The sequence below is a fragment of the Vicugna pacos genome, unplaced genomic scaffold, assembly GCF_048564905.1.
Source record: "Vicugna pacos unplaced genomic scaffold, VicPac4 scaffold_20, whole genome shotgun sequence".
Lineage (NCBI taxonomy): Eukaryota > Metazoa > Chordata > Mammalia > Artiodactyla > Camelidae > Vicugna > Vicugna pacos.
In genome coordinates this window covers 7,690,823-7,762,911 of record NW_027328741.1, presented here as the reverse complement: position 1 = coordinate 7,762,911, position 72,089 = coordinate 7,690,823, and the positions used below count along the sequence as shown (strand labels likewise).

Sequence of the window (72,089 nt, the reverse complement as noted above, 5' to 3'; positions counted from 1 at the left end):
TTTTTGGTTTGGTTTGGGTTTTATTGTTTTGTTTTGTTTTTCAGGGAATCAACTCAGAAGGGCCCTGCCAAACCTATGAGTGAGTTGATTGTTCCATGTGGGTCATGCAGTTAAATAATACTATTTGTAGTGATCCTTCCATTTCTGTTATTTGTAACTCTGCTTGTGCCAGTGGGTAGAGTAACAGGCCACATTGCTGCTCACAGTCATCCCATTTATCATATGAATGTGAGGAGTCTACCCCTAGATATTTCCCCAAACCAATGGGATGCTGTAGAAAACAGAGTATTTCTATGTCTGTTTCTTCTGGATATTCTCAGCTTACCAGAAACAGATTGACTGAGCCCTGAGGGTGGATTGGTCATTTTAAGACAATATTTGGGGCAGATAAGGCAAAAGAATAGAACTTAGGTCTTTCTAAATTTTGCTTGTCTTTCATGAGACTCTTTCTGATTACTACCACCTGCACTGATCCATCTCTTCATGTAAGTAGTACTTGGTTGTTTTCTATGTGTTCACCTAAGTTCTGAGCAGCTTGAGGTCAGAAACCAAGGTTGATGCTTTTTTGATATTGTGCTTGATATCTAGCATACTGATGGGCGCAAAACAAGTGCTTAATATTTATGATGAGACGTCTAAACACAATTTTACACTTTGACAAATTTGGTTATGGAAATAGTGACTGAGTCTTTTAGAATTTTCTATGAACAGAATAATTGATTTTCTTTGATCAAAATAAATTGATCAGAGGGTCCCTTAGAGAATTTCAGATATTCCTTTAAGGATTTGAGCATATTTCAAGACTTCACCTGACATATTTCAAAGAGATTGCAATGTAGTAGAAAAACTGGGAACAGACATAAAACACCATGTGGTTTTGTATTTCTCATTATGAGGCCTACCCTGGGATGCCAGTAATTTCTAGTTCCTAAATACTTTCTTTCCTTTTGGGCCCGAAACATGTGAGTAGTATTAAAGTTCTTCGAGAACAGTGTTTGAGGTTATTCAGTTTTCTCCCCACTGTAATGCAGGCAGTTTATATGAAGTGAAATGGGAGGAAGAAGAAACAAAGAAACATCTATTTGATGCTACAGTTTCAGAGGAGGATTCCAAGGAGCAATATCCCAAATTCAGAAGCCCACTTTTTCCAGTGTTAGTAATATGTGTTGTTACCATGGAGTGTGATTTTATTAATGAGAATTGGAAAAAATAAACATATTTATAAGCTACATATTTGAGATGAACCCAGAGCTGATATGGTTTTAATGAACTTGAGCACTTTATCTTCCTGCTAATGGTGACATGGATTACCAAGCATGGGAGGAACTGTTTCACTCGTACCCTCATTGGAATTGAATTCTTAACAGATCACCTAGTTTATAATATCATATTTTATAAATAAAGAGATTGACTCCCAAGCATATGAAATGACTCCCCCAAATCACACAGGTAGTGATATTTCTGTGACAGAAGAATGCATTCTCTGTTCAAAGATTTCTAAGGGGAGAGAATATTCCCTTCTAAATTTTCAAAGACACATATGGGAAATTAGACATTTTCAATTTTTAATATCATGATTTCACAATCAGTATTTCTCATAACACTCACTTTTTTCCCTGTTTTATAATTAATTCTGTAGCTTTTTAACATTTTTTATTGATTTATAATCATTTCACAGAGTTGTGTCAAATTCCAGTGTTCAGAAAAATTTTTCAGTTATTCATGGACATATACACATTGTCACATTTTTTCTCTGTGATTTATCATAATATTTTGTGTATATTTCCCTGTGCTATACAGTGTAATCTTGTTTATCTATTCTACAATTTTGAAATCCTAGTCTATCCCTTCCAAACTTCTACACCCCCCCGGTAAAAACAAGTCTGTATTCTCTGTCCATGAGTCTATTTCTGTCCTGTAATTATGCTTTGTTTTTGTTTGTTGGTTTTTGTTTTTTAGATTCCACATATTAGAGATCTCATATGGTATTTTTCTTTCTCTTTCTGACTTACTTCACTTAGGATGACATTCGCCAGGAGCATCTATGTTGCTGCAAATGGCATTATGTTCTCAGTTTTTATGGCTGAGTAGTATTTCATTGTATAAATATATCACATCTTCTTTATCCAGTCACCTGTTGATGGACATTTAGGCTCTTTCCATATATTGGCTATTGTAAATAGTGCTGCTATGAACATTGGGGTGCAGGTGTCATCCTGAAGTAGATTTCCTTCTGGGTACAAGCCCAGGAGTGGGATTCCAGGGTCATATGGTAAGTCTATTCCTAGACTTTTGAGGACTCTCCACACTGTTTTCCATAGTGGCTGCACCAAACTGCATTCCCACCAGCAGTGTAGGAGGGTTCCCCTTTCTCCACAGCCTCTCCAGCATTTGGCATTTGTGGATTTTTGAATGACGGCCATTTTGACTGGTGTGAGCTGATACCTCATTGTAGTTTTGATTTGCGTTTCTCTGATAATTAGTGATATTGAACATTTTTTCATGTGCTTTTTGATCATTTGTATGTCTTCCTTGGAGAATTGCTTGTTTAGGTCTTCTGCCCATTTTTGGATTGGGTTGTTTATTTTTTTCTTATTGAGTCGTATGAGCTGCTTATATATTTTGGAGATCAAGCCTTTGTCGGTTTCACTTGCAAAAATTTTCTCCCATTCCGTAGGTTTTCTTCTTGTTTTATTTCTGGTTTCCTTTGCTCTGCAGAAGCTTGTAAGTTTCATTAGGTCCCATTTTTTTAATTTTCCTTTAATTTCTTTTAGGAGAAAATTTTTGAAATGTATGTCAGATAAAGTTTGCATATGTTTTCCTCTAGGAGGTTTATTGTATCTTGTCTTATGTTTAAGTCTTTAATCCATTTTGAGTTGATTTTTGTATATGGTGTAAGGGTGTGTTTTAGCTACATTGTTTTACATGCTGTTGTCCAGTTTTCCCAACACCAATTGCTGATGAGACTGTCTTTATTCCATTGTATATTCTTGCCTCCTTTTTCGAAGATGAGTTGAACAAAAGTTTGTGGGTTCATTTCTGGGCTCTCTATTCTGTTCCATTGGTCTATATGTCTGTTTTGGTACCAATACCATGCTGTCTTGATGACTGTAGCTGTATAGTATTGTCTGAAGTCTGGGAGAGTTATTCCTCCAGCCTCTTTCTTTCTCTTCATTAATGCTTTAGCAATTCTAGGTCTTTGATGGTTCCATATAAATTTTATTATGATTTGTTCTAGTTCTGTGAAATATGTCCTGGGTAATTGTATAGGGATTGCATTAAATTTGTAGATTGCCTTGGGCAGTCTGTCCATTTTAACAATATTGATTGTTCCAATCCAAGAGCATGGAATATCTTTCCATTTTTTTAAGTTTTCTTTAATTTCCTTCATCAATGGTTTATAGTTCTCTGTGTATAATTCTTTCACCTCCTTGGTTAGATTTATTCCCAGATATTTTATTACATTGGGTGCTATTTTAAAGGGGATTGTTTCTTTACTTTCTTTTTCTGTTGATTTATCATTAGTGTAAAGAAATGCAACTGATTTTTGAACGTTAATTTTGTATCCTGCTACGTTGCTGAATTCTTCAATCAGCTCTAGTAGCTTTTCTGTGGACTTTTTAGGGTTTTCTATATACAGTAACATGTCATCAGCATAAAATGACACTTTTAAACCTTCTTTTCCAATTTGGATCCCTTTTATTTCTTTCTCTTCCCTGATTGCTGTGGCTAGGACTTCCAGGACTATGTTGAATAGGAGTGGTGTTAGTAGGCAACTTTCTCTTGTCCCAGATTTTAGTGGGAAGCTTTTGAGTTTTTCACCATTGAGAACTATGCTGGCTGTAGGTTTGTAATATATAGCTTTTATTATGTTGAGATAAGTTCCCTCTATACCCACTTTGGTGAGAATTTTTATCATAAATGGGTGTTGAATTTTATCAAATGCTTTTTCTGCATTGATTGAGATGATCATGTGGTTTTTGTCCTTTCTCTTGTTGATGTGATGTATTACACTGATTGATTTGCGTATGTTGAACCAGCCTTCTGTCCCTGGGATGAACCCCACTTGGTCATGATGTATAATCTTTTTTATGTGTTGTTGGATTCTATTTGCTAAAATTTTGGTGAGGATTTTGGCGTCTATGTTCATCAGTGATATTGGCCTATAATTCTCTTTTTTAGTAGTGTCTTTCCCTTGTTCTTTATCAGGGTGATGGTGGCTTCATAGAATGAGTTTGGGAATATTCCCTCCTTTTCAATCGTCTGGAAGAGCTTGAGAAGGACTGGTATGAGTTCTTTTTGTATGTTTCATAGAATTCCATGGTGAAGCCATCCGGTCCTGGACTTTTATATGTAGGGAGGTTTTTAACTGCTATTTCTATTTCCTTTCAAGTGATTGGATTGTTCAAGTGTTCAGTTTCTTCTTGATTCAGTTTTGGTGGACAGTATGTTTCCAGAAACTTGTCCATCTCCTCTAGGTTATCCAGTTTGGTTCCATATAGTTTTTCATAATATTCTCGTATGATATTCTGTATTTCTATTTTGTTTGTTGTAATTTCTCCATTTTTCTTTCTTATTTTGCAAATTTGTGCTCTCTCTTTTTTCTTCTTTGTGAGTTTGGCCAGAGGTTTGTCGATTTTATTTACTTTTTCAAAAAACCAGCTTTTGGTTTGGTTGATTTTTTCTATGGTCTTGTTAATCTCTATTGTATTTAATTCCTCTCTGATCTTTTTTATTTCCTTCATTCTGCTGCTTTTTGGGGCTTTTTGTTCTTGTTTTTCTAATTGATTCAGGTGGTGGGTTAACTTGTTTATTTGAGATTGTTCTTCTTTTTTGAGGAAGGCCTGTATTGCTATAAACTTCCCTCTTAGCACTGCCTTTGCTGTGTCCCATAGGTTTTGAGTGGTTGTGCTTTCATTATCATTTGTCTCAAGGTATTTTTTAATTTCAGCTTTGATTTCCTCATTGATCCATTGTTTATTCAATAACATTGTTTAATCTCCATGCTTTTCTTTTTTTCTCCTTTGTTTCTCTGTTGTTGATTTCCAGTTTCATGGCATTGTGGTCAGTAAAGATGCTTGAGGTAATTTCTATCTTCTTAAATTTGTTAAGGTTTCTTTTGTGTCCAAGTATATGATCGATCCTTGAAAATGTTCCATGTGCACTTGAAAAGAATATATATTCTATTTTTGGGGGGTGCAAAGCTCTGAAAATATCCACCAAATCTAGTTTTTCTATTGTAGTATTTAATTTCTCTTTTGCCTTGTTTATTTTCTGTCTGGAAGATCTGTCTAGTGATGTTAATGCAGTGTTAAAATCTCCAACTATGATTGTATTCCCATCAATATCGCCCTTTATCTCTGTTAGTAATTCTTGCATGTACTTAGGTGCTCCTATATTGGGTGCATATATATTAACAAGTCTAATATCTTCATCTTGTATCACTCTTTAATCATTATAAAATGTCCTTCTAAATCTTTCTTTATGGCCTTTGTTTTAAAGTCTATTTTTTCTGATATCAGTACTGCAACACCTGCTTTTTTTGCTTTTCCATTTGCATGGAATATCTTTTCCATCCTTTCACTCTCAATCTATATGTGTCCTTCTCCCTAAAGTGGGTCTCTTGTATGCAGCATATTGAAGGTTCTTGCTTTATTATCAAGTCTGCCACTCTATGTCTTTAGACTGTAACATTTAGTCCATTAACATTTACAGTAATTAATGATAGATGTGTGTTTATTGCCGTTTTGAACTTATCTTTGCAGTTGAATTGGTATATCCTCTTTGTTCCTTTCTTCTTCCTTTTGTGGTTTGGTAATTTTCCTTTGTATTATCATGGATTTTATTTAATTTTTGTGACTCCCTTGTAAATTTTTGACTTGTGGTCACCCTTTTTTGTAAATCTATTAACCTATACCCGTTTTTATTAAACTGATAATAACATGATCTCAAACCCATCCTACTGTTAAAAGAATTTTAAAAAGAAAAAAAATTCTATATTTCCCTGCCTCCCTCTCCCACTCTCAGTGATTTGTATGTCTTCTGTTATAATTTCGTGTTTTCTTTATTTGTAATTCATGAGTTATCACCTTCCCAGTTGTGAGTTTCTCATTTCTGTAGCATCCTGCTGCTTTTCTACTTAGAATAGCCATTTTAATATTTCTTATAGCATGGGTTTAGTGTTGCTAATCTCCTGCAGCTTTTTTTTGTCTGTGAAACTCTTTATTTCTCCTTCTATCCTAAAGGATAGCCTTGCTGGATAAAGTATCCTAGGCTGCATCTTTTTATCATTCAGGGTTTTGAATATATCTTGCCACTCCCTTCTGGCCTGTAGTGTTTGTGTAGAGAAATCAGCTGAGAGCCTTATGGGGGTTCCCTTGTAATTCACTCTTTGCTTTTCTCTTGCTTCCTTTAGAATCATTTCTTTATCCTTGACTCTGGCCATCTTGATTATGATATGTCTTGGTGTGGGTCTATTTAGATTCTTCCTGTTTGGGACCCTCTGAGTTTCCTGTACTTGTATATCTGATTCCTTCTTTAAGTTTGGGAAGTTTTCAGTCATGATTTCTTCAAAAAGCTTTTCAATCCTCTTTGATCCTTCTTCCCCTCCTGGGACCCCTATTATGTGAAGATTGGGATACTTTATATTATCCCATAGGTCCCTTATGCTATTATCATTATTGTTTATTTGCTTATCTTGTAGTTCTTCTGAATTGGTGCTTTCTGTTGCCCTGTCTTCTAGATCACTATTTCGTTCCTCTGCATTAACTAGTTGGCTTTGCACAGCTGTTAGATCATTCCTCATCTCTGTGAATGAGTTTACCCATTCTGCTTGGCTCTTCTTTATAGCTTCAATTTCATTTTTGACATATTTTATTTCTCTAAGCACTATCCCTTTAAATTCCTTCAGCAATTTGATCACTCCTTTTTCGAAATCTTGATCTAGTAGGCTATCGATTTCTATTTCATTGAGCTTTCTTACAGGGGATTCCTCTTGTTCTTTTAATTGGGAAAGGTTTCTCTGCTTCTTCATCTTGCTCATACCTCTCTGTCACTGTGCTTTATGGAGTATCTGTTGTCTATTTTGGATCTTAAGTATTTTATCTATCTAATGCCTATTTAGGAATAGAACTTGGAAAAAAAGAAGAAAGAAAAAAAGAAAACAGAGAAAAATAGTAGAGAGAGAGAAAGATTTTTAAAAGAAGGGAGGAAGAGTGTCTGAAAACAGTGTATAATAAATAATAGTAGAGCGGGTTGAAGCAAAGTATTGATCGTGTGGAGACGTCCTTTTAAACTTTAAAAAAAAACAGGGGTGGGGAGATGAATATATGTGTTTGAAGCCTGTGTCTAATCAAAAACAGGATAAAAACCCAAGAGAAATAGAAATGAATTAAGAAGTAAAAATTAAGAGAGTAATTGAAAATAGAACAGGTAAAAACAGATTTAAAAACAAAACAAAACAAAAACAAAAAACAAAAACCAAAAAACAAAAAAGGGGGGGTTGTCGGTGTTCTCCTGGAGTCTGTGTGCTTTTATTGTGAAGTCCTTCTGTCTTCTTCCTGTTTTGGAAGCTCAGCTTGTTTTCATAGGCCTTCCATTGGCGCCCTATTCTGTGCTGCTCCCAGCACCTGTCGGAAAGCAGATTGCGCCTCCTCCTAACACGGGGTCAGATGAAGCTCTCCTCTGCTGCGGGCAGGCGGGTCACTGCCCCTCGGGATGCCGCAGTCAGATGTTATAGACTGGCCAGGCAGGAGGGCGGGTCGTACCCCCTCCCAGCACCTCGGTCAGGGGCTGTGTTCCTGCCTGACAGGCGGGGGGGCCGCTGTCCCCCTTCCTGCACCGCCGGTAGCTCCGCTGCTCTGTGCGGCTGCGCGGTCCGCGCCGGCGCTCCTCCCTGGTCGGCGCTCCGCCCTGGTCGCCCTCCCCGGGTGGGCTTGGGAAGACCGAGGGTCAGCCTCATCCCTGCTCCGAGCCAAGACCCAGCTGCTTGTTTGTCTTTGTGGAGCAAGTTCTCTGAGGGACCAGGATGGAAGGATCCTATCTACCCCAGTCTGTAGGCCCATCTCAGTCTGGCCCTTGAGGCTGCTAAGCCCTTCAGTGCGGATGCAGGTTTCGCCTCTGCCCCCGCCTGGGTGCTTAGCGCCTGAGAATATGGCGGCTCTGCCTGAGCCCTGCCTCTCTTCCCCTGAAAACTTTCCGCGGGTTTTCAGAGATGGAGGTATGCACCCTTCCCCCTAGAGCACATCAACCTTGCTGTTTTACGGAGGGCCCAGTTTGTTCTGTCCTGTACTCCCACAGCCACGGCGCCCAGCCCCTTGCAGTCCCCCAGAGCTGCCTCCGTGCAGCCGCCCCCGTCCTCCGCCCAGCTTGTGCAGCCTGGCCCTGCCCGCCGCTGCCGGCCCACGTCTCAGGCTGGGTGTCAGGGGTATGCTTTGTGCCCGTTTAACTTAGTTCTGTCAGACAAGGGCTGCTCTGTACAGATCCGAGCCTTTGAGGCTCCCCCTCCATCCCGCTGGCCTCTCAATTGGAGACGGGAGACCCAGCGAGCGAGCGCCAGTCCTCCTTTGCCACTCCCTCCACGCGGGACCCGTCCCGCGCTGCTTTGCCTTTTGTTCTTTCTTTTTTCCTTTTCTCCTACCACATTTTTGGTGTCTTTATCTTTTGAAGAGGGCGATGATCTGTTGGAGTTCCGCAGGTGCTCTTGTTGGCTGAGTGGGTCTGTAGATGTGTGTCTTGGTGTATTTGTGGGAGAAGCTGACTTACAAGCGTCCTTCTACTCCGCCATATTGCCTCCTTCAATCTTAATTCTGTAGCTTTTATCTTCCCCTCCAGGTTGTAGTCAGTTTGAGGACCAAACCCAAATATAAATTACCTTAAAAGATCTGTCCATAAACTCATACTCTCATCTGTCTCACACTCATAAGCTCAATAAAAATTCTATCGATGACCAAAGGAAAAAATGCTCTTTCAGCCTTTCCTCCAAGGCTCAGGAAGGACAGCTGTCAGCTCAGAATGTAGTGGACAAATAGAGACTAGAGCAGTGTCACAAAGACAGCCTTCTTACTCCTTTTTAGTGTAATTCAATCCATAGTCCTAATCAGTCTCTGTCAGGCACATCTCCATCTCATATAACACAGTTGTGCCATTTATTTTCATTTATACAAACTGATCATATATGCTTCAAATGCTGAGGTTTTTAGTCTTTATTTTATTCCTTTGAGAGGTTCCTGTAAAAACTTTTTTTTAATGGGAATGTGATCTCAGCAATCCTGAGATAGAGATGTTGCCTAATTGAATCAGAGTGTTGAGGATGATTGTGCAAAAAGTCTCAGTTAAATATCGGGTGGGGATGAGAGTAGGGGTTAAATGAGTATAAAAGACATTTTAAGTCCCCCGAATTCCTGAATCTGGATTAATTTTATGTTTGTTCTGCAAGGCTCCTTGTTAGTTTTCAAAGGAAGGCCACTCAACTGTAGAAGGAAATAAGCAGGGCAGTAGACAGGTAGACTGGCAGTTTACTAGCCATAAAACCCTCTTTAAGAGTAAAGCAAGACCCCTCTGCCACGGTATTCCCTCCCCATCTTGAGGGTAATGATTTATAAGATGTGGATGCTCTTGGAGGCCCAGAATCCTTACTTAAACCTCTTAGTTTGATACAACTATAAACTGCCACATGGCCCTGCAGCCTTTCTAGGCATGAAGGGGCCAAGTCCACAAATGGACCAACACCACCTCCCACGCAGGGTCATTGCCTTCCTACTTTTGTGCTTCTGTAAAATGGCTTGGTTCTAGGAAAATGAATCTTACTCCTAAAATTCCATTGGTTCCCAAAAGCTCACCCCTGAATGGTCTATTTCTAACACCTATTTTGCATATGGTGCAAACTTAATTGAAACCTAAAATCCTATAAAACCCTCTGTAAACCTACAGACAGGGCCCAGAGCTTGGAGTGTTAACTCCTCTGGGCCCATTGGCATAATTAACCTGAGTTCTCCAACCCTCTAAGCATTGTTTGTTCTCTCAATGGGATTCAGGTTTCTGTAACAAGCACACAGTGTAAGAAAAGATCAAGAGATTTCTGTGTATGAGTTAAACTCTTTGATGCTCCACTGAGTCTTCCTTTAGCATCCAACGCACATCTGTAAATAACGTTACTCAGGATATACATGTGAGAAAGCGGAGGCCTGACACAAATACTGTACTTCCAAAGTCCCTTGCATGTGGACCTGGACAGTCCTAAGCCTCTCTCCCAACTCTTGAAAACAGACCCCTGCTTTTATAGCCCATGAGAGGTGTGCAGCAGTGCCCTGCTGCCCACTCTCAGCAGCCCCCTTCCCGACTCCCAAGAGAAGGACAGGTAAGTTTTAAAACATAAGCTTATCTGTTAACTTTCTTGAATAAATTTGCCTTGCCAAAACTTTTAAAAGTCAGTGAAAAGATATCAGTATGAACATTTTAAATTGCAAATATGTGACCAAAATAAAATAGGCAGTGTTCACTGCTTTCCAAGAAGAAATGAAATGGCATGTATTTTTTTCAGACTGTTAGGTCTGCTAAACCTAAGTGCTAGGTTGAAGCACACAGAAGCAACCAAACTGCAGTATAATTAGTTAACAATTTCAATACCCTCCATGTGTTCAGGTTCCACCTCCTGAGACCCCAAAATATTCTTTTGTTTGTGAGTGCCAAGATGACTTTCTTTTGCCCCTGGCTTTCCTAGTCAATAGCTTCACCCTTGATGGAATATGAAATGGCAGCCAACCACACAAGTAACTGGGTCTGTGTGATTTAAGAATATAAGCCATGACATATATGATGTTACTCTTAGTTCAGGTAGTGAAGGGGACACAGTTGTCAGTGAGTGTACGGTTGAATTATGGCACTTACACATACTTACCCATCTACTACATGTTAGAATTAAATTTATGATTCTTTGAATCTTGTCCTGTTTTTATTCGTTTGGAAAGGTGTTCCAACATGTCCAGCCTAACATGAACATTCTCACTTTGAGAGTGATTTCATTTTCAATGATTTAGATTTGCTGTTAAGATTTGCTTTTATAAGACCACTCCCCTCCCCATTGCTATTACACTCTTCTGAATCCTCAGATGGAAAAATCTAACATTAGTTAAAATGAAAACGGCCCTAGTCAATATTACTGGAAAAAGATATCATGTCCTCCAAGGTTTGTTTTTGTCTTTTAGAATTTATTTTTTAGAGCAGTGTTAGGCTTACAGCAAAATTGAGAGTAACTGTACAGTCTCCATGAAAGGGGAACCCTCCTACACTGCTGGTGGGAATGCATTTTGGTGCAGCCACTATAGAAAACAGTGTGGAGATTCCTCAAAAGACTAGGAATAGACTTACCATATGACCAAGGAATCCCACTCCTGGGCTTATATCCAGAAGGAACCTTACTTAAGAATGACACCTGCACCCCAATGTTCATAGGAGCACTATTTACAATAGCCAATACATGGAAACAGCCTAAATGTCCATCAACAGATGACTGGTTGAAGAAGATGTGGTATATTTATACAATGGAATACTACTCAGCCATAAAAACTGACAACATAATGCCATTTGCAGCAACAGGGATGCTCCTGGAGAATGTCATCCTAAATGAAGTAAGCCAGAAAGAGAAAGAAAAATACCATATGAGATCACTCATATGTGGAAGCCAAAAAACAAAAACAGAAACAAAATATCAAAGCATAAATATAAAACATAAAGAGACTCATAGACATAGAATACAAACTTGTGGTTGCCAAGGTAGCAGAGGGTGGGAAGGGATAGACTGGGATTTCAAAATTATAGAATAGATAAACAAGATTATACTGTATAGCACAGGGAAATATACACAAGAGCTTGTGGTAGCTCACAGAGAAAATAATGTGACAATGAATATATATATGTTCAAGTATAACTGAAAAATTGTGCTCTACACTGGAATTTGACACATTTTAAAATGATTATAAACCAATAAAAAATGTTAAAAAAGTGCACAGTCTCCATATACCCCTGCCCCCAACTCATGTACACCCTTCCCCATTATCAGCATCCCCCACCAGAGAAGTACATTTGATACAATTGATGAACATACATTGATGCATCATTCTCATCCACAGACCATAAGTAGTTTGCATTAGGGTTCATTTGGTGTTTTGTACATTCTATGATGCATCAACCATTATAGTATCATCAGAGTGTGATAATGTACCATATTATCACTGACCTGAAATCCCTATGCTCCACCAAAATTCACTTTTCTCCACCTATACATGTCTCCTTCCCAACTTACCCTTGGCAGCCACTCATATGTTTACTGTCTTCATAATTTGGCCTTTTCCAAAATGTCATATCATTAAAATCAGTCTTCAGCCTTTTTGCATTGGCTTCTTACACTTAGCATTATGCATTTAAGTTCCCCCCATTACTTTTTATGGCTTGATAGCTTATTTCTTTTCAGTGTTGTATAATATTCCATTATCCTTCCAAGTTTTTTAGACTGTGTGGGTATTTTCCTGCAGTGTCTTGAAATTAGTGATATTTTTGTTTTGTTTTCTGGGTTCGAAGGGTGGAAATATTTTAATATGTAGAAGATTCTTGCTTAAGCCAGTTTTTCAAATTAATAAACAAGGTTTTTTTTAACTTAAAAATTCTCTTGATGGTATTTGAGTATTTTTATATTCCTTTTTGATTTTTTTAATGCTCATACAAAAATAGCCTGTTTAGTCTAATCGCTGAAATTTATTTAGTGTCTCTCACATTGAAGTTCAAATTTTTTTGTTTGTTTCTCATTTCCAGCATCCATCTAGCATACACTGATATCATCAGGGAAAATGTACACTGAAGATTGAACCCAGGACCTCATACATGCTAAGTAATCACTCTACCACTGAGCAACCCCCTCCTCCATCAGCATGATTTTCATTGTCTTCTATAGAGGATGTTCTTCTCTGCTTTCCTGACTTGGGGAGTACAGGATGCTCTGCAAACAATTCTGATCTGTGACCACTCAAAAGAAATTTGGGAGGTCCAATTATAGCATACAGTTTATTTAACTAGTTGTAGAATGCATTGTCATTTCTGTCATGTCTGCTTTCTCATTACTGCCTTTCCTTTTTTTGCTATTGCCCACTTGTATTTTATTTCCCATTTATATTTTATAAATTTGCTGTATACATTTATTATGATTTAGTTGTGTTTTTCCCCCTTCTGCTGTTTAAAGTAATGTCTTTGGCAGACATAACAACTTATCTTTCCCTTTCTGGACTATTAACATTGATCTTAATTAAAATTATGCTTAACTCCAAACACTGGATCTGTCTGCTAAGTTCTTATCAGTGCTGCTCATTTAGAAACTGAACAAAGGGTAATAATAAACTCCCTGTTCTATGATTTCACCTCATTTAGGATTCCACTCAATTGCAACACAATTTAAATTCACTTCTTCAATGCTGTTGTGAATCTGTGTAAAGGAAATGAATAAAAATGAGTTGTCAGAGCTTCAACCTTGACCTTTCTTTTTGCCTATTTGTGCTGTATGCTGTCTTTGATATGGGCCACGTGACTTGGCTTCTCCCTTTCCAGACCGTGCATCTCATTTCCTGCTTCTCTGATTTCAGGTTTCCTTGTAATTCTTACTTATCTATTTCATCCTGTGGCCATTTCTAAGGCTCTGTTCCACAGTGCCTACTCCTCAGTCAGCAGCATCTTTCAGAGACACAGCTTCTGTTTCCTTTCTCTTTCCAGATCCATGCAGGTGACAGATCTATCTCTGTCCACCTATGATGGAGACTACATTCTTTACTGTCCAGTAGCATATTCCCTTTGATTGTCTCTTAAGTATACAGAGTTGTGAGCATATTTGAACTTTCCTTCTTTCCTTCTGTCAAATTCTTGTCAGCAGTTTTACACACACACACACACACACTCTGCCCCACCAACAAACTTCTGCATATTATAAGCAGGAGTTCTTCAGGCTTCTGCCAAACAGTGTGGACTTTGCAGACTGGTGGGGCTAGGTTTGAACCATACATGATCACTTTGGTTGAGTTTCTGGATTAGTTAAAATTAGTTGCCAGTTACAGAGACTGCAAAGAAATGTGGCATAAACAAAGTGATGTTTGTTTCTCTTTCACATTTAAAAAAAGTTTCTAGAGAGACAATCCAGAACTGGTATTATGATTTCACAAATCTCCTGAGACTTAGGCTGGTTTCACCTTTTAGGTTCACTAAACATCAGATGAGGCCCTCAATCTCATGGTCCTAGATGGAGCTTTATCCATCACATGCAGTGTAGAAAGGAGGAAAGAAGGAAGGGAAAGAGATAGAGGAATGCAAGAATCTATGGTCTCTTAAGGAAATTTCCCAGAGGCTGTCATACACTTCCTGTCACACCTCATTGGCCAGAATTTAGTATTATGACCTCACTTACCTGGAATAGAGACCAGGGAATATTGTCCTTATTCCAGACAATACTCAGCTGAAATGTGGGTGGTTCACATCCTTAGAAAGAAAGGGGGAAAGGAGCATCAGAGTAGCCAAATACCGGTTATTCTATACCTCTTTTTTCTTGACTATAATTACCCATCTCAAAGGAGCCTTAGGATTATTATGAAAGCATCTAATACAGAATCTAGCATAAAACAAGTTTTCAGTTAATGTTAGTTAATATCCCTCCTTATTCCTTTTTTTGTGAATTTTCTCATTTCCCTGTTACCCCATCATTGGCATCCAAATTGTATTTCAAATACTTGCCCCAGTTGATGGTACTAAGATGTAGTCTTGTACCTTTTCATGAGAGGGAGCAACAAACACATTATTATTCAATGTCAGCATTTACTTTTTAGCTTAAAGTGTGGCTAAGATTTAAGACATAGCTCTTGGAATCAAATACACCTAGATGTGAATCCTGGCTCTGCCGCTTAGTCAGTGTCTTACCCCAGCCTCTTGCTCCCTCCATTTCCTCATCTGTGACCCAGGGGTAAGATTCAGGTATGAGGATTAAATTAAAATAATATAGAGAGAGTACCTGACAAAGTAAGTGGTAGTTTTTCTTATCTTTTTCAATTTGGCCTAATCTGGGTGAACCTTTTTAAAAATGAACTCTTATTCCATTAAAAAAAAAGTTTTAAAATTGGTCATCTCCATACATATCCAAATGAGTGTTGTTAAATTGTTAGTCAAACCTTTTGATATTTGTCTCCAAAATCAGTTTAAACCCAAATAGCAGCAAAGTCTTTCTTCTATTTTTTTTTAAGAAAAAAACAGCATAGCTGAGCCTTAAACTTAGCCTTGATTTGAATGATTTTTGGCAGATCCACTCTTAGAAGCAGAAATATATCCACCAATGAGTCTATTTCATAGTATTTTTCCCCCAGTGGCTAGTTGTTAAGCCCCTACTGTGTGCCAGAAAATGTGCTAGTTTCTGGGGACATATTGGTAAGCAGAAATGCACATGATTCCTGCTTCTGTGGAAGGTGCAGGTACTGAGGGAGACAGCTGAATCAATCACTGCAAATAAATGAAAAATTGCCATTTATAAGTTGTTAGGAAGGAGATGTACAGGTGATGTGAAAGTATGTGCAAACATCTTATGATCCGAGGTTGAATGGTGACTTTAGGAACAAAAATTGGCCAGTGAGTTGAAGTAAAGTGATGTTATGGGCATATGGTTTGAAATGAGCTCAGACACAAGGTGAGCCTGCCCTCAGCATGGACCAGAACATGCCACAGTCTCCAGCACACTCCAAAGTATGCATTTCATGATTTGGGGCCTTCTTTAAAATAAGTGCCCATGATATATAACTTCTCAATGTTATACTCTGAAAGGGGCTATATAATTTAGGAGTAATCTAATTATTTCATAATTTTTTCATGCTATAATGATAAATATTAAATTCACATACTTTTTTTTTTGATACACCAAGCAGAGGCATCTGAGAAAATTGGCTGTAAAGTAGGATCTTTTCAGAGAGTGTCAGAGTGTTGATCTGCATTACCCATAGTTAGAATTTGAATTTGAAGCCATTTGGTTGAATGGGGTGGCATAAGAAACACTGTTGGCAGAAGAATAGGTAGCCCACAAAGTAGCAGTGGAGGATGACCACAGGATGAGAGGTGTGAGCAATGTGTTCCAGACAGCAGCAGGACTGTGCTTGGGATGACCCATCTCAGAGCCAGCAGACGGACCCAATGTCCCATCTCTCCAAGGCATTCCAGGTACACATACACAAGCAGTGGGGTACCATTTCTCCTTGTCCTGTCCAGCTGAGCTAATGGGGCATTCTTTGGGGGAAATGTGGCCTCTCTGGTCTCTTTTAGGGTTTTGGAAGTTGGCTGGGAGGCTCTGCTCCCATGTAACATGTTAGGGAATGATTGAGCCTCGGGGGCAGAGCTGCCTGCCATTGGACTGTAGGTGGTTTCTTGTTCTGAACTGATAAATTTAAGATGAATTTCATTCATCTAAAGATTTTTAAGTTCATCTCTCTAGGCAAACCTAAATGAGTTTCAGTTAAATGAGTTACCAAGATAGGCAACTGAGCAAGGACTTGTCTTCCAAAAGCATTTGTGAGTCATGATGCAGTTTCTAGAGGCATAGTGTTGTGCATGGTGGGCAGGTTCACAGCCTTCCCCAAGAGTATTTATGCTAGGTATTTACCATAAGGGGTCACAAGCCTTTCACTTTCACCTTCCCAGGAATGCCATTGGAACTAGGAATTTCCCCAGCTCTTCAATTGCTCTGTATTTGGAATTCCTCCCTCAGGGTGCAGCAAACTTGTTTTGACCTCAGGGACTTCTCAATTGTTCTTTGCCTAGAACATTCTTCCCCTAAGATTCTGAATGACTGCTTCCTTCTCAATGGAAGGTCAGCTCCAGGGTGACCTCAGGGATACTTTCCCTAATATCTAGATAAAGTACCACTGCCTGCCACCATCATAGTCCTTCACACCTGGGTTCATTGCTTGCTGACTTGTTCATATTCTGTTCCCCCAACACAGACACAAGAATATAAGTTCTGTGAAAGCATGGTTCTTGTTTCCCTTGTTTATCTGTTCTTAAGCCTGGTAGAGAATAAACTTCCCAACCTGCTGCATGTGATAGTAGGCAAAAAGTTTAACCCTTTGGACATAAATGGGGATAACATCACCTTTGCTTCCTGCTTCATAGAAAAAATGAGGACCTGTATTTTGGGTGCTGAAGATACTTTTTCTCCCTGAAACTTGAGATTAATTTGTTTGATTCCATATATATATATATATATATATATATATATATATATATATATATATATATAACAAATATCAATGCCATTTACCCAATTACATGACCCAAAAAGACTTAGAACACATTATGTGCTTCTCTTTGCTTTGCTTCCCACTAAACTACTTCTTAAACAATAGTAATCAGTTTGTCCAGAGGCCATAACCTTAAGGTTCCTCCTTTCAACGCCCTTCCATCACAGCCTCTTGATTGCCTTGTGTCTTTCCAGGACCACTGCTAATTGTCTTCTAACCAGTAGTTCAGTTTGTAGTCTTTCCCCTCTTCCACCTCCCAAATTTGCCATCCACACTGCAGGAAAATAATTGTTGTGGAAGGCAAATTCCACACCAATACTGCTTAGTTTAATAATCATGTAATGACTTGCTTTGCCACAGGATCATGTCCAAATGCCTTGGAAAGCCATGTAAGACAGTCTTCCTCTGTGTGCTTCTGCAACTCTCCAGCTTCATCTCTTGCCCCTCTGTCATTTCTAAATCATCAGTGCACACAACATGGACACAATGTGCACAGTCCTGTGCCATGCACCAACCATCTCATACTGTTTGCAGTGCACAGAGGAAGGTTTCCAGGTGGTTTCACTCCCCTCTATCAGTGGTGTTCACATTGTCTTGTCAAACACCTGCCCATCTTTTAAGAGTCAGTTCAAATATACCTATTCTTAAAGACCATTCTAAACCCTTGCCCTCTGCCCACCAGTTTCAAGAGCTCCTCATTTCTTTCTCTGTACTGCCTCTGAGCCTTGTAGTACACCTATTATAATACCCATGGCAGAGATTATCTCTGCCTCCTCCTCAGTGCTCCTTCATGGTCAAGTTATTTTATTCATCTCCCAAGCTTCCTGGGCCAGGCATTATACTTGGCATGTAAATCAATATCTGGAAAAGAATGAAACAACCAAATTCAGTGTACTTATTATCTAGTAGAGAGCTTCAATCAATAAAATAGTTTTGACTGATATTTGAAAAATTGAAAGATCTCCTTGAAAGTTAGAGGTAGGAAGAAGGGATATTGTATTTATGCTGTTAAAATATATCAGTTGAATGGCCAAAATATTTTGTCAATGAGCAACTTTTAAGTGAACATTTACTGTGTTCAGAGCTCTGGATTTGGTCATTTGCAGGGGATGCTTGAGATAGCTTTTGGACATTTCTGAAATGACTCTGGCTTTATCATTTCACTGGGTCAAAATGTTAAATGGTCATCACAGGTTCTCAGCTTCCAGGAAGTTTAGAACAAAGTGCCTGAATGTTTTTTCATCCACTACCCTCTAAAAGGATTTTGAAACACTGTGTCCTTTCCTCATACATTTAAAAAGATAATATCTAAAAATTTTATCTTGACTTTAAATCATTACAAAAGATGATGCTTCTGACTTTATAAATATTGATTTATGAAAACCACTCTTTTTAATGTACACAATGGAAGCTAAATTAAATACCAGAGTGATTTTGTATCTACCGTGTCATCATATTAAAAAAAAACACATTATAAACAAACTCTTCTTGAAAAGCCAATAATTTTACATAGTTGTTTCCCTTGTGGAACTCATTTCATTCCTTTTCTCCTATAAAACTTAATCCTCATATAACATTCTTATGTTTGATATATTTTGTTGATTACAAGTGCATTCTTAGCTCACTCTCATCCATGTAAACCCACCCCTTTGCTCAGGATACCTGCTAGACATTGGTTAAACATCAATTTCACCTTTCCTGTCTCTTACTTCAAGAGACAGAAAAGGTCTTCACAAAATTGGGAAGGAGGAAAAAGAAAAGTAGAAAAGGAAATCAGTGCAGGATCTGACTTTTGGTGAAGGAGCCATAAAGGGGAAAACACTTTTTTACTGGGGCACACACAGAGAGATCAGTTGGGATTGAAGGAGATTCAATGATGGTGAGAGAAGGGCACAGCCTATGCATGGCTGACAGAACTGAAAGAAGCCAGCACAAAATATCCCTGTAATCAATCCCCAGACCTTGACTTGAGCTGCTGATGCTGAGCTAGGAAGGTCTGCTGAAGCTGAGGGAGAGAGCTGAGGCTGATGGCACAGAGTCTCATGGGGTTGGAGTGTGCTGTTTTCTGCGATTGGTAGTGTCTACAGAACAGAACTGCCTGGGACCTGAATTCAAAAAGCAAAATTGCTGATGAACATGGTGTGGATTACCTAGATATCTCATAGACATATTCACTATCTCTGCAGGTCCAGGGCCAAATTTGGCATTTTTGCAATAGAAGAGAAGCAGGGCTCTATCAGAACCATCATAATTTTGGTCTGAAGGACCCAGGGGAAGTTCAGGTTGAAATCAGAAACCATGGCCAAAGAATCTGCTCATTTCATAGGCACAACTGTGATTTTTATTGGGTTCAAGGAAGAGGTTGTGGATATGCTCTGTGGTTGTCTTGGTGGTCCCATGCCACAAGGAAAAGAGAGCCAATAGCAGAGATCTGGGTGCACAGAAGGGGAAGTTGAAGCCTTTCCATCAGCTTTGTCTACCACATGCAAATGTGACAATAGGGATGGCACTGACCTGGTACTGCACTGAGGACACAGCTGGGGGACTGAAAGATCATTAGAGCAGGCCCTAGTGCATGACATCTTTAGATTTGTTTCCACTGGTGTTTTGGTGTAGAATTTGGACATTCCCATGGCAATAGAAAGGACAAAGGAACTGTCATGAGTATGTATTGGAAATATTTCAACACCACATTCTACAGCCTGCACCCCAGAAATGGTTTTGAAGTCTTAATTCCAATAAAAGGAGGAGCCCTAGCCACTCTCCAATCTGTGATAAACACCTAATCAAAATGAGGCTCTGCTAAACAACAAAAGTAGATTGTGTTTTCCACAACAATAACCACATCAGCAATCATAGAAATAACAGGCAATGCACTTACAAGTATGACATGGCATCACACCATACCAAAAACAGATCTCACAGCAATATCATGGAACTGTGCACAGCCAACATAGGAAATCTTCCACTTAAAAAAAAAGCCCTTCAAGTCTAAAATAGATAACTGACAATCTTAACCCATAAAGATAGAGAGATATAATAAAATGAAAAAGAAGAACCATTCCCAGACCCAACCTCCATCACAATTGGAAACTGAACAAAAAATAAATTAAAAAAGGAAGCATGTGAACACCCTTTACAGATCAGACTGAAATAAGAATTAGATAATGACTACTTCTTAAAAAAAAGTTTTGGTTTTCTAAAATGTATGAATTTTCAAAGCCACATTTTATATTCTCCACCACCTTTTTCTTGTCAATGAGCCTGAGTAAGGTGTTCACTCAGTGACCAAGAAGATCTCAGGTGTTGTCAGCAGGACCTAAAGCAAGCCTCTTCCTACTTGCTTCATCAAAAGATAATCGACCTATAGTTCCTGCCACTGAGCAGAGAAAACAGGCAGTGAAAAGACATTCAACATTGTTAGTCATCAGAGAAATGCAAATTAAAACCACAGTGATATATTACCTCGTGTCTATCAGGATGGCTATCATCAAAAAGACCACAAAAACACAAACATTTAACAACAATGTGGAGAAAAGGGAACCCATATATACTGTTGGTATATAGTTTATACAGAGACTAGTGTGTGAGAGCTGAGTCCTGGAGGCCTGTGATTTATCCAGGAGGTCAAGTTATTGCAGGCAGCATGTGCTGCTTGAAACCAGTTTTCAGCCCTGGCTGTCCACGGGTATCAGACTCCCTAGGAGCTGAGTCCCCCAACATCACACACCCCCACTCAGAGATTCTGATACAATTGGCCCAGGCAACCAGATTTGAAAGCTTCCCACTTGATTCAATGTGTAGTCACATTGAGAGACACTGTGAGCAACTAGTTCACTCTGGGATAGTCAGTATAGTTTTTACACCCAAACTAGGAACAGTAGGAACAATAGAAATGCAAACTATTACAACCACTATGGAAAGCAGGATGGTGGCTTCTCAAAAAACAAAAAATAGAACTAATATATGGTCTAGCAATTCCACTTCTGGGTATTCATCCAAAGAAAATGAAAACATTAACCTAAAAAGATATATGCACCCCAATGTTCATGGTAACCTTATTTACAATTGCCAAGATTTGGAAGCAAACTAAGTGTCCGTCAACAGATGACTGGATAAAGAAGTTGTGGTATATATAAAATGGAATATTACTGAGCCATAAAAAATTGTAATGTTGCCATCAGCAACAATATAGATGGACATGGGGAGTATTATGCTGAGTGAAACAAGTCAGACAGAAAAAACAAATACTGCAGAATATCACTTATATATGAACTCTGAAGAAGAAAACTAGTGAACATAAGAACAACAACAACAAAAAGCAGACTCACAGGTACAGAGAACAAACAAATGGGTATCCATGAGACAGGGAAGAGGGGAGGGCAAGACTGGGGTAGGGGATTAAGAGGTACAAACTACTACATATAAAACAAATAAGCTACAAGGATATGTTGTACAGCAGAGGGAATATAGCTGATATTTATAATAACTATAAATGGAGTATAACCTTTAAAAACTGCAACCTGAAACTTATATAATATTGTACATCAACCCTACATCAATTAGAAAAACATTGAAGACCATTTTGCCCCATGTGACCCAGGTCCCTCCAGTTTTACCTCCTTTTCCTATCTGTAGGGTTCAGTGTCATCATCTGTTAAATATGGTACTCAGGCTAGAAGGCCAGCTGTACTTCAGGAATCCCATAAATCTACTGAAAGCAAACTAAATGATCAAATGAGAAACCTCAACCCCAGCATGAACAATCCTTACTGCTGGCAGAAGTTTCATCTCCACCATGATGAAATGAGGACTAAATAGTGCACACTTGTTCCTTGATTTCATGGACAGGAAGACACAGCTAATTTTATGTGAGATTTAAGAAGTAGGGAGAACAAGACACATACTGCACTAAACTTAATACTCTCATCTGCCTTTGCTTTCCCTTCCTTGCACATTTACTGAAGGTGAGATGTGTTTAATTAAGGTTATATACCAATAAAAGCCAAATTATAATTTTCTTTTACCCATCAAATTTGTCTATATAGAAAATGTTTTCCAATAATAAAAATAACATTTATTAACCATAAAATTTCAAATAATTTTAAAACACAAAGAGTAGAAAGTAAGAGTTATACATCTCTTGCACAGATATATTTTATTTCCTTTAAGGAGTTTAACAAATATCATACAAAATCTTTTCTTATATACATACATAAAGTATATTTTAAATAAAATGAAATAATACTATGTGTAAATTTTACAACTTGCTTTTTCACTTGACAATATATACTATAGACATCTTTTCATTTGAATTTACATTGCTTTACCTCATTATTTTTAAAGGCTGAGTAGTATTCTACTGTCCAGATGAAATAAACTGTATTAAGCCTTCACTACTTAGCCTGGCCCTCTCCTCCCTAAGGTTCAGGTCCCTGCATCTATGAAGGGAAGACATGGTCTGGGGGAAGAGCAGGTTTTGCAGACAGTGGTGAGCAGGCAGGGAAGCAGGGCCAGCTGACTGCCACTTTTTGCCCCTCCCCTCTGGCTTTCAGCAACACTTCCTCATCCTACAGTTACGTGAACTGCCTTTTTCTCCTTTCAAGTTTCAAAATTCCCTGCACTCAAAGAATTTCGGAGAAACATTACATGAGTATTTTATGATTGTTCATTTCAGATTCCTCCTTCTCTCTGACAACAACACATCTGGCACTAATTTAAATACTCATGAAGCAAGACCAGCGACCTCACAGAAAGCAAGAGGGGAAGGATCCCCTTGATCTTTCAGTCAACATGGAGGGTTAAAATTGTCCAATTTAAAAATACAGCTGGGCAAATAAGAATAAGAGATACTAAAATATTTAAATCAAATACTTCTGGTTAACTGAGTCATATTGCCAAACATTTAAGTCATCCTCACTCCAAAAAAAAAACTTTATCAGGAATCTGGCCCTTAACAAGTCCTATAAAACAGAAGTCAAATAGGACTGGCTGCAGACTGATGGTAAGAGTCTATTTTTCTCAGAATGCTGGGCTTTTAATTCCAGAATGAAATCCAAGCATGTTACCCCAGCAGCTTATACCTTACACAGGAGATGGTGGACATCGATGGGACAGTTCTGTATTACTTTGTCAACAACATCTGAGATGGATTCCATAAAATCTGGGTTGGCAAACTGAATTTTATACAGATATAAAAGAAACATTACACATTTCTATCAACAACTTTTTAAAAAAGTAACTTTAACAAATACAGAATTCACTATGCCTTTAAAACTGTCACATTGGAATGAATGTGTCAAATTAATCCAAGTGACCGTACATGGAGTGATGGTGACATGTCCCCTCAAGAGATGAAATGTGTGGGTTTAGAGAGGGAGAATATCAAACACTAACAAAGACAGACCAGCACCGCGTTAGAATACACAGTGACTCACACATTTTATGAGATTTTAAAAAGCAAGTGCTCAGTGTATGTGACGTGTAATGAAAAATATTGTGAGTAGGTAATGAGCATGTGATGTATAGACACTAATGTCATGAAAAAGTTAGCCAGGATATAAGAAAAACCTAGTCAGTGACTCACACTGTAAATCTGAGCTAGAAGACTGGGAAGGGGGTAGGGTGGTGGCTTCTAAGTGAAACAATCAATACGGTAACAATCATGTTATTGAGTAAAAAATCTTACATTCAATTCCACAAGTGAAATAAGCTAAAGTATAAGTAATTCAGTTACAAAATTCTGCAATATGCTTTAAAAATCATGGAAAGTGTTGCTCAAGGGAAGAAGAAGTCACCATGCAGTTGTTCACTGGGCGTTGTTAGTTTATGTCTATTTTAACTGAAGAATATCACAAGCGAATGAGTGCCGTGCTATCAGGTACACTCAGACATACATTGTGTGCCATTTCCCTGAACAAACAGTCATAAACATCGAAGAACAGGCAGTGGTTTGTGTTTACCTATTAAATGTAAACTGAATGAGGCAGAAAATTATACCAAAATACAAATAAAATCCAATTTACTTAAACCTTAAAATATTGCCTCTTGTTACTGCTTTTGCAAAAGCAGTAATCATTCTTTGTGACTACTCATTAAACTGATAATATCTCTAATTCTTCTTTCCGAGGCTGTCTTCAGACAGAAGCTTTAACTTGCAGCAGGGAACACAGCAGGATCAGCTGTCCTGGGTTAAAAGTTGGAATGAAAACAGATCATCATGAGTGATGGGAAGGTTACATGTACGCTATCGTTCTCTTATACAGACGCAAATTCCAATCAGTCCTCGAGATAAACTAGTTTTCATATTAGTATAAGATGAATTTCAAATCCATTCTCTTCTATTGTTCTTAAAGCTTCTTCCTAACCGCTCTTGGTTTAATCAACCATTAACTGTTTAACAGATAGCCAGAGCAAAAGTGGAGCACGCTGAAACACCCAGTCAAATGGGTGGACCACGGAGAAGCCAGAGCAGCCACTGAGGCTGCAGCCTACACTCCCAAGATCCTCCCTGGAAGGTGGCCACCTCATTCGGGAGCCCCATGGGGAGACACTCTTGCACACATAAGGTGGCAGCATTGCTCCACACACGTCATTCTCTGCACACTCAGAAGCAAATGTCTTACCTCTGGGTGAGAGAAAATTTCAGGGCCTGGGAATCTTTCCTAGCCAACATCGATAATGAACTTCTGGCTGATGGCATTGTTCCCTGTGTACTGCGGATCCACGTCATACTTGGCAAACTCCTTGACTATATTGGGGCAAATGTGTCAGTAATTCTCCTGCAGACACACACACAGAAATGTCACCAGCCATTAGCCACCACCCAGTCTGCCCTCTGGCAAACACCCAGTATCTCCAGCACCACAAGCCCCCAACATCAGTCCTGCCCATGGCCACAGCTCCAAGGGACACATACTGGGCTCAGTGATGTCTAACAGCTATGCTTTGGCCACGTACTCTGCTTTCGTTCCTGCTCTGCTGTTAGTCCCAGCCTCACATGTTGCTGCCCACTATCTGAGATGATGTCTGATGGTGCCTACCAAGTCCCTCATCTCCATCTCCTCTCTTCTTACTCCTTGTATGCCCCCACGTGGCACCTGCCCAGGCACTCGCTGCCACCCACTGGGACCAGCAGACCCGCATCACAGCCCAACCCAGATCTGAAGGCAGCAGATCTGGCCCTGTGCTCACCAAGGCTGATTGGCAGGTGGTTAACCTGCTGTGCGCTCTGACACAGCACACTCAGTGGCTGCACAACAGAGAGTTAGTGGGTGCCTAGGCACTTGGGATGCACAAGTGAATAAAACACACACAGACCCCTTCCCATTGGCCCATACACTGGCTGAGAGTCAGAGTAACCAGTGATGGTGATAAATAAGTAAGTGGAACAGCACTTTTTAAGGTGCTGGGACCATGAACCAAAGAAAAGCCCGACTTTGGCAGGATGGAGCTGCCACACATTGGGGTATGAGAACCCGCTCAGTGCCAGCCCCAGCCTGTGTTGTACAAAGTGTTTCCTCAGCTGGTGTTGCCTGACTTGGGGTCTCTGGGTTGATCATCTGTCCTTAGAGCTAACCTCACAAGCACAGCAGTTGGCCCCTGGGTACTGGATTCTGAAAGTCAGCTTCCTGTGGGCCAGATGGGCTTTGTTCAATGCCTACACTGTGCCAGGCCCAAGCTGGTGCTCAGGAGGACCTCTGAAGGCATTTTCATGATACTAAGTTCAAAATTTCTTAGAATCCCTGAAACGAAACCTAATAACGTCCTCGGTATACTCTGCACAACTGTAAGACTGATGGGCCAGACATGCTACACACCCCTGTGCTCACTGATAACTGAGTGAGTGGGTCAGTCCATACAACTTCAAATCTACCAGGCTGAGGGCAGAAACTGTAAGTTGTCCTAAGACACCAGGTCAATGTCTCGTAGTATCTCAGAGGCATAACTGAAGGCAGGCAGTGCCTCCACAGAGTTGATGGTGTGCAGTGTGTCGGCCCCAAGACCTGGACCACCACTGCTCTCACCAACAGGACCCACGCATCCACAGGCCCCCTCCTGCCCACAGGGGCAACAAGACACGGGGTAACTCTGACTCACTCCCACAGACAGAAGTGGGGCAAGAACTAACTGACAGCAGGGTTGGGACAGGTGACCTGCAGGGAACACAAGGAGCTCTTCCACTTCCAAACTTCATGGCTGAGTGATACATTGTCACTGCCCAAATGGGCCAGCCCTGGTTCAGGGACAGAGATGGACCCCAGAGAGCCAGTGAGGAAGGTAAAGCCCACCACGAGGACTAAGAGAGCAGCCTCTGTCACAGTCAGCACACTTAGGGCCCCACTCACCTGCATGACCACCCTGATGATCAGGGGCCAGAGGCTCTGAGACACATTGGTAACAGGAGTGGGGTGGTGAGGGAACTTGGGTCAAATATCCAAATTTACTTCCTTGAAGAAAGGCAAGGAAAGGACTAGGGGAAGTTCTAGGAAACATTTTAATCTAAAAAAAGAAAGTCTTATGCTACTTCTCTAAACCTTCCCCCAGAGGGAAAGGATTGACTCCCATGGGCTGCCCAGGAACACACACCCAAGCTCTGAGGTGCCCCAGCCCTGGAAACTCTAGTCCTCAGCACACCCAGCCACCCAGCCACCCTACTCACAGGAGCCCTGACCCACACCAGTGCACCCTGTCCTAAAAATACCTCTACATCCACCAAGAGTGTCGTGAAAAATGTAGGACTCCCCCCAGACACTAGCTTTCCTTCAACCAGCCTGTTACTGGGTGCAAAGGTGGGAGGAAAGGGGGAGGCTAACCTCCCTTAAACTTCCCTGCAGCTCAGAAACTGTGTGTTCAAGGCCACATGTCAACTCCATGCTTAAATTCTTCTCCAAAAACAAAATCTTTGCTCTTTATATAATAATTATCCTTGTATTACTAAAAATATCTTCATTTTGACTAAAACAAAAACAAAAACAAAACAGTAATTTGTCCTGATTTTGCAACCTGAAAAGGAAGATGCTTTGAAAGGGATCTGTCAACTGCTACCTACAGAGTGACACAAAGACCAAACTGATGGATCAGTCAGGTGGACATTTTAAATAAGGACCAATGAACCATTTTCCTCTGAATCTTACTGATTTAATTTTAGAGCTTCCTGTAACTCCTCCAGCATGGTAACAGAGTCTAGAAAACATAGGAGGAATCTGTTCAATGATTCACCCTAGAACAGCATCACTCTGACTGGTAATTCTCAGGGTACAGAATCATACACAGCAAGAGATGGAAATGAGTTTGAATTCTGGCTGACTGCACAGGATTCCTCACAGTCACTGCTGCTGCTGTCTGCTCCTTACTTGGGAAATGAAGCCTGGAGGGAGAGGTGCAAAACACATTGACTAATTGAAGGTTCTGTCTAATCAGGCTCCAATTAAATGACATCGTACTACACAGGATGCTCAATACCAGTTATCAAGCTACTCTCATTTACAGCTGGAACCTCCACAAGCATCCATGTTCAGAGAAGAGGCTAAGCTTTCAGCCCCTTAAGTGGTAAACAGATGGAGACCCACCTTCATGGGGAGGGGAGGGAAGGCACAGTGGAGCAGGGGTGGCAGCCACGAGGGGTAGTGTGCAAACAACCGTTTCTCTCTCACACCCAAACTGGCCAATTTCCCAACTGTTTTTACCTTAATGGCCTTTGCAGACTCCAGTGGTTGCTCAGGAGGGATTCCCACCTCCCTCTCCCTTGGCAGCTGTTGAATGAAATACATAATATCTCTACCTGCAACAGGGATGTGTCTGATGCAGCTTCCTAGTACCTAACCTTCCACCTGGGGAGACAGAGAGGCAAAACACCATGTGAGTAACTCCAGGAGGGAAGCCCTCCCTGGACTCTAAGTTAGACTTCTGCCCCCACCTGCCCTGGCAATGCAAGCATTTATTGAATCCCCACTCTATGCAAAGCTCAGGACTAGGGGAGGGAGGATAAAATGACCACGCATGCAATTCCGTTAGGAGAACCTGTGATGCTCTTTAAGCAACCAAAGTGGCCTTTCCATTAGGAATGTGAAGAGAAAACCACAGAAGGTAGTTAATTTCTAAAATGCTGCTGTCTGTCCAAACATTGGGTCATATTATTTTGTTCCTCTAACTAAAAGGAAAAAGTTTTAACTATTAATTTTTAAACACTTTTATTGTGTTTTAGGCATTTTACAATGTTGTGTCAAATTCCAGTGTAGAGCACAACTTTTCTATTATACATGAACATATATATATTCACTGTCACTTTTTTTTTGCTGTTTAACTATTAATTTTTAAACCAACTACAAATTGGCTTGCATTTAAATGTCAATAACCTGGTTAGCATGTGGGATTTAGAGTGTGACAACCTGGACTCAGATCCTGGTTCCACATCTGTGGGAAGAGTAACCATGGCCATACCTGTTAACACATATATTTCAGCCTTGGCACCTTCACCCATCATATGGGGTGAGTGGCTGCACAGAAGAGACCCAGTAACAGGCAGCAGGTCAAGCACACAGCTTGGTGTAGGCATGCATTAAATACTAAGTAATTGACCTGCTCACTCTAGTAAGGGCTGCACTTGGTAGGAATGAACAGTCTGGCAAGTTCCCCTCAACCCTATGCTATGTGAGATCCATGCTGAGGGGAGTTTGGATCTGCTCACCCAGCTGCCCTCCCGGGCCAGTGACCAGGCTGCCAGCCATCACCAGCAGGGCAGGGCCAGGAGCTGCTGTGTGGCCCCAGGGCCTCACCAGCCCCCTGGGGTGCCACTCAATATGCAGGCCACAGGCTGGGAAGGTCCAGCTCATGCTGGTGGTAGCAGCCGTGCAGAGTGGACAATCCCCACCTGCACCAGGTACAGGAGGCACTCTGAGCTCCCTGATGGCACTGGCTGCTTGTCACACACTCATGGAGACAGGAGGCTGGAGCAAATCCTCATCCATCTGAAAGATGTATCAGTTCCACCAAGTACAAGCACAGACAGTTACCAGTGAAGTTGCAAGAAAAGGTGACTGAATTCCTCTTGTGTCTTCTGAGGTGCCCAACTTCTAGAAGTGAGAGAGTGTGTAGCATTTCTCAGGAGCCCAAGACAATTGTAGAATATTTAAGATCAATATAAAAGATATGTACACATAATTAAAATCAAAAACTTAAATTCATAAGAACAGTAGCTCTCACAAACAGAAACTATTCACAATTTCTATACTCAATATATTATTTATAACATTTTCTAAAATTAATTCAACCCATGTTGAGTAAGTATCAGCTTCATCACAGATTAAATAAAACAACCCCCCACAGCCAATGGTAGGAAAATAAGTAAATGAATTGTGCTATACCCACATGATGGGCTGTTAGGTAGTTACTAAATATTTTTCCACAGAGCATTTAACCATAAAGATACATCAGGGATAAATCAATATGCAAAATACAACTTCAGGAGCACATTGTACAATTAGAACACGAAATCAGATGGAGGGTATCCCAACAATGCTTAAAACGTGTATCGTGTGTCTAAGAAAAAGAGCTCAGTAGACTATACCAAAAAAGTGTGGCACAGTCCTATGGGCAGGTTTGTGGGTCACTCTATCTTCTTTTCTACATTTCTCCATTTTATCTAAATTTTGTACAGTAAATGCAATTTTTATAATTAGGGGGAAAAAACTGCACTAAGAAACAGAGAAAAATTTGAACAACAACTTTCTCTGTGGGCCTGCACATAGTGTGAAACTTGTTTCAGACGCACAGGGGAGGCCAGGAAGCAGGCCCACAGGCACAGGCCCTGACCTCGGTCTGCACTGACCTCTGAGGATGTGACCTCAGAGAAGAGCCAGGCAGGGACACACAGAAAGTGGCACCAAAACAGCTCACACCCCGAGACTGGCTGAAGGGGCTGCGAGCACAGAGCATGCTCTACAGGACTCCTGCCTCTCCTCATCCCAGGACAAAAGGACACTGGCAGGGTGCGAGGACACAGGGGAAGGATTTGGTTTTTTCCTCCAGACTGTAGATACGTCAGCCTCCCCCTGCAGTGATTTCTGAACTTTGAAGTATTAAAGCACCAGCATATTAGTACATCATCTCTGCAACGTCCTGAAATAAAACAGTGACAAATTTTTAACTGAAATAAGTGAATTGATTTTAAAAAATCCCAAGTTTGCATTTTTTAAATTTAAGTCTTAGTTGATTCGCAAAGTTATCTTAGTTTCCAGTGTATACCATAGTGATTCATTTATTGCATTTTTAAAAGGAGCTTAGCACATATACACACAAAACTATATTTGCACAAAAGATACTTGTAATACACAAAATAACAAACATCAGTATCAGAGGTTGCCTCCAAGAAGGGACCTGGAGAAGGAAAGGCACGTCTGACTTCCTGATGTAACCCCCTCCAGATAGCTTCAATTAATTAAAAAAAAAGTTTAAATTATTCATTTAACTAGTCCATTGTACCAAATATATATATACACATATATATGTGTGTATATATATATAGTCACTTGAAGCCTGAATTAGAAATCACTTCTGTAATATTTTGAAAATTAAAATGAAAAAGTGACATTGCAGAGCATCCTGCAAGTCAAGGTTAATAATCTGTCCTTCTTGGCTCTTAAATAATTTTTAAAAACCAAGAATCAAATCCTCTCCAGCCTGATCTTGTCACAGAACACAGAATCACCCTCCAAATGGTCATGCACCTCACCCACTGATATCCAGATGACAGTTCAGAATGAAAGCCAGGAAGACCCTCCTGACAAAGTGACACCAGGGTCAAGCAGAGCCCAGGGACATCAGACGACTGCTGACACCCGACCGCACAAATCTGCTACTGCAAATTTCCAACTGCCAGTGCCACAGACACTAGGCATCTCCCATTTTCTCACACACCTGGGTTAGAAAGCTCTTGTTACCTTTGCTAAGTACAGGTATGTCTTCAAAAGTGGTGCTTTAACAGAAGGGTTTTTTCTTTCACTGCTTCCTTCACCTCAAATCAGGTTAGGCCCACAGACAGAGCAGAATTCGGTGCCCTGCTGACCACTGGGATAGCGTGAGTGACCCCATCCCTGCTGTCAATGGTAATTCCTGTTAATGTGTGTTCACCAAATTGTCATCATGTCCAGTACACAGCTAAGGCCAGCAGTGCCTTCACAAATACCACGGAGACCATCAGCATGGGGACTTTCTCAAGTGTTCCACCAGCCTATCTTCAGGTTTGAGCAATAAGCCCTTTCTTTCTTACAGAGTCTGAATGACCTTTCCCTTCCCTACCTTCGATCTTCCTCCCAAATCCAAATTCCAAAGTGGACAACTAACATGTAAGTTTTGTGCACTTAATCTGGAGGAGTCAACTCAGTAAGAGAAATCAACGCTTTGCTAAGAAAAGCCAGAGAGAAAGGAATTTTATTGTAGAATCAGGAGGTTTTAATTTCTAATCCACTGGTTCCCAGTGTGGGTCCACAGATGGATTGCAATAAGACTACTTGTGGAGACTTTAGAAAGACAAAATACTGGGCCTGGCATCCAGAAATTCTCATCTGGCAGAACCAGGATGGTTGTTCTCAACCAGGGGCAATTTTGCCCCCAATGAGCACCTGGCAACATCTGGTGCCATTTCTCGCTATCACACTTGGGGGAGGTGAGACTGGTCGTGGTGCTTCCCCTGGTGGGTCAAGACCTGAGATGCTGTTAGACATCCCACAACACACAGCTCAGTACCCGCCCCTCCCACGAGGACTGCCCGATCCAAAATTCTGAGGCTGGAAACTCGTGGTCTGATATAAATTCTGAGAATGTGTATTTTGAAAACAAACTTTTGAGGAGACCTTGCTGCATAGAACACTCTGAGAACCACTGGGCCAATGTTTCCTAAAGTGTCTCCTATTCCATGGAACAAAAACAGCTTAGGAGTTGGGGAATATTTCTGGTTAAATTTGGAAGTTGTGGAATAAACAGAGTTTTCTAACGCAGGCATTTTCAAAGCCTTTAACACATCACTGTGTACTGAGAATCACCACATAGAGGACACAGCATGTGGAATCTTCCAAGTTAATCATCTATGCAACTCCTCTTTTTTCCCACAAGCGAATAGAATATGCAGGAAACATTTTGGAAAACAATTTTATCATTTAGTCCCTCAAATTTCAGTCAATTCCCTTATATAGAGTGGCAGATACATTACACCTAAAACCAACAAAACCCCCCATGAAGAACAAGCAGCTTCAGGGGAAGTTCTGCAAACTCACGGAACAACAGGAGATCAGATCCACAAGGGGCAAACCTTGAAAGGAATTTATTTTGTTTTGTTTTGTTTTGTTTTAACATATTCTATAGTATATTTTCTTTTTTATGATCAGAAGTAAAAGAAGCCAAAGAACCACACCTACATCTTGATCTTGTCTTCCTTAGGATACCTAGATTTTAGTGAATGTAAACAGACAAAAGCTGGACAAACTCTACACCAGCAGTAAAAACATAAATCACAGAACTTGCTCTGTACAGTGTTTGAGCTTGGACCAGAACGGGATGAGTTCATGTGCACTTGAGTGCGTGGGAAAGGAAACCACAACACACAATCTTTCAGAGGCCTCTAGAATCACAATTTCTTCCACATTAGACAACTAAGGTCACTTGGAAATCATGAAAGTCACTTGTCCTTACCTGAACTGCAATGTACAGTCCTGGTACATTAAATAATTTGAACATAATTTCTGCAAGATATTCTCTATTTTCTGGTGTATTCAGGGGAGGTTCTGTCTGTAAGGAAATATTCACTATATTTAGTGTTCACCAAAATTTCATGTAATTACATCAGAACCACAAAAAGTTAATCTAAAAGCATGTTCATTAAGATGCTGTACAACTCCTTAATTTGATAGACAGTACACCCAGAGTGATTCATTAAACTTATTTTGGCTGTAGGGTTTAAAAATCTTTGAGAAAGCAAACCCTCTCTAAACACTTCTGCTCTTACTAATCCACCCCAAAACAAGAACAAGCTACAGAAAAGGAAACTCCACCTCGGATAACAGAATGCCCAAACACCGTGAAACTGAAGAGACGTACAGTGAGCTGTCAAGGGCAATAACAACCCCACCGAGACCAGATGAGTGAGGACACGGAAAAAGAACACCAGTGACTTCAGATACCAGCTAATATCCAGTTCTCCAGAGAAAAGAAAAAACAGAGAGCCCTTGCTTGGAACCAGAGCAGTCTGAGCAGCACAGCTGCAGAAGCCTCATTCCACAGGCCCTCCCCTCAGAGCACAGGTGGCAAGGTGAGAAGTTACACCTCCACCATCTACTGTGAGAAAGACAAGCTTGGGACAGAAGCTACTTCACCCAGACGCTGCCTGCCACCCAGCCTAAACTCGCACACACAGCCAGTTCAGGAAGAGATCCCCTCACTCAAACATGAGGAAAGAACACAAAGAGACTAGCCAAATACCATATAAAAACACTTATAGAAAAGGAGAGGGGAGAGAGATAATAGGAAAAAACAAATGTCAGATAAAAAACATGTACCCAGAAAAATATAAAAATAAAGCAGATCAAAATCATGACATAGATATCTGAATTTTTTGAAATGTCTTTTTAAAATAATAACTATTATCTAATAGAAGGAAATTAACAGGAATACAGAAAGATAAAAGTCAATGAGCCTGCTTTTTGTCATTCAGCAATATGTTGAACATTTTTCCATGTTAATAAATATGGATTTACATCACATATTTAAGCTGGGGGAAAAAAGAGAGAAAATGAAAAAAAAAACAAAGAAAGGAAATAAAATCTAGGCCTTTTGACAAAAAATAAATAAATAAAATTCCACATTACCCTTTGTTATAAACTGAGCTTTGTTTCCCAAATCTCTTATGCTGAAGCTGCAACCCTCAGGTGACTGTGTTTGGAGATGAAGCCCCTAGAGGGGTAACCCAGGATCAGTGAGGTCACAGGACAGCACTAACATCTCTGCAGGAAAAGACAGAGGGATCAGGGAGCTCTCTCTCACTCACACACAGAGGAAGAGCCACATGAGGACCTGGTGAGAAGGCGGCCGTCTGCAAGCCAGGAAGAGAGATCTCACCATAAACCAACCATGATGGCACCTTGATCTCAGACCTAAAGCCCCCAGAGCTGTGAGAAAACAAATGTCTCTTGTTGAAGCCACTCAGCCTATGATGTTTTGTTAGGCTTATTGAGCAGAGCAACATACTCTTATAGCAGGAAAAGGGCAGCCTGTCTTGGCCATTGGCACAGCTGCATACAGGACACTGGGACACACGGGGCCACATTTACAGACTCTTCTGGCAGGAAAATATGACCCCAGAATTCTACATCTGGCCACACTGCCAATCAAGTCTGTTGCAAAAACAAAATACCTTTAAACATACAACTTGAGAGAATTTGGTTTCTATGAACCCTTCATGAATTAACCATCAGAAAATAAGCTTAAGCCAAGCAATAAGAATGCACAAAGTACAGTCAAAGACATAGGGTGAGCAAGTAGTCCATTTAAGATGTAGGGATAAATACATTTCTTTTCTGGGGGAATCTATAGCTATAGAACAGAATGTAACTATTATAAATTAAAACAACAGGAATAGTATCAAGTTGACAGGCACAGATGGAAAGGAGGAAAATATAAAGACACTGATGCCCTTGTGTCATGAAATCAAAAGATATTGTTTTCTTGGTTGAGCAGCAGAGACACCAGTAAACATAAAATCACAAACATAAATATCAGAGTAAGTTCACTAACATAAACAATCAAAAGTAGGTGATAGAAGAAAGGAGGAGGAGGTAAAAAATGTGGACATGTACTAACTTGGTCACTAAGCGCAGTAGGAAGGATTCATTCCTAAACAAATACAGGTAAATATCTTATGCAAAAGTACAGTTATGTTAAAATATGTTTTACCAATTATCAGAACTAATATGCACCCAATATAAACCAAAGAGAAAGCCAAGCCTGAGTTTTAAAATATCCATACATAAATAAAACACACCAAAGCCAGAAAGCACAGCACCAGAAAAGCAGCTGGGACCACACATGCCTGCCACACAGCCCAGGCCATGCCAGCACAGGCAACGGGAGTGCTCCAACACCAATCAGCCCAGCTACACCCCACCTTCGATTTTACCAAGTTTGGAAAGTGATTTCCTCTCTCCATGCATAATTAGCACTGAGTTCACAGGAGTCTAAACAAAGTGCTCATCGCAGCACCTGGCATGGGGAACGTACTCAGTGAAAGTGCATTATTATCACTAAAATCATCAACATGTACCAGTGAGAAACTCACCTACTGAAGAGAAAGTCTCTTAACTAAGACTATTAGACAAAATCAAATTCCATCGTCAAGCCAAGGGACATGTAAAACAAGGTGCCTCAGAGAGGTGCACAGTTGTCACAGCTTCCAAGATCAGAAACAACATAACTGCACATAACTAGGAACTGATTACACAGATTAGGTCAAATCCATAAAATGTAACACATTTGCAGCAATTAAAATGGATGAGCATTGTGTCTGCTGATATGAAACAATATCTACTATAAATTTGCTACATGAAAAGAGGCTCTCCATACATACACATTCTTAAATATACTTCTGTATCTACAACATTTTTTTAAAAACAAGGTGTATGAGGGAGAGAAATGAAGAGCTGTTTATGGGAACAAAATTTCGATCTTGCAAGATGGAAAATTTCTAGAGGTCTGTTACACCATAATGTCAATGTAGGTAACATTACCAAATGATACATTTAAAACTGTGTTAAGTGGGTAAATTTCATATATTTCAAATTATAATTTCTAAAATTTTTAAAGTAAAAATCAAAATGTACCATAGTATGTCTATTTTGTTACCATTTTATGAAACATGTTTATGTATAATCCAAGTGCCTGCACATAATTATTACTGGTTAAGCACCAGTAAAGTTGGTTTCCTCCAGGAAGGGGATCTGGAAGGCAACACAGAAGTGGGAAGGAGACACTCTTGCACTGGAAATCGTTCTGCAACTTTTGAATTCTGTGCTGTGTGTATGCTAACTTTTCAAGCAAATAATCAAATCTGGATATCAACTAGCTGGGGGCTTTAGTTTATACTCCTATCTGATACAAAGCTCAAACATCATGCCCCAAGTAAGTTTTAATTACTCTAATTAGAATCAATACATCCCCTGAATGGGAGAGAGAAAGCAATCTTAAGACATAGACAAGAAATAATAAAGTCATCAAAAGCAGATTGTAAGTGATCTAAAAGTCATTCAATAACACATTACTTATTTTATTGTGCCTGCCTCAAGGGGCTGAGATCAAATTATTTAATACCTTAATGTTCCCAGTACACATTTAGCACCGTGTTAGTGATTACTATTTCAGATTGAATTTTTTTTTACTTTTCTTTCATTTAAAGCACATGAAGAATAGCTGTGGGTTCCAATATTTAGGTTACAATATATCTCCTCATGGCACCTCCTATCAACCTGAAAAACAGCCCTAATAACTACCTACCTCACAATTGTCTGTGGGATTAAATAAGTGAGTCAATTCATGCAAATACTTGGTGGGGAGAGGGCTGGGCCCTTAGCAAGGGCTGAATATATCAACAATCAACTGTAATATCAACAATATATCTCAGACCAGAAGAAATTGAATGTATTAACTCCAGAGACCTAGAGTCTTCTCTTACCTTGAAGAGGAATCCAAACACCTTAATAAGTTAATTTTATAAACATAACATTTAAACTGATTAGAGGGGGGAATAGGATGAAGAGAGGAAGGCTAGAAAGGTATGTAAAGTGGGAGCATAGTTATGCAATGTTTCCTTCCTGACTGGTTTAAAAAAAAAAGTGAGCCTTTAGAAGACATTCCAACAAGAAGTAGATTAACCCTGGCTCTGGATTCTTCCTGGGTTTAATTTCAGTGTCAGGTGATGTTCCAAATAAATCCCAGATGAATGAAAAATATACATAAACATCAAAGGAAAGTAGGTCTACTTACATAAAAATTTACAATTATAGATGTTCAAAATTATAACCTACAAAAAATCAAGTGAGAAAAAAGTATCTGCTTATGACAAAAACTTCTTATCTGTTATATGAAAGAGTTCACACCATAAACAGATTATGGCCATACATATAACAGAATATTATTCAGCCCTAATAAAGGAAGGAAATTCTGACACAAGCTACAATGTGGCTGAACCCTGAAGACCTTATACCAAGTGAAATAAACCAGTCATGAAAGGACTAATACTGGGTGATTCCACTTATATGAGGACACAGAATAGTTACAGTCATAGAGACAGAGGGGGGATGGTGGGGGCTAGGGCTGGGGGAGGGGGGAAGAGAGTTATTCTTTAATGGGGGCAGAGTTTCAATTTGGAAGATGAAGAAGTTCCTGAGATGGATGGTGGTGATGGTTACACAACAATGTCAATGTACTCAACTCACCAAACTGTACATTCAGAAATGGTTAAAATGGTAAATTTTATGTTATGTGCATTTTATCACAAAAGAAAAATTTAAATAAAAAAAGTTCAAAGAAATCATAGCAACAATAAAAGCAATAAAACACTGATATGTACAAAACCCAGGACATGAATAGGCAATTCACAAAGGAGAAAATACAATTAATAAATACATGAAAAAATGTTTAAGATCAAAGTTTCTCAAACTGCAAATTAGAAAGTCAAGTAATCAAAAATGATGTTAATCAATCCTAAGAGTTCAAATAATGTGGCTTCTTGTACATTGAAGATTTCAGTGTGAAATATTATACCAGAGATTCAAAATTATTAACACATCTGGACCTCCAAATTATATACATATATATATAATTTTTATATTCTTAATATAAAAATGCTCTAAATATAGAAAAAAATGTGCAAAGATTACTTTATGTTATGTCTTAGAAAACCAAGAAACTGGAAACAAAAGTAAACATCTAAAAATTGTGGGGCTACTAAACAGATAGGAAACAACCATTGGATACATGATTGTATGACCATTAAAATGAGGATTATGAAAACCGTGCAAGAAAATGGGCGAAAGGGATGGAGGACACAATATTGAATGCAAAATCATATAAAAACATGAGTGAAAAGATTATGTAGAGCTATACTAAATGTTAATATTTATGATAATGGGATAGGAGTGTGAAAAGTCCCACAAGAATCTTCCAAATTTTCTAAATCGCACTTATAGTTCTATTATAAGAAAAAAAAAATTCTTTACAGGAGTTGTGAAACCCTGAGTTACAGCCTGTGAGTGAAGGCCACGGAAACTCCCAATACAACTTCCTGGCTTATTTCTCCACAGGCGGAGAAGATAACAGAAGAAAGACTTCAGCCCAGGGCAGAAGCCGCAGCACATGCTGGTGTGGCTTTTCCCTAGCCTGTTGGCTCTGTAACTTGGAAAACACTTTCCATATCCAACCACAGTTGTGAAGACAGCTGAATTCTTGTTCTGTCACTGTCTTCATACCTGTAGTCACATCATTATGGCAGTCACTGCAGTTTCCCTACCCAGTATCTATTCTGCCTTCTGCCTTAATGACAGACCACTGATCAATCACAGGCCCAGAAAACAGCATTTCCCAGACTTCCTGGTGGAAACGGATGGCTAAGTAAATTCTAGCCAATAAGAAGCAAAAGTTGTTGGAAGTGTCTTCTGGGAAAGCTCCTTACAAGTTTGAAGGTAGACTCATGTAGTAGGCCCACTTCTGCTCTTAACCCCTTCTTTCCTGGAATATGGAGGTGATGACTGGAGCTGCAGCAGCTAACTTGTTATCTAAGGCAATCTTAGAATGGAAGCTGTATGCTAAATATACTACAGCACACAGATCCCTAGTGACACCAGGAAACTGACATACCAGCACTGCCCTCCCTACTACAAATGTCTTTAAGAAAAATAAAACCTTAAACTTGCTTAAATCACTGATTTTTACACTTTAGTACTTGCTGCGAAAGAATTCACCATCTTTGAAGAATTCACATTAAAACCCATTAACAGAATGTTTACAATAAAATTAGGTTCTCCTGGTTCCTGAATCAAATTCAGCATTATTAAAGGCACATACTTCTGGGTTCTCAGAACCATAATCATAAATCTATGTTTTCCTCAATCCTCATTTTCTCCTATGTTTACCACCAGTAATTGCTCCTTTAGAGGACTAAATTAAATAAAACCTTCCAAAAACCATTATTTATATATAACAAAATCTATATTGGAAATATCAAGTTTTTCATATTTTTTAAAAAACTGAAGAACATGATTAAAACTTCACATGAATGCAAGTTACATAAGCATTTTTATTCATAATGATGGTAAAATATCATCAAGTATTAATTCAAAAATGAATAATTAGTCAATACTATAAAAATCAATCCATATTTCTGGATAAAGAAAGCAAGCTGAACACATGCATCTAATATTGCTCCAGTCCCAAACTTCTCCATAACTGTAGTAAAGAAACATTTTTAAAAACATAAATCCTCAAGGAAGGGCAAGTAGGAGAAGAGATGACAATATTCTGAAAATATGAAGAACATGGGCCAGCAGTAACAGCCTCAGCAGTGCCAAGGAAGTCCAACTCGTCACCAGCCAGTGCTAGTGTACAGGACAGAGCAGGTCTGAGCCACCCTCATGAACCAGGAAGGGAGTTACTGTGATAAGCCAGGACAAACCACATGTCATGGTAAATTGTGTGTGTCAGCTTGACTGGGCTAAGGGATACCCAGAGAGCTGGTAAACCATTCTTTCTGGGGTGTGTCTGAGAGGGTGTCTCTGGAAGAGTTTAGCATGCAGTAGACTGAGTAAGGAGACCTGCCCTTGCCAATGTGGGTGGGCAGCACACAGGCTACTGAGGACTTGATGGGAACAAAAGGATAAAGGAAAGGTGATCCTCCATCCCTGAGCTGGGACACCCATCTTTCCTGCTCTCGGGTGGATGGCAGAGCTCCTGGTTCCCAGCATCCTTGGGCAGCAATGCTGCTTGCTCTTCCGCCCCTGATTCATATTCAAAAAGTTTGCAAATCTCCTCTACAGCTATAATTCAATTTCTCCTCCAGAGCACTGCAGTTCTTTAAAATATATGATTCTGTTTTGAACTCTGGGCAATTCAGTATTAGAGAAAAGAGCGTGGTTCCCATTCGCTATCTGCTTAGTCCACGTGACCAACATGAGTTGAGTCTCTGAAACTTCTTGAAAAACATGAGCTGTACTGAGCTCATTCCCACCATGGATGTGCAGACGTCTGTCATGGCAGTCAGAAGGGACAATTTCATAAGCTACTGAGGGAACTTTAATTTAAAACTTTTAGACTCTTTCACACCAAGAAGCCATTAGCTGATGTAGGAGTTCAGTAAAAGTCTTCAATGAATTTCTGGACATGGCCACAAATCCCTGTACCTGCTTCACTCCCCTTTAATTATCCCATTAACTCATGACAAATGACATAAGCCTGAGAGACACCTACCCTTGTCATAACTTCCTCTGTCACATTATGCAGCAAACCCAACTGGTAACTTCAAAGTAGAACAATATTTTCTTATGTTTAATGTAATAAAATTGATTATTTTTGAACATTCACTTCAGATACTCATTTTTGGCAAAGACTTAAGCTTTTCCATATTCATACCAAACACCTCCAATTCCTTCCCAGCAATTGGTTTTATTGTATTGCAGTGTATATGCCAGCTAGAGCAGAAAAATTCCTGGTAGGAAAAATTTCCTGTGGGCTGTGTCCTGGTGGTTGCATTTGCTCCATGGGCCTAAGACTCAGACTCCCTCTGAGTAGAGTGGGATGGGGCATGCAGAGAGAGACAGCTGGGCCCCAGGACCAAGCCTGGAGTCCTACCCACAGCTAGTTATGTGATGTACGAGAGAAGGGAACATGCCAAGCATGGCAGGTGGGAGTCTGTAATTTTTTGGGCTGTAAAGACAAAGCCACTCAGACATATTCTCAGTTTCCTGGCTCCATGTATTTTACATAAACCATCATAGATACACAGGAGAGAAAATACACAGTGGCCTGTAAAACACAGTACATGGACATGGCAATACCTAGTTGTGAAGATACAGCCAGGAAAAAGCTTAGAGCACTTTCAAGGACTTGATTTAATAGACACAAAATATATAGATTCCACTAACTACCATAACAGCCTTGTTATTAACATATTTAAAGCCAGATAATTCTAAAGAATATTCCATATTTAACATTAGAAAGAATTATATAATTGAATCAGGGACCATTTGACAATGCACTAGCATGGAAAAATCCAAAGCTAAATTATGTATGTTTTAATGTGCAGCTTACGTTACATGCAATTGCTATCCTTAAAGTAAGTGTTTTATACGTGTAACTAATTTTAACTTAAAAAGAACATAGAACAATGAAAACAGACTCCACAACCAAGAGACACTTCTCTTCATTTCTCTGTATTGTTTCATTTCATCTGAAAAAGTTCAATTACATCTAGATTATCAGGGCCCATAACTCAACTCAGTGTTAGTGTGAGATTTAACCTTGGCAAAATAGCACCTTGATTCAGCTCCCTCTGCTGTAAGAAGCAAAGGTCAGAGCCATCCAGTTATTTCAGTAGGACACCTAACTACACAGGTGGTTTCCTACCCAAACCCATTCCTCCCTCCTCGTTCCTTGCTGCTGGAGGCTGGTTTAGGTACTTACCTCCTGGGGCCAGGTGATGAGATGTGGTCCACTCACCAGCAACAGGAGAGAATCTTGACTCATCAAAATGAACTGAAGTAATTTCATTCCCCTCTAGGGCCCACACTGGGCATGGAGAGACAAGGCAAATCTGCTAGGAAGGTTTCTGAGGAAGGGAGCCTTAATTCTAAAACTCTGAAAGTAAATACACCAAGAGTCAGTACAGGAACTCGGGCAGCCACTCTGGGGTCTGAGGGGAACCAGCACAAGAGGCCAAACAGGTGAATTAGGCTGGGTTCTCACCTCCACCTCTGAGCTGCTCAAGTAACCAGCCCTGAGTGGCCTGACTCTGTCATCCTGTTTTGTGGGATAATTAGCCCTCTTCAGTTTTGGACATTTTTGTTGAGCCTTCTGTTATTTGCCCAAAAAGCACTCCAACCCATACAAAGAGCTTTAGTGGGAATTAAAAACTCCCCAGGGAAGAATATCCTGGGTTTAAAATCTAAGCAACCCAGAATCCACAGGGCCCTTCTCTCAGTCCCAGTTACTCACCATCAAAAATTGATGGCCCTCAGGTTCAGCTCAGGGAAAATTAAAAATCACTTGTTCCATGAAACTCTCCATTATATCCCAGTCTTCAATTATTCCATGTCTTATTGGCCACTAAAGCAAGAGAAATCAAACTATGTCAAGCTTCAGTTCATGTCAGTAAGAGCAACAGTTTTAAAAGCACTGGCCCAGAAGAGACTGAGTTATTAGAGAAAACAGGTCTTTTGCACTGGGTGAATGTTAATTTATGTAAAGAAATAACAGGCACTTTACCAGAAATATTAAGTTATATTATCGTTTATATTCTACTTCACATTTCTAAGTACAAAGTGTCATTTTAACAGTGGAGTAACAGATGGAAAATTACAGCTAATCCTCCATACCATTCCATTTGGAGTTTGGAGGTTTTTAGAACAAATACATAGTTAAACAATTTTAGTGCTTCTTTTTAATTAATCAATCTATAGCTCTTCTACATCTGACAGGTCAGTGAGTCAATCTGCAATTTTCCACAGAAGCAGGTCTTGCTCTCACATGAAGCCCAGCATTCCCAGAGTCAATCCTGCATTCCGGGGTTTCATAAATTCACTTGATTCCCCAGATGAAAAATGCCTTGTTCAACTAACACAACACTGTAAATCAACTATACTTCAATTTTGAAAAATACCCCATTCAAAACCAACAACAACAAAACCTCTTTCCCAACACAAGAATAAAATACACAGCTCACATGTACAATTGCTATGAAATCTACCATTTTACATGATTCATCCTACTGCTCTGTTCTTGGTGATACACTTACTGAAGCAAATCCCAGTGGGGAGTTTACCTTTATGGCATATGTGGGTTTATCTATGGCTTCATCCCCTATGAAAAACTCCAGGTCATAAACTCCCCTCAGCACCCTCCTTTGGGCTTGGTCAACAGCCTTTGCTGACTCTCTGATGGCAATACCTTAGGGAGAACAGCACAAATATTTCTGTCAGCATCCATACTCATTTCAAGGATCAAGGAAGTATAATATAACCCCTGTGTATGTACAAGTAAATTTTCAATGTCAGGGTCTTATTTGGAGATGAATGTGTTCACAGAAAAGACGCTATCACAGAGCACATAAAGTAATACAAAAACCTTTCTTATGTTCTGGTATTATTTTCAGTGTGGCACAGAGGAACTTAGCTGGTCTGCTTTTAATATTGACAAAAGATGAATTACTAAATTTTTCAGTTTCATCTGAAAAAACATCCCTCATGATAGTGAAATGAAAAGCACATATCAATAGGTTCCAAATTTTAGAATACAATGTAGAAGGACACAAAATTAAAAATATAATATGAAAGAAGAAAGTAAACTGATAAATGCTCATACACTCTCATTTTAATAAAACTGTGTCACACAGATTTAAAATATATTTTTATTCTTCTTACAAAATCACTAAAAGAAAAACCTAAAAGGTTGCTGACTAATATCTGGCAAGAAAAATTCAATAATCAAACAACTGTATTATGTAAAAATATTAATGGCTTTATGATATATTATTTTAATAACAGTTTAACCACTATATTTAGGAATATACTTATAGTTAATAATCATATGAAACTTCAAAGTAGAATTTAACATCTAATGAAATGTGGAAAGCTTCATAAAGATTCAATTTTCAAATTAAATTCCTAAAACCTGGTCACACTTTGCTTTCCCATAAACTCATCTTCATCAAATTTATTCCAAAACAAATGAATAAACATATACAACTATTTTTAAAAGTAGATTATTTGTAGTTCCCAATTTATTAGAACTGAAGTATAGCAACAAAGCTAAGGGAGTGAATTTTAATCCTTGTCCTCAGAAAGGCATCTTGAAATAATAGGTTGAAAAGGTAGAAAAAAAAAAGAGGTACAGGACAGAAATCACTTTGCTCACCTCCTCTTCTGACTCCAATTTTCTGCCGCACTTAGTCCAGAAGCTTTCAACTTACAGAAGGTGGCACAAATCCAAAGGGCAGGATTTCTGCAGGACTAAGGCAGCAGGCGTGATGTGGACGTGCTGGGGGCGGAGCCCAGAGAAAGCATCCAGGGCAGAAGCAGCAGGAATATCAGGACCACGAGGACGAGAGTGGGACTGGGGAGGTCTGGAGGGCCAGAACGGACTGGGGCAACTGCAGACACAAACACACCCGTCCCCGAACACAGGCCCCGCCAGGGACGGCGCACTGACGGGCATCGCGCAGCCACCTGTGCACACGCAGCACGTCAGAGGGCCCTGACGGGACGGCCCGCAGCCGACCCCAGACGCCCGCGCGGCAGCGGCGCTGCTGCCGGGCCGGCGGGAGCCCCTGCAGCCGTCTCCTCTCGCCCTGCGCCCGGTCTGCCCTGGGTGGAGGCAGCGGCGGGAGGGAGCAGGGGCGAGCGGCCGCCGGCTCCGGGACTGACCGGCCGCACCGCCCTGAGCCTCGACTCGCCCTCGCCCCCAACCCCGGGCGGGGTAGCGGCCTCCGCAGGAGCCGCGGCAGTGAGAGCCCGCCTTTGCGATGAGGTCCAAGCCCCACAGTCTGCGGACCTAGGACCGCGAGGGCTTCAAGAAGCGGACTGCGTCCCTGTGCTTCCGGAGCAAGCAGGAGGATGAGGTGCTGCTGGTGGGCAGCCGTTGGTCCCAGACCAATGGACTGACCCAGGAGGAGGACTGGAGCCCCAGGAGGAGCCTGCCGGTGCTGCCGTGAGGGAGGCTTACCAAGAGGCTGGAGTCAAAGGAAAGTCAGGCAGACTCCTGGGCATATTTGAGAACCAAGACAGAAAGCACAGGACATATGTCTACGTCCTTACTGTCACTGAAATATTAGAAGACTGGGAAGATTCTGTTAATACAGGAAGGAAGACAGAGTGGTTCAAAGTAAAGGATGCCTTCAAAGTTCTCCAGTGTCATAAGCCTGTACATGCAGAGTATCTGGAAAAATTAAAGCTGGGTTGCTTGCCAACCAGTGGAAATTCCACAGTCCCTTCCCTTCCAGATAGTAACACCTTGTTTGTAGCTGCTGCACAGCGAACCTCTGGGCTGCCATCTAGCATAACATAGACAGGGTTGGAAGGACCTCTTTCACCATGTGCAATCTCGTGGGCAGAGGCTTCTTTATTTTCCTTGGCAAATATCTTAATGACGCTTACAAACTGAATTTGTCATGCAGGATTTTTTTTTTAACAATCTGCATGTTTTTTAGGCGCTTTCAAATCTTCTTAAAAAAATAGTGTAAAATATCTTAATAAGCCAAAGCCATGTGGAATTTTTTTTAGATGCCTTAAATATGCTCTCCCACCCAGCCCACCCACCTTGTTATTTTGGTTGACATTTTCACTTTTTCCCCAGTATTTTTTATCCATTTGATGTCAGTCTGTGGTTTTTTCAGATCAGCTTACTTGTGGGTATATTATCCCCGTCAATTGTTTTCTCTTTCACAATATTAACATATTCAATGAATCCATTTGTCAACTCATTTATCTCAATTTTCACAACTGGTACTATGTCACTAGCTACCTGATATGGCCAATTCCCCTGTAACTCAATAGTCCTTTAATACAGAGTTTAAATCTATAGAGCTGATGATTTTTAGACCATTACTGTAAGCAAAATGCATGTAGAAGATATCTTATCATGGAACCTGTATTCATGGAATTGAATTAGAGTGCTCAGTTGCCAATTCCCTTTATTCATAATCTCTCTTTACACAGAACACACAAGAACCATATTTCCCTCAATGTAAATTGCTGCTTTTAAATATATATTTTCAGTTTGAATTTAGTGACATCTCTTCAGTTAAACTTGCTGGTTACCAGTAAACACCTTAAATACCAGTCAGTGGTGATGGCATCACAATTGAGTAAAATGACCTTCTTGTTCAGCTGTTACAGACCTAGATTGTTAGGGTGCCTCAGAATGTCTCATCTCTTGTAGGTGGTCAGCAGATAGGTACTATTTATCATGTAACTAACTACTGGAACACTGGAATGTACCTGAATAAGAATTATTTTGTCTTATTTTTATATTCACATAAATCCAAGTATCCCATCTAAAACACATATATTCCTAGTCTGAAATGCCTGTACTTCCTCAACCAAGTCAGAGATGAGATGGGGCAAGTAAAAGATGGTTCTCTATGTAGATATTAGCTTTTTGTAAAGATCATAACTGTTGAGTATAAAGTAGGAATAAGCGTAGTTAGACATTTGTTCTACAAATTGTTAACCTTTAAAAATATAATTGCTGTGAGAAAATAGTGCTGTTATAAGGAAAATCAGTGCCACCATTTTGAAACTGAGCTCTTGTGCCATAAAAGCAGCTGAGCTAAGTACGTGTATTACTTCACAAATTAATGCTGTCAAAGGAATGAGTAAGACAGAAACACTTTAAACCAGTGACACTTCATTCTAAATTATGTAGTGTGATCAGACATGATCTTCCAGAATTTTTATATTTTTCTTTGTACAGAGGTTGTGTTCTGGGTTTTTTTTTAAGAAAAGGAAATATTCAAAAATCCCACAGATTAACATGTGTTGTCAATCTTCAGTGGACCAAGTTTTTTCCTCAGTAATCTCTGAAGTTTCTTTAAATTATATACTGAACACAGCAGAGAAATTGCATTGTTTTTGTACATAACACTGTCCACATGGAATGTCACAAGTACTGGGGGGGCTGGGTATCTTGTACATTGATATTCTCAGAGGTAATAATGCATGAATTTCTTTTATAAGCTCTTGGACTATGTATTTGTTGTGTAAAATATGTACAGTATTAATGTCAACTATTTCTTAAATGTGAGCCTATAAATATTGTTGTATCATTTTCTTTTGTCAGTAACATTTGGACCAATAGTGCCACTTGGGTCAGGATTTTCTTCAGTGCCATTTGGCAAACCACCTGTCTTTGGTCTATGAAACTAGCAAAATTTTGTATAATGCATCAGAATACTTCAGAGTTGTCACACTTTAAATTTCACATGAGGGGTTCTTCACTATTCTTGATCTCAGCCCACTGAAGGTATAGGAAAGGCCCTGAGAAGATTTATTTCTGTTAAGAGAAAAAAGCCTACATTTGCAGGCTTAACAATTGAATCTAATACAGATAACAAATAGTGCCTACTCTCTCAGTCCTTCAAAGTTTACAGAGTGCTGGGACTGCTTTCTGTCAGGTAGTTGGATAAAACTGGGCAGCTAAAATTTTCAGTCCCATGTGCCTACTAAATTAAAAAAAAAAGTTTGTAAATTGACTTGCAGACACAAAGTAGCAAGTATCCTACATATTGGATTTTGAGTTTTCTTAATTTCTTCCTTTTTCTTTTGTAAACAAGGTGAAATTTTCCAATTAGGCACATGCCAATCAATTTTTTGTCAATCACATAGTTGTATAAAGTAGCAAAACTGAAGGGGGGAATGATTGTTGTATACACTTTAAAATTGCTTTTCATGGTCTCATTTGAGATAACTGGTGTAAGAATCTTGATGTTTTATATATTTGGAAATATCAAATTAAAAAATTGAAATTAAAAAAAATCCTCACACAGTATATCAGTGAAAGTTCCAGCCTAACAGTGCAAGTTCCAGACTCCATCCTCTGTGCAAGATCAAACTAAATTATGCATGGATTTAGAATTAAACTGCCAAGTGAACATGAAAGACTATAAAGAGACAAAGGCAAAAAGTTTCTTCAATTCATGACTTTACTCAAGTTCACCAAGAATTTGAGGGCAATATTTCTACTCAAAAGAAAAAATCACCACCCTAAAGAAAAAGTGCTAATTTAGTGAGAATGAAACTACCACGCTCAAAAATTTAAATGATAACAAAGTAAATCTTATCTCTCCCAAAAGGTAGATACAAGTACTCTGACCCCAAATCATAGTAGACCTGTGTTTTTGTGCCCTTTAGAAATAAGAACAAAGCACTTAAGTTCTGTTATCTATTATGTGGAAGCACCTAAACCCATGAAAGTGAGTAAGGATATATAGAGCTTATGCTCAAAATCTTTTGTTGGCACCTATGAAAAGCAATCTGTGGACCAAAGAGCCCTTGTGAACATGATGGAGAACCAAGTCTAGGAGAGCAGCTGTAATGAGTATCTCCAAATACTTATGGAGTATACAGATGACTTATCATAGAATGAAGACTTCATTCACCAGCAGCTGTCTCCAACAAACTTCAGCTTACACAGGACCCTGACTCAGGTGTACACAGAAAACACAAGAAATGTGCAGAAGGCTCCAAGATGGAAGGGCAAATAAATATATCAGGTAACAGGACCAACACCTAAACAGTGCAAGTGGTTACATACACATGGCATCTCCATGCACTGGAACAGCATGAGGCCATGAAAAATGGAGAAGCAGTTCTTCTTGTATGAATCCAGAAGGTTCACTAAAATGGAGTGTTATGAGAAAAAAACAGGATGTCATACGGTGTATGCAGTATGCCACCACCTGGGTAACAATGCATCTGTGTACGTCTGCTGGTATCTGTAAAGTTACCTCAGAAGGAAGCACACGTAACCAGGAGCACTATCGCCATCTAAGAGGGGAATTGAGTGGGAGAATGTTAATTTCACTGTAACTTCTTTTTATACCACTCAACTTGTATGTCACAGGAATGTATTATCCATTCAAAGTTAATTAAATTTGGACTTCTGCTTCTGGAAAGATGGATAAACATACTTTTTCCTGCTCCTCCCACTAAGCACGGCTAGACTCCCTAGGCTTTATATTTGAAATAAACATAAGAAATGCTGAGAGGTGAAGAGAATGTGGCAGACTGGCCAGGGATCTGGACCTGAGGAACTACACAGTGGTGACTTCCTGAGTTTTCTTTTTGTCTCATGCATCCCACACTAGGTGCCAGGGAAGCCAACAACCCAGAAACACCAATGGGAGCAAATGAAAAAGGTCCCCAGAAAGCCTGCTCTCTCTAGCCAAAGGAGATGAAAGGACAGTGGAAACACAGAAAACTTACCAGTAACTGCCTGACTCCAGCCAAGCATTACAGGAAAACAAGCCCCCACCTGCAGTGTAGACACCACATGCGGAACCAGAACCTCCATCCCCCTCCACTGCCTCCATGCTGGGGTTATGACAGGAGGCCCAGTGGAACATCAGGAATTCCACCAATGACAGCAGGGCACCCCTTGCCATCCCAGCCAGATGGTACCTGCAGAGGCCTTGGGGGGAAGCTCGAACTCTTGTCCACAATCAGAAGTAACATGGAGCCCCTCCCCAAATGAGTGTCAGCAAAGGCCAAGATTTAAATCTGAGCTTCAATTCCTAACTGGCATTATCCCCTTCTCCCTGCTGGAGCAATAACAGAAATGACTTACAAAAACATAATATTTAAATAAGATCTGGAACCTCATAATATAATACCCAAAATGTCCAGCACTGAATAACAAAAATTCCCTCAACATAGTAAGAATCAGGAACATCTCAACTGAAATGAGAAAAGATGATGGATAGATACGAACACTGGCATGACACAGGTAACAATTACCAAGCAAGACTTTAAAAGCCATCACAGAATGCTTCAGTGAGCAACTACAAACACACCTGAAACAAATGAAAAACAAACAAACAAAAAAGTCAGCAAAGAAACACAAAATCACAGCAAAGGTAAAAGGCCACATGGAAATTTTAGAACCAAATAACAATACCTGATATAAAAATCTCAATACATGGACTCAACAGCAGAAAAGAACAGAGGAATCACTGAACTTGAAGACAGGACAATAGAAATTACCCAATCTGAAAAACAAAGAGAAAATAGACTGAAAAATGAACAGGGCATCAGGGACAGATGGGCACAATATCAATGAATATGAAATTCATGCATTCTGAGTCCCAGAGAGGATAAAGAAGTAGGGCTGGAAAAGTATTCAAAGAAATAATGGCTAAAATTTTGCCAAATTTGTCATAAATAAATAAATATAAATAAATAAATAAGCAAACCTAAATATTTAAGACTGAACAAACTCCAAACAGGATCTTAACCCAAAGAAGTCCACTCTGACATATTATAGTCAAACAACTAAAATCTAAAGACCAAAGGAAAAATTCTGAATGCCTCCAGGAAATTTCTCATCAGAAATCAGGGAGCCCTAAAGGAAGTTACATATTTTTTAAGTTTTGAGAGAACTGCCCACTGAGAATTCTGTATTCAGCAAAAATATCCTTCAAAAATGAAGAGCAAATCAACTAACTATTATCTATATAATAGATAAACAACAAGGTCCTCCTGTACAGCATGGGAATTCAGTATCTCATAATGGCTTATATATATAAAGTTGAGTCACTCTGTGGTACACCAAAAATTAACAACATTGTAGATGGACTGTACTTCAACAAAAGAAAATATTTTTACTTTAAGCATATATTTTTAACTGAAGTATAGTCAGCTTACAATGTTGTATCAATAAAGATTTTAAATAGCAAAATAAAACATTCTCAGATGAAAAAAACTAACAGAATATGTCAACCAACATATATACTGTAAAAGAATGGATAAAACAAAGAGAAAATGATAAAAGAAGGAATCCTGGAACATCAGGAAGGAAGGAAGAACAATAAAAATAGTACAAATATGGACAATTACAGTTTCTTTCTCCTCCTGTGTTTGCTAAATTTTGTTTGGTATTTGAAGCAAAAATTATAATGCTGTTGTGCTTCTCACTGTGTGAAGAGGAAACATACAAGACTATCATAACAAACTGGTAAGTGTTGACAACAGCAGACTAAGAAAAGTTATGTGTATATAATGTAATAGTTACAGTAACCACTTAAAAAGATACACAAAGAACTGCAGCACAGGGAACTATATTCAATATCTTGTAGTAACCTATAATGAAAAAGAATATGAAAATGAATTTATCTGTATGACTGAACTACTATGCTGTACACCACAAACTGACACAACATTGTAAACTGACTCAACTTCAATTTTAAAAAAAAGATACACAAAGAAAAGCACTGAAAAACACCACAGATAACTCAAAATTATGTTCTAAAACATTTTCAGGTAATCCACAAGAAGTCAGGTAAAGCAAAACAGAGAAGTGAAAAGCAGAACAAACGAAAAAGGACTAATCGATAACTACAATAAATCTAAGTGGTCTAAACACACCAGTTAAAAAAGTCAATTAAAAAAATGACTGAGCTCTGTGTTGTCTATAAGAATCTCTTCAGTTTAACAGTATATAAACATACTTGTTTTACTACCCTTCAGTTTATTGAGTTTTACAATTTGAAGGTTTGTGGGAATTCAGAATCAAGCAAGTCTATCAGCACCACTTTTCCAACAGCATTTGCTCAATTTGTGTCTCTGTGTCACCATTTGGTAATTCTCACACCACTTCAAACTGTTTCATTATTATTTTTTTATGGAGATCTGTGATCACAGAACTTTGATGTAACTATCACAACTCACTGAAGGTTCAGGTGATGGTTAGCATTTTTTAGTAATAAAATATTGTTAAATTAAGGTACATATATTGTTGTTTAAGACATAATGCTTTTGCACACTTAGCAGACTACAGCACAGTATAAACATAACTTTTAAATGGACTGGGAAACTAAAATTTCATATGACTGGCTTTCTTGTGATATTTGCTTTATTGCAGTGGTCTGGAACCAAAACCACCACATCTCGAATGTTTGCCTATATGTAGGTTAAAACTAGAAAGATGAAAAATGATATCCCAAATAAGCATTAATCAAAGAAAGTATGAGTGGACACATTGCTATCAGATAAATTAAAACTTATGGCAAAGAAAATTACCACTAACAGAGAGGGATATCAAATAATGATCAAAAGTCAATCCATCAAGAAGACATAGCAATTCTAATTTTGTATGTACCAAAGAAGAGTGCTGCATAGTACATGAAGCAAAAACCAAAAGGAGAAGTAGAAGAGTGCACAGTTACAGCTGCAGACTTCAATCCCTTCTCTCAGCAACTGATGGCACAAGTAGAGGGGAACTCAGCAAGGATACAGGACTCAACAATACTATCAACCTGCAGGGTCTAACCAACACGAAGAGAGCACTCTGCCCAGCAGAAGCAGAATGCACATTGTTTTCAAGTGCACAGAGGGCCAAAATAAACCTAATACTGACCATAATAAAAACCTCAACAACTTTAAAAGAATGGAAACTATACAGAAAATGCTTTCTGACTACAATGGAATTAACCCAGAAATCAGCAACAGATGGGTAATGAGAAAATTCCCTCAAACACTTGGAAACTGAAAACATGGTTCTAAATAATCTATGGATCAAAGAGGAAGGCTCAGGGAAACTAAAACCTATATTAACAGGATGAAAATGGAAAATACAAAATATTAAAGTGTGTGGAACATAACTAAAGCAGTGCCAAAAGGAAAAATTTTAGAAAAGAGAAAAAGTCTCAAATCAATAATCTAAGTTCTCACCTTAATAACCTAGAAGAAGATAAAAATAAACCCAAAGCAATCAAATGAAAGGAAAGAAAGAGAGGAAATTAATGAAATGTAAAATAAAAAATAGAGAAAAATCAATGAATCAAGAAGACAATTCATCAAAAGTTAAAAATTTGCTCAGCAAAGGACCCTGGGAAGAAGATGAAAAGGCAAGCTATGTGATGGGAGAAATTACACACATCTGACAAAGTACTCATATCTAGTATATACCAAGAATCCTTGAAATAAAATTATAGAGATGGAAACAGATGAGTGGCTGTCAGAGGTCAGGAAGAGTGGAGGGGAGAGGGAGTGTGTAATTATAAAGAAATAGCTCAGAAATGATCTTTGCGATTATGAGGCGGTTCTGTATCTTGACTGTAGTGCTGATTACAGAAATCCACACACGGGATGAAATAACGGAGAACTGCACTTACATTGTATCAATGTCAAACCTCTGGTTATGATGTTGAACTATATTTGTGTAAGAAGTAACCTTTGGAGGAAACGGAAAGAAGAGTAAATAGAAGATTCTAAACTCTCTTTACAACTCCCTGTGGCTCTAAAGTTGTTTCAAAATAAAATATTTTAAAGACAAAAAAATGTTTTAAATAATTTAAACAAAATAAAAATTAAAACACCTCAGCTGTAATGATGAATCAAAACTAATGAGATTAATCTCAATAAAGAACAATGTAAAATTTTTGAAGATTTAAAAAAAATAGAATGTGTGTAACCAGAAGAGACATGCTATTCTCCAAGTGCTAAAAAGTCATCTAAAGGCAATCTAAGGAAGACTATTAGAGACCATATATCTAAGGAAGATTTCATCTAAAGATTTAGATATAAATTCTGGATCTTATGAACATCTGCTACAGCAATTGACAATAGTAATTTTTAAAATAAAAATATCCAATATGTTTCCCAAAAGAATGTCATATTTTACTAAAGCTTTACAGAATAAATAATTCCTAACATATAAACTGTTTCAAAGAATAGAGAAAGAAAGCTAAAAATTTCATTTTACAAAAGCAGTAAAATTCTGATATACAAACTGCATTAAACTAGTACAAGAAAGGAAAATTATCTCACTTTTGAATATTGATACAGAAATCCCAAATATATGCAAATACAATTTAGAACGTACTTGATATTTCATAACCAAGTAGGGTTTACCTCAAGAATGAAATAAAAGACTGTTCAATACTTGAAAAGGTATCAATGTAATTCACCACATTAAGAGCTTAATTATAAAAGCTATATGATCATCTTAGCAGATATACAAAAAGCCTTAAATGTAAACATCAATTCATAATACATTTTTTATAAAAAACCTCTTGGGAAACTAGGAATGCAAAGGCACCGTATTAACCTGAAAAAGCATTTCTACAAAAACCTGTACTAATCACCAGTGAACCACTAAAATCATTATCTTTTAAGTCAGAAAGACAAAGGTGCCTGCTACTCCCAAGTTCTAGCCTGTGCCTCCAGGCAAAAAAAAAAAAAAAAAAATTGGCATGAAAAGAGACATGATAACCATTATCTGCAGTACATCTTGAAGGATTTTAAAAGATATTGTTCAAAAATATTTACACACTGCACATAAAAAATAAGTACATTAAAAAATGTCCAGCCTCATGACATGAAATGAAAATAAAAATCACTATGAGATACAACTTCACACATACTAGGATGGTTAAAATGGAAAAAAAGGACAATAACAACTTTTGGAAGGATGTGGAAAAGTTGGAAACTTCAGCTTTGCTGGTGTGAATATTAAATGGTGTACCCACTCTAAATAACAGTTTTACAGTTCCTCAAAATTTAAACACAGAGTTATTATGTGTGTAACAATTGCATTCCTAGGCATATATCCAAAAGAATAAAAACATATGTCTACACACAAAATATACACGAATGTTTATAGTAACCAAAAGTGAAAACAACTCAAAAAGCTATTAGTTGATGAATGGGCAAAAGCAAAATTGAATACCTATACAAAATAGAATTATTTTTTTTACCAATTAAAATGAATAGAGTACTGATATATACTACAATATAAATGAATCTTGAAAACATTATGATAATGAAAACAGCCTCCAGTTGTAGGGATCAGTTTATATGAAAACGTCCAGAATTGCCTAAACTATTGAGATGGAAAATAGGTTAGTCTTACCAGGAGCTGAGGGGGTGGGGTGATAGAAATAACCACTAATAGCTATGGAATCCTATTATTCTAAAGTTTAATAGTTTTCATGACTTAATAATGTTGGGAATATACTAGGAACCACTAAATTGCACATTTATGGGGGTTAATTTTATCACATGAGAATTATATTTCAATAAAGTTGTTATTAAAAATAAATTATGTATGGAGTACATAAAAATGAAAAGTTAATTATATTAAAATAAAGCCATATATCACTTTGGCTAATGGAATCCTTATGAATATTTAAAAATTAGAAATCTAGAAAGAATGATCAATATGTTTCTCTAAAGAAGAAACACTGAATTACAAAACACTGTAAGCTTGAAATATAGTAACCCCAACTATGTATGCAAAATGAAAAAACAGATCATCAGTGCGTTTGAATCCTACTTACATAGCAGCTATTATATGCCAGATACTTAATCTAGGTAATCCATACATATTGACATATTTGATCTTATAACAAAACCAATGACAAGAGACTACTACAATCCTCCCATTTTAGAGCAGAGGATACTGAGAAGTCAAGTCATCTTCTTAGTTTCACTTGGCCCCTAGTTAGCAGAGCTAGGCTCAGACACCAGTAGGTTTCCTCCAGAGGCCGGGCATTTAAGCCCCTACACACACTGCTGACCTTGTCAATCATGAACTGAAATAGGAATAAAGACAGGAAAGGAGAACAAAGAAGCAAGCAGAGAGAAAAATGCCCAAATCAAAGGAGGTCAAAAATCCTGATAGATCTGAAGAAGAGAGGGTAGAAATACAGTGGAAATGCATGGGTAAAGGGAAGAAAAGTTGACAGATCTCCTGAGGTCAGGAAAGAACAAAATGTGAACTAGAGTCAAAAGTGGTGTCTTCACTGTCTCAGCAGCAGAGAATGAGGATGACCAGGAGGAGATGGTGCACATGTCTTCTTAAGCTGTGATTTGCACATTTTCAGTATCTCTTAGTATAGGTGTTATTTAAATGTTTTTGTTCATATATTTGGTAATGATTAGGATGTACCCTCTAAGAATCGTTTATTATCTTTTCCAGTTTTAAAGTTTTGAGTTTACTATTTTTCATGTTTGTTCTTCAATTTTACTTTTAATGTATGCCTCATCTTTTAATATTTGTGTAGAACATTTTTGATTGGGATTTTTTTTCATTATTTATGTCAACTTTATGATTAGAAAACCCTTTTTCATTCTAATTTAATACATTTCCTGATACATTTCACTCATTCCCTTATTGTTGAAACAATTCCATCAAACCCTTTAACATTTCCTTTCAATTTTTTTTTAAGGAAGTAAGTATCCATCTTTACTTCTTTTTCTAAACTGTAACTAATTGTGTCAGCATCATTTGTTTAAGAAAACGTTCCCTCATCTGTTATTTTTTATCCCTGTATTTTTAAAATATGGTAGTATCCAGGGACTTAGCAATATCCACAAAGCATGGCTCCAAAAATCTACTCTATTGTATTTCTGAATTTACATGTATTCACAACATGTGCATATCTGTTAAAAATGGCTTCCCTCCAACTGATAGACACAGACTGATGGCAATCAAAAAAATTATTATGTGGCTGTTGAATCTAGGTCTCAAATGATGAAAATATTCTCACCATGAAGAAAGTCAAAGAGAGGGTGAAGAGGAGGGGATGAAGAGAAAGGGAAACATCCTGTGTGTTCTGGAGTCCATATTATTTAGCTCAAGAAGAATATACTCTTAATAAATATCAAATAAAATAACATTTCTCAATGTCATATTATAGAAGATTATGCATATCATGTTTCTGAAGCTCCCAGGGGGAGCTTTTGTGGACTTACAGGAAAAGCCTCATGACCTGGACAATGGGAGAGGATCTGAGGCTTAGACCCTAACAAAGACATCACCATGTAGCACTACTGTTTGATAACACCCCCAACACCACCGCAGGCTATCATGAATAACAGGGTTCCTGGGCTAGGATTTAGGCAGTAGAACAGAGATTCCAAACAGAAAGGCCAGAGTCATCCGTCCATTTAGCACCAAGACAGGTAGTGGACACATGGCCGGGTATCATATGAAAGAGGTCAAACCTCTGCGGGTATCAATTCAGGATGATTCAAGTTAAAAATATTTTGAAAAATCTCACAAGCCAAAAATAATTCTCGATGACCAGAAGTGTAACAGTAAGATAACCAGTGTGTGTAATATAGACAAGCCCACCCTCCTACACTGCTGGTGGGAATGCAGTTTGTTGCAGCCACTATGGAAAAAAGTGTGGAGATTCCTCAAAAGACTAGGAATAGACTTACCATATGACCCAGGAATCCCACTTCTGGGCTTGTATCCAGAAGGAACCCTACTTCAGGATGACATCTGCACACCAATGTTCATAGCAGCACTATTTACAATAGCCAAAACATGGAAACAGCCTAAATGTCCGTCAACAGGTGACTGGATAAAGAAGATGTTGTATATTTATACAATGGAATACTACTCAGCCATAAAAACGGACAACATAATGCCATTTGCAGCAACATGGATGCCCCTGGAGAATGTCATTCTAAGTGAAGTAAGCCAGAAAGAGAAAGAAAAATACCATATGAAGTCGCTCATATGTGGAATCTAAAAAACAAAAACAAACAAGCAAACAAAAACAAAGCATAAATACAGGACAGAAATAGACTCATGGACAGAGAATACAGACTTGTGGTAACCAGGGGGGTGGAGGGTGGGAAGGGATAGACTGGGATTTCAAAATTGTAGAATAGATAAACAAGATTACACTGTATAGCACAGGGAAATATGCAGAAAATGTTATGATAACTCACAGAGAAAAAATGTGACAATGAGTGTGTATATGTCCATGAATGACTGAAAAGCTGTGCTGAACACTGGAATTTGACACTACATTGTAAAATGATTATAAATCAATAAAAAATGTTAAAAAAATAAAAAGATAAGACAAGCACACAGGGATGCAAGTATGAGAAAGCTTTGTCACAAGCAGAACAGTTCAGGGGACCATATCAGAACAAAGATGAGCCCCTTTGCTGGATGAGAATAACTGGAAACGATCATCCAAACACAAAGTATATCTGGTATTTGTAATTACATTTATATATTCTTTTATCCCAAACTGCATAACGTATTTTTAAAGTCTATTTTCAAATAATCTTTTAAAAATAACCCTTAAGACCTGAAATAAACAAGTTTTCCACCGTTTTCCTATATGGCTGTCTAGAAAGCACAGCCCTTCGCTATCTGCTATAATCAAGATCCCTTCACCAAATGAAGTGAAAATTATCCAAAAATATAACCTTGAGAATGTTTATTAAAGTATCTTATTTTGCTATCTGTGTCATTCTGCAACAGGAAATCCCTTTAATTTAGATATTGTTTCAATCAGAATATTGTGTGATCATTTCTAACTTATATATCTTTTCATGTTTTTTCCTCTTTCTTCTAAGTGGAAGCAGAATCTTCCAGATTCAACTTTACAATCACCATTCCAGACAGCATTTCTGAATAAGTCATATTTTAATATTGCTTCCCCACTTTGAATAAAGCATGGATCTTTTCTCTACACTTTAATTAAAACTCGATAAATATTTATTGATCACTTAAATATATCAGGCACTGTGATTAAGAATTTAAATAAATAATTAAATTTCATCCTTTAAACTATCTTTTTAAAATGCACTACTATTAGCCCCATGTTATATACAAGCAAACTGAAACATACTGAGGTTAAATTAAGTTTGGGGGTCATCGACTGCTATGGGCTGAATATTTGTGTGCCCCACCGCACAGTTCATCTGTTGAAATCCTGGTGCCTGTGGGAGGTGATTAGTTTGTGAGGGTAAAGCCCCCAAGGATTGGTCAGTGCCCTTAGAAAAGAGACCCCACAGAGATCTCTCACCCATTCCATCATTTGAGAACACAGGAGAAGACTTGCTATGAGCCATAAGGTGGGGCCCTCACCCAGGACATTAACGTGCTCATACCTTGATCTTGGACTTAGCCTCAGAACTGTGAGAAAGACATTTTTGTTGTTTATGTCACTAATGTGGTAGGATTTTGTCACAGAAGCCCAGCAGAATAAGACATCTGTCAAAGCAATGGTCTAAGATTGGCATCCAACCAGTCAGAATACAGAACTGACCTGCTCTTGTGATTTTACAATTACTAACCCATCTTCCTCTTTCCCAATTCTCCACTACTTTAGCCAAACATCAAAATCACCTTTTGAGTTATTCTTTAACACAGATACATCAATTCTACTCTTAACCTCCATCCTGATTCAGCATTTCTGATTTTTACTCTTTGAATTTCTCAGCATTCTCCCAATCTTAAACAGAGGAAATCAAATGTGTGATTGTGATGCTCAGTCACCAGGGAGAGCCACGGCCTTAGAACCGACACTTCTTATATTCAGGGACAAAATCTTGACTTATTCAGAACCCCTATTACATCTCTATGGTCTTGCTGCTAATAGATACTCCATAAATATTTCCTCAGTGATTAAATCTTTATAGGCCTCAACACTAATAAACAGTTGCCTTAGGGTGCTAGTATCTGGAAAGTTAATAGGAAAAACCTAAAATAATGTATTATATTGAGTTGATTGATAATTTTATTTTCAAGACGGTACAGAAGGGAACTGGGGAGAGAGAAAATTTCTAGTACATTTCTAAAATTTTGAAAATTGTATGGCTAGTGCTTATTGACTGTTATATATTGTGTGAGAATAATAATCACAAGGTTTGACAACCTGTAGGTGATGAACACTTTTCAGTCAGAATATGCAAGGCAGTGAACATCAGGTGTGATTACACTGGACTCCAGCAGCTGAATTTCAGACCTGTGTTTAATCACAGGCATTTGTCACGATCTAAAAGATAAATTCTGTCTGTTACAATGTGGTCAATTTTAAAGTTAAGTTTATTTTCCCATTTCATATTAAGTTTGCCCTCACGGTTCTAAATAACATGGTCTCTGCATAGTACACTTTAAATGTGGTTTTCTGTGTAATATACATTGCTTTGATATACAGTGACATTAAAGTCATTTCCTTTCTAAGTTTGATAATGTCAGTATGATTTTTACTTTGCAATATTGTGAAAACTATTTTTCTAGCTTTTTATGTGTACACAATATATGTTTATAAAATAGCAATAAAAGTAATTTAAGTAAGCTTCTAATTATTGAAGGTCAAAGAAATACTATTATCTAAAAATTTATGTGGTTTTCTAAAAATTATGGAAACTTCTTACTGGCCTATTTACTTAGATATTTAAAATAGCACAGTGAAATATAAATTAAACATGTATATTGAATTTGATAGATACATTACTCTTAACACCTTTCTTTCCAAAAGTAAAAGAAATTCATGTATCAATTCAAAGAAACAGAGCAGAAACCGAAATGTACAGGAATTAAAATTTTTATTTCAAATTGGTAGCAAACAAAAAGTGAAGCAACTGCGTTATTTGGTAGAAAAGCTACCACCAGGCGGCGCAGCTGAGCCCCCAGCCAGGAGTGGCCGCACGCTCCCGCTCGCGGGCGCCGCGCTGGGTAACTGAGAGCCGGATCGCTGCCCTCTGCGCCTGGGCTGGCCGCCGTGGGGCGCCAGCTACCGGCTCGGGTGGGGGCTGGGTTTCTCGCCGGCCATCGGGGAAGGCCGCTGGAGAGAGGGGGAGGACAGGGGGTGGGAGCGGCGGGAGGGCAGCCGGAGAGCAGGGCGAGGAGGCGGTAAGGGGAGGGGCAGGGGAGGGGCTGCGCGAAGCAGGGGCCAGGCCGGGAGGGGAGCTGCCAAGTTTGGGACCAAGAGAGAAAGTAACTCCAGGACGAGACCGGAGCGCCCCGCGCCGCGGGCACAGGCGGAGTGGCTGCGCCCAAGGCCGCTCCGCCGCTCCTGCTCCAACGTAAGCCCGGCGCGGGAGCCACCGTTCAGCGATGCGCACCCCTGTCCCTAACCTGGCTGCGACGCTCAGAAAGTTGCCCAGCCGGGATTCGGACCTGGGAAGGGGCGGCAGGACACGCGGTGAGGGGACATCCAGCATCTAGGCCTGGCGTGGAAGGGAGGACTGCCCACTTGGCCGGCCCTGGCCCCGGGTAGACCCTCTCCAGGCAGGTTGAGGGCTCAGGTCCTGGCACGCGGGCCCCAGTGCAGGGCTGGCGAGTGTCTGGGGTCAGAGCACGGCTCCAGGAGCTGGGGCTTTGGGCTGTCCGTATCAGAGAGAGAAAATGTCTCCAGCGGGACAGATGTGCGCCCTCTGACGCCCACCCGCGAGTTCGAATTGGAGTGGAAGGGGCTGGGGCGCTGCTGGTCGTCCCAAGCGTGCGGGGTCTAGAGACCCAGGGCGGCAGCTGGGAGACGTGATCGCCCCGCGGGAACCCCGCTGCCTGCGGGCATCCCCGGATCTGGACCGCGCATCGCATACACTCGCAAACAGCCCCCTCCCCCGGAGCTGAAGCGTGTTTCCCTCCCTCGTCCCCCACCCCTGACTGCAGAAAGATAAGCTTCAAATTTTCACTCCGTGTCTCAAATGTGCCTGAAGGAATTTAACTGCACTAGTGAATAACAGCATTAGTTTCAACTTCGTTTTAATCCCTGCAACAATAAACTTTGAGACCAACAACAACAAAAGAAAACTAAAACCAAAACTATGAAAATTCTATGTGACAATATTATTTGATGGTACGTGTAATTAGTTAAATTATATTTTATTTCACTTAAGGAAACAATACTGTAAAAATTTCTATTAACATGCGCAATAAAAATACATAAAAATATCACTCACTTTTACAGAACTATTATTCAAAGTGTTTTACATATGCAGAGTCAGACTTGCCATGAAGCTGATGGAATTTGTTTCCGGGCATCTCATTTGTACAAGCCTTTCCAGGGACCTGAAAGTAGTCCTAGAATGAGTTTATATGGGCAGTTTTTTTTTGTTACATTTAGAAATATATTTATAATTGTGATTTTTTTCTTATTGTAGTTAATATTTTATTTTGTCACTGATATTTATAATCTGTCTTCTATTCCTTAAATAAAGCCGCTTCAAAGTGGAGGGGCTTTAAAAATTAAAGGGTCATATAGCCTTGAGCTGTGTTAGGTAGCTATATGAATGGACTGCATTAATTTGTTTAATTAATATGACAATATGCTTTACACACAAAGAAACAGGACAGGAAAGTTAAGGGACTTCTTTATGAAGGCTGTTTAGTTAATGATATAATATTCAAAACAAGGCCGTCCGGCTCTTGAGTCCCCTGTTCTGAAAGTCCACACTTATAGACATAGATATTAACACAGATGGAACTCCAGACTCTGTCATATATGTATGCAGTATGGCTTAATTTATGTAAAATTCCAAACAGGCAAAAATAAATGGCATGTTTCACAGATACATACATTTACAGTAAAAATACAAAGACTAGCAAAGTACTGGTTAACATAGGACCCATGGTAGGAGTTACCTCTAGAGAAAAAGGAGAATTTAGTGGGGAGGAGCCTCCAAGTGCTTCAAGTGTCTTTGCCATCGTATATTTTTAAATGATTATTAATTCTACAGTTATCAGAGTATTATTTTACTTTAAGTCATATGGAGCTTATAGATACCCTCATGTGTGCAATACGTATAAAAAATTCAATAAAAAGTTGTCACATATTTCAAGTACATAGGTTCCCCTAAGTATATGTAGAAAATCCCAAATCTCTTTCTTTTTACTTTAAATAGACAGGAACTGTATTTTTTTAATTTAATGGAATAAAAATAAAACATTTAGATTTTAAGCTATATTTTGGCATATTTCAAAGGAGAACACATCTTTATTTTGGTTTCATCATGAAATATTAATAACATAATAACCAAAAGTACCTGGAATCTTGGTAACCATGAATAATTAGTGATTTAATCACATGTATTACAGAGACCTGGTTCCATCTCTAAGGATAGACACATGGAAAGAGTGTCATACTTATCAGACCATAAGAAGAAGCTGGGAAATCTGCAAAATCACACTGCTGCTGAACCCATCAGAGTGCTGACTTTGAAGGGCTATCATCAGGGTAAAATTTGAGGAATGCTGGCATGAGCCTCCAGACAGACAAGACACTGGCAATCCCTCACCTCTCCCAGAGCACTGGAAGTGTTAGGTATTTAGATAAGCAGGGGCACGAGGCTGACAGGTGGAGGAGAGGGAGGATGGTCCAGAAGATGGTGGCATGCCTGCCTCCAGCATAAAGGGGCTTTACTTCTTTTAAGTGAGTGCCAGCAAGAAACCAGTTCGAACTAAAAGGCTGGAACTGCATGGTAGTGACAAGAAAATAACCCGACAAGACCCAGTGCTCATTGTAATATAATTAGCATTGAGGTTCAGGCCCCTCCATGGGTTTTTCTGTGTTCATCATGGATAAGGGCATTCACAAAAGGGGACAAACATGACTGAGCACTCCATGGGCAAGAGCCATCAATCAATCAAAAGACCACCTTTAAGTGAGGGTACAAGAGGAGGGAGCAAAGACCATTGCTGTCTGCACTTGGATCAGCCTGCCTCCTGTTCTTGGAGGGGTACTTCACCTTTCCTAATAAAATATTTCACTGCACAATGCATTCACCTCCCATTTGAATTCTTATCTTTCGGGTAAGTCAAGAACTGGGGCCTTTTCTTTCCCCCTTTTAGGGTAACAGAAGGAGACAAGGTGGCCATGCAAACAGATACAAAAGTATCAACTAACTCCTTAATGAACTGCTCAAAGCTTAGCACTCCCAGTTGGGAGAGTGTGGAGTCCTGTGAGCACAGATGGTTGCAGCCCCTTCTCCATGGACCTCAGTGTTTGCTTGTGAAAAAGTCTGGGGGCAGGAAAGAGTGGAGAAGACATCCCTCAGTTGGTGTGTTCCTGTTGCCCTGGAATGGCACTGCTGAGGGAGAAAACAATTCTTACCTGGATGCTTTCCCCAGTGGAATAATGTCTTAAGATGCTGAAAATAAAGGGCAGTAAATCCTGTCACTTTCAGCAGGTGAAAACTCAGAGTTTGATTAATGGAGACAGGCAGACATCCTCCTTGTTTCAGAAAATTAAAGATTTTTTACCATGGAATGCTGGGCAGGATCACCAAGGAATCTTGGCTCCAAAGACTCAGAGACATGTGAGCTACCTATGACTGATACTAAATGAGGAAAATGTGGAAAGCCTCTTTGTTCCTCACCATCTGGAGTAACCAGGACAAAGAAACCAGCAACAGCAGACCAACCCCCAGCAGACGGATAAGAGCACACAGGGACCAAGATGCAGGGTCACAGGGAACATCTACAACTGAAGGTGGACCAAGCACATTCCAGAATAAAACTCAGATTGTCTGTCAGTCTAGCTCCCATCCTAACCACAAGGTGACACTGAAGGAACCTGAGGTTAGCCATGCATGGCAGGTAATTGAAACAACCAGCAAAACAGAAACACAGCTCAGCTCCCCAAGAAAGCCTAGCAGGAAAAGAGGCGTGCCTATTTCCAGCCTTAAACATTATTTACTTAGGCTTCTTACCCTCTACATGGAATATGTAGATTTCAAATAAAAGTTATGAGACCTATGAAATTGAAAGAAAAAATCCACTGTTGAAAGATAAAACAAATAATAGAAGTGAAAATCAGACAGGGGATATAAAATCACTATGATTAATACATCACAAGTTCCAGTGAAAAGACTTGAAGATATTCATGAATAGATGGGTCATTTCAGCAGAGAAATGGAAACAATAAGAAAATGTCAAAGAGCAAGCTAGGAATAAATTTAAACACATGCCAAGCGAAAGAGATGAAGAACGTCTTTGACAGGCTCATCAGTAGGCCTGACACATTCAAGGAGAGCCTTGGTGGACTTGAATTTAGGTCAACAGACATTACTCAAATGAAAACAAAAGAGGAAATTCTTGGAAAATTTTAATAATTTAAATTTAAAAGAACAGAATATCCAAGAGATGTAGGCCAATCAGTCTGAATTATATTTAATTGAAGTCCCAGAAGGAAAAAGAAATTAAAAGAATGAGGAAAAAAATATTGCAAAATGAATGGTCAAGAATTTTCAACAAATAATGAATTAAAAAACAACCTAGAAATAAATTCATACTGCTAAAGGCCAAAGATGAAGGGAAGCATTAAACTCTGTCAGAGAAAATATATGATCATCTTTAGGAAATGGGGTGTCTCCCAGGTGCTTTAGACCAGGTTGAACCAGAATAAAGTTATCAACGTGCCTAAAAAAATTATGTATAATTTAGAGGAGTGAATGATCTGCAAAAGGGGTTTAGAGAAATCAGAGAAGGGAGGTAACAAGGTCAGTTATACAGTGTAAAGTATGCTTTTCCTGGTTAGAAGTTGGATCACCCAGTCATATATAGTGTACAAATCAATGAATCAACTAATTAACTGTATGAACATACATAAATAACAAATAAATACAATTTAAAATTATATTCTGATGCTATTATATATCCAAATGATAAAACAAAATATGTCTCGGTATTTGTACTCAAATAATATACATTTCTGATGATTTTTTTTAATGTAAGTATAGTTAGTTTACAATGTATCAATTTCTGGTGTAAAGCATAATATTTCAATCAGGCATATAAATACATATATCCCTTTTCATATTATTTTTTATTATAGGTCACTGAAAAATATTGAACATAGTTCCCTGTGCTAAACAGTATAAGCTTGTTGTTTATCTATCTTATACATAGTAGTGTCAGCAAATCTCAAACTCCCAATTTATTCCTTCCCACTCCCTTTTGATTTGCTTTTCAATAACATTTGCTTCTTTCTTTCAATGTAATTTCAGTAATTATGTTTCCAATATCTTAGGTTGATTTTAATATTCTACTAAGTTGAGCTTAATATTCATTGACAGATATTTTAAATTTCATAGATTAAACTGACAAATATTACTATGCAAAGTGCACTCAACTTTACTACTGTGAATCATGTCTTGAATCAGAAGAGTTCTGGGACCCTGAAGGAAGCAACCACATCAGTCAAGCACTAATCCAGAGGCAGGAACCATGTGGTACCTTGAATGTGGACATTTTAATTAAAAGTATTAACTATAACAGGGAATCATCTACTAAAGTGTAAAGGGTCCTATAAAAAATCTAGGAATAACAGATGAAAGAACAACCAGATCTCCTAGAGATGAGATCATGAACTACAGGGAAAGACTCATTTCCTGAAGTGTGGAGAACACCCAGACCTCTTTTTAGATGGTGGGTATATCTATGGCTCATGAGAGAGTGGAGAAGTTCACTGAGGCCACAAGCCTCTCAGGGAGTACAGGAAGAAATTTTTAATAGGAGGAACCCTGCTGGAAAATCCCCACTAAGAAGCCACTGTGGAGTTGCTAGAGAAACCTATCCCCAAGGAATATCCTGAGCTGCTTATAAGTCAGGTACTTCTGGAGTCAATGGACTGGAGGAGCTATGCCCTCTGCTGAGCTTGGAAGTTGACATGGTGCAGGAGCCTGCCTAGGAAAACAGAGCAGACTTGGAAGAGAAACCCCTTTCTTACTCTATTGTCTCTCTGGTACTCTCTACTAACAAAGCATGCCATCTGCCACAGGAGAAACATTTACAGGGTCCAGATATATTATTTCAGAGCAGTCATTTAAGGGTGGTTTGCAGCAGAGAGGCAATGCACTAATAACAAGTATATTACATTTTAATGTCTCCCAAGAAAAATGCATCTGGAAAAAAAACACTGTCAGCCATCTGGTCTAGTGTGAGCCACACATTTTGCATTACATGCACTTGCTATTCTAAGTATTTGCCAATAATAAGGGGAAAGAAAGGGACAACAGAGAGAAAACATTCAAAAGCATCCCAGAGCTGGTTATGTCAGTGCTTTCAATTTGTGAAATCTCATCAAGCTGTAAAGTTAAGTTTTATGCACTTGTCTTATCATTTTTATATTTCAATAAAGACTTTTAAAGTAAGGCATATATGTGGCAAAGTTTAATTTCTGATTACGTAGCACTTCATGGAATTCATATTTTTAACTCTATTGGCACATGGATTTCTTTATATTTCAATTGCAAATTCAATTGCAATGACTCTGAATTGAACATAATTGTATTTCCAGGCTCTCAATAAAGATTTTTTTTTAAAAATTGAAGTATGAGTGTATTTTGGAAGGGAAGACTTGTCAATCATGCAAAATATGTGTTTTCTTTGGCTTCTTAGAGGTTCCTAGGTTGCCTCTAACTGAAAGTTTTAGCCATTATAAATGCGATCAAGAAGCTAATAATTATTGTATGGTAATTACTTTATGGTAAAAAACCAAATGACCCTCATTTCATTCACTAAGTTCTTTTATTTTAAACTGAAGTATTTTTGACTTACAATATATTAGTTCAGGTGTACAGCATGGAAATTCTATATTTTTATAGATTATTCTGCATACAAAGCTACTATAAAATAGTGACTCTTTTCCTTGTGCTATCCATTAGGTCTCTTTGTATCTTGTTTTATGCATAGTAGCTTGTATTCCATAATCCTTTATATTAGCTTTGCCCCTCCCCACACCTCTCTCTCCTGACAACCAACAGTCCATTCTCTGTATCTGTGAGTCTGTTTCTGCTTTGTTATATCTGTTCCATTATTATTGTTGTTGTTGTTGTTGTTATTATTATTATTATTATTATTATTATTATTATCATCACTATTATTATTATTATTACTGTCTTCACCATTCAATGGAGAATCAGTCCCTGTCTTAGAAGACATGTCTTCAACATTGTTATTAACAAGTGAATCACCTTTTGTGGTAGGCTAATTTCATTCATGGTCTCATTAATTCTTTTCTAAATCCTGCCATTTTCTTTGTAATTTTCTGCTCTTCCCTTTGACAATGGACTTTTCTACGTTTCAAGCTCTGATCAAAACAATGTTAACAGGTGTGATATATGCTGAAAATTCATTGAAGATAGAAGAGTGCACTTTTGCTTGTCCTGTTCATGACATGACCTACTCTCTCTTGCATCCTCACCATCAACCTGAGAATGAGCTGAGACTAGCTTCCTGGCAGCTAAGAGACCGCATCAAGCAGGGTTGTCACCCCAGCTAAAGCCAGCCAAGTCTGGTCATTCACTACTAACCCATAAGCTTATTATACAGGAGAGAGAACCTTTAGCAATGTCAGTCCAACTCAATTCAGATTAGCAAGACCTCCAAACTGAATCAAAACCTTGCAAAAAATAACAGGTAGATGTGAAATTTAAGTCATTATATTTTGATATGTCATGGGAAAATACTACATAGCATAACTTTTCACTTCTGACAGAAGTTTTCTCTCTCACTCAATATTTTAAAATTTAAAAATAATGTTTTTTATTTCCTTAGGAAATATTATTCATAGGACTACTCTTGAGTTTTATGCATTGACAAGGAATTAAGAACCAGAAAAAGCAGTGATATTCTTACATGAGGTGGTCATGTGAATTTATTATAGTTAGAAAACATTTTTCTTCATACTAGCAAGAGAAATTGTGAATCTAAATTTCACTACAACTAAGATACAGAATATTATGTACTATGAACTTGTAGGGTTCCTTGGGAAGAGTTAAAAATTTAAAGTTAAAATCTACAAGTGTTGAGTCCAACAAATGAGAGAATTGATTAGAAAATAATAATGGTTTTTATTATTTACTTTTGGACATAGAGATGATCATATTATCTGAAGTCAGAGAAAATCAAGTATCATATTATATGCTGAATCTAAAAATGATACAAATGAACATATTTACAAAACTGAACCAGACTTAGAGACATAGAAAACAAACTATGGTTACAAAAGGGGAAAAGGCAGCGGAGGGATATATTAGGAGTCTGGGATCAACAGACACACAAGGTATAGCACAGCGAACTCTATTCAATCTCTTGTAAAAACCAATAATGGGAAGGAGTCTGAAAAATTATATATATATATATATATATATACTAAATCACTATGCTTTACAACTGAAATTAACACAATATTGTAAATCAACTATACCTTAATTTAAAAAATATAATAAAGCCAGCAACCTCTCAGTGCTGGTCATTGGCAAAACAATAACAAACAAAAAAACAAAAAAGACAATACTGGTGATCTGATTCCCTCATTAAGAGATGTTGCAAGAGTTAAGTGAATTTTTTTTCAAAATTATTTAAAAATAATTTACAATAAAAAAGTGATAATTGAATAAGTGTAGGCTTAATCATTGTTACACCAAGTGTGCATGAACCCATAGGTTATTAAAAAAAACAGGGCAAATTTAATGACTGACAATTAGGGCAATAATGATGAACAGCTGCCCAAACCAAACTGTCCCAAGTCCTGAATCATTGTGAAATCTCAGGGAAACAACCTGTGACTTGATGAATATCCAATAAATATAATTTATGTGAGAAATGCATTACTATATTTTATGAAGATTTGTGTGTGTGTGTCACTCGGTGATGCCACATGTTGGGCTCAGCTGTGATTCATGGGTCAAGAGGGAATGGGGAGCGTTGTTCTGTTAATTGCACACACAACAGCTAAAACATACATTATATTCCAAAACAGTGACTCTTTTTTTTTTATTTTTATGCTGTCTGTCTGTTTTGGAGATAAGAATAAACAAGAATTTTAAAAATGAAGAGCAATAAAAACATTCTCTAAGACTATTTTTTTGAGAAATGTTTGTTGAGTACCTCTTCTTTACCAGCTACTATGAGTCACAGGCAGAGAATGCCTAACTCTCCTTGCAGAAGTTGGATGGGAAGAAATAATATCGTTTTAACTAATCACAAAGAAATAGTTATAATTGTTGTTGAGGACCTGAAAAAAGCCATCTGATTCTTCTTCTACTTCTAGTCTTAAGTAATTTCAACTCTCCAATTTTATGTTTGCTTATATAGCTAAGAAGATATTTACAGTATTCTTGAATGATGATTATTTATCATCTCTAAATGTTTTTTTCTTTTGACCTATCGTTTCTGCTTCTTTGAGCTACATTGGATGACATTATCTACCCACATGTGCACAATAATTTTCCCATGAAAATTAAGCTTCTTAGAGAAAACCTATTGTAGCTTGGGTTAACTTCACAGCACTTCAGATCCAATTATTTATTTAGGCCATTAAGTGTTTGAAAAAGAAAGACTTAGATTTGAAACCCAATTTGGTCACTGACTGGTTTCAAGAAATTGGAGGAAATTATTTCCTATCTCTCTCAGCTTTGATTTCCATACGTACAAAATTGGAATTAAAACATTTGCTCACTTTATCTCACAGATAGGTGTAAGAAGAACATGAAATGCAGTTTCAGAAAGAACTTAGTAAATTACAATGAAACGTGAAGCATATTCCCTTAATGATAAGGAATTAAAAGTTCGTACATTGACATATCTGATTTCTCATGCATTGGAAATTTCTAAATGGGAGTAAACCTGTTAGGGTTGTAAGGATGAAAGTTTTATAATTACTTCTAGCCATTCATTCCAATATCACATCCCTGTATTCTTTGTGAGGTTGGTAAATTTAAGATGTTTTGGGTTCCCTTATAAGTGAAGCTGCATATTCTTGCTTTCTCAGGGAAGGACTACTTTTCTAAGGGTCTCTTTCATTTTGGCTGTGAGGGATCAGACAGCTTCATTGTTCAGATGATAGCTTAACATTCAGAGAAAAATAGGAAGGCAAAGAATAACTGGAAATCAAACTATTTTCACAATTTAGAAAATTTATGCATATTTCTCAAATCACAAAAAATCATACAGTAAAAAGTCATGACTATAAATCTTAAAAAAGTAATCTTGTGGGTTTCTAGACTTTATATTATATTGCCTTTCTAGGAAACCATTAGTACATATCACTAAAATATTATAATGCCTTTCTAGGAAATCATTAGTACATATCACTAAAAAATATTTCATACCTTAGGTTAATAGTTATAAGGGGGGACACATATGGTACAATAAAAGAAAATGTCATGAGTGATCATTTTTCTGAGAGTTTTAAATTTTATATCAAAAAAGAATATCTGATTGCCTCTCCACTTTTATCTCCTGCCATCAGGCTTGGCCCAGGGAGGCCTCATCTAGACCCTCCAGCAGCCCAGGATCCTTGGTATCTTGTAGTCCACATATTTGTCACCTGGGATACACTTTACAGAATATCTCCTACGTATCCTTGAGACATTAAGTCTTTTCTGGGATAACATAAATTAGGTTCCCTTTGTAAAATCTATCACTTGACATGCTGTTAAATAATAATAATAATAATCAGAAAAGTCCTGTGTTTGTGGTGAACATGAGGTTGTAACATTCTGCTGAATACAATACTCACTGTTATATTTTTATAGTTGTATAATGGGTATATTTTTGCTGAATATCTTTCAGGTTAAGAAATATTATGTTGCTTTAATTTCCTTAAATCAAATCACTTGTATATTAACACCTCTTCCTTATGTGGTGAGAAATATTAATTCTATTCAGGCCAGTTACTCAATGGGGAGATGTTTCCTCCTCACTGGCATTTTTATATTTGACCCTTGGGGACTTTCACTGGCTGGTATGTTAGACAATGCACTCCCCTACACACACACTCCCTCCCTGACATGATCCATTCAGCACATAATCTTAGGTCTTTGCTCATTTTTAAAGTATCCAAACTAGTTGGCTAATGTTCTGTCACTACTATCATTCACATAGACAGAATTGAGGTTGTCAGGCTCCAGGCCAAAAACCTATGTCTAATTTAAGTCCAACCATAGGCAGTTGCAAAGGATTTACTTCAGGAAACACACAAGGGAAATTTGCTAAGCCCACCAAGACTCAGTGCCCTGCCAATGAATTGCAGTCTCAGAACCCAAGGCCCCTAGTCATGCA

The 72,089-nt window shown here is 38.7% G+C and overlaps 2 pseudogenes; one reads left to right on the top strand and one right to left on the bottom strand.

The window, feature by feature from the left end:
• Positions 1 to 23,380: 23,380 nt before the first annotated feature.
• Positions 23,381 to 43,797, bottom strand: LOC140693648 (actin-related protein 3B-like; annotated as a pseudogene).
• Positions 43,798 to 45,072: 1,275 nt separating this feature from the next.
• LOC140693647 (diphosphoinositol polyphosphate phosphohydrolase 2 pseudogene) lies at positions 45,073 to 45,710 on the top strand (annotated as a pseudogene).
• The last annotated feature ends 26,379 nt before the right edge of the window (positions 45,711 to 72,089 follow it).